The 72089-nt window shown below is 39.4% G+C and overlaps 1 protein-coding gene across 2 annotated transcripts; it reads left to right on the top strand.

Moving 5' to 3' along the window:
* Positions 1-16141: 16141 nt before the first annotated feature.
* STX7 (syntaxin 7) lies at positions 16142-60831 on the top strand. Of its 2 annotated transcripts, XM_008691094.2 has the most exons (11): positions 16162-16271; positions 17657-17771; positions 22757-22907; positions 47569-47638; positions 50339-50432; positions 51127-51264; positions 52038-52090; positions 52630-52726; positions 53957-54029; positions 56505-56587; positions 59515-60831. In XM_008691094.2, the coding sequence occupies exons 3-11, from the start codon at positions 22823-22825 to the stop codon at positions 59605-59607; spliced, it is 786 nt and encodes a 261-aa protein (XP_008689316.1). In that variant the 5' UTR covers positions 16162-16271; positions 17657-17771; positions 22757-22822; the 3' UTR covers positions 59608-60831. The 2 variants fall into 2 exon arrangements, with proteins under 2 accessions (XP_008689315.1, XP_008689316.1); XM_008691093.2 differs by lacking the exon at positions 17657-17771 and having other exon boundaries at positions 16142-16271.
* Positions 60832-72089: the final 11258 nt, after the last annotated feature.

Below are 72089 nucleotides of genomic sequence, written 5' to 3'. Positions count from 1 at the left end.
AACTGGGTGGGTGTTTCTGGTACTTTCCACTTTTTCTTGACAGCGTGCTTAGCAGTTTACAGTGTTTGCAGTGTGATAGGTAAAATAAAGGACCCCAAGATGCCGTTCACTGACTCCACACAGATCCCCCCACTGTTTCATGGTCCCATTCATACATGGACTCCAGATGCCTTAGAAAGAGCAACTGGCTATTCTTCCAACTAAAACAGGTAAGATCCTCACTGCTCACTGAATTTCCTTAATAACTTCACAATAATCTACCAAACAGAAAGCTGTAATGCATTTTTGCTTAGCCTTGTCATTGATCACAGAACCTCAGTTAAACCAAAGAAATGTTCAGATGGAAAATAGGATGAGACAGTGTGAGAGGAGAGGAAATGAGTGAAATAGAGTGAAGGGGAAAGGATAAAAGACAAAGGAAAGGATGGTCATTCTCCCCCCTTCACAGCCCCGCACGGCAACCACCTGCTCTTGAGGTCCCCCCTAAAGCAAGCTCACTATCCGTGCACGATAGTTTTTCTTGCCCACAGCTCCGGTAACAATGCGAACCCTTGCTGAGCACGAATCCTGTGCTAGGCATTTGTCTGGAGACAAGGACTTCTTGGTGCCTTTTTATCTCTATCTTCCTCAATTCAGTGGCTTGTGAAAACGGAGGCAGGAAAATTATATTGATGACTTCAAGAAGAAAAAAAGGAAGTTGGAGGGGAAGTGGTTTAGCAAGTTTTGAGGACAAGAGTCATTGGAGCTTGTAACTGGGCATATCCAGAGCCAAGTCTCAGCTGATAATGTCCTACACTGTACCTAAGCTGACTGACTACTGCAGGAAGTTCTTTGCTATTTTTTAACATTCACACTTTTAAAAATAATCTTCAATAATCTATCATTCTGATCCTTAAGACTGTATTTTTTTAAATTGGGATATAATTGGCATTAAGATGGTTTTAATTCTAGGTATGCAACATATTGGCAATGAGAACTTTTAACATGCGCTCTCTTAGCAACTTTCAAATATACAATACGGCACTATTAACTATAGTCACCATGCTTCCCTGGACTTATTTATTTTCTAACTAGAAGTTGGTAACTTTTGACCACCTTCACTCATTTTCCCCACCTCCAACCCCCTGCCTCTGGCAACCACCCACCTGTTCTCTGTATCTACGAGTTTATTTTTCATTCTACATACAATTGACATCGCACAGTTTTTGCCTTTCTCTCTACGATTTATTTCATTTAGCAGAATGCCCTCAAGTTCCATCCATGTTGCAAATGGCAGAATTTCCTTCTTCATATGGTTAAATAATATTCCATTGTATATACACCACAATTTTTTATGCATTCACCTATCAGTGAACACTTCGGTCATTTCCATGTCTTGGCTATTATAAATAATGCTGCAGTGAACATGGGGGTACGGATATCTTTTCAAGCTAGCGATTTTGTTTCTGTCAGATAAATACCTGCAAGTAGAATCACTGGATCACACAGTGATGTTGTTTAATTTTTTGAGGAACCTCCATACTATTTTCCATAGTAGCTGCACCAATTTACATTCCCACCAACAGCGCAGGAAGGTGACCTTTCTCCACATCCTCACCAACACTTGTTATTTCTTGATTTTTGGTAATAGCCATTGGACCATGAACAAGGTGATATGTCCTGGTGGTTTTGATTGCATTTGCCTGATGATTAGCGATATTCAGCACTTCATGCACCTGCATCTTTGTCTTCTTTGGGAAAATGTATATTCAGATCCTCTGCACATTTTTAATTGGATTGTCTTTTTGCTATTGGCATATGAGTTCTTTGTATATTTTGATAACAACCCCCCCCTTTTTTTTTTAAAGATTTTATTTACTTGACAGAGAGACAGCCAGCGAGAGAGAGAACACAAGCAGGGGGAGTGGGAGAGGAAGAAGCAGGCTCCCAGCAGAGGAGCCTGATGTGGGGCTCAATCTCAGAACCCCGGGATCATGCCCTGAGCCGAAGGCAGATGCTTAACGACTGCGCTACCCAGGCGCCCCTGATAATAACCCCTTGTCAAATATGTGACTTGCAAATATTTTCTCCCATTCCATAGGTTGCCTTTTCATTTTATTGATGGTATCTTTTGCTGTCCAGAAGCTTTTCAGTGTGATGCAGTTCCACTTGTTTATTTTTACTTTTGTCGTTTTTGGCATCAAATCCAAAAAAGTCATTGCCAAGACCGATGCCAAGGAGCTTACACCCGATGTTTTCTTCTAGAAGTTTTATGGTTTGAGGTCTTATGTTCAATCTTTCACATGTGGTTGCTCAGTTTACCCAACACAATTTATTGAAGAAACTACTTTTTCCTATTGTATATTCTTGGCTCCATTGTCATCAATTAATTGATCACATATGTATGGGTTTATTTCTGGGCTCTGTGTTCTCGTCCATTGATCTATGTGTCTGTTTTTATGACAATACCATACTGTTTTGATTACTATAGTTTTGTAATATATTTTGACATTTAAACATTTAAGGACTGTATTCTAGAGTAATCTCAGCACAAACCTGAATTTATGGAAGTCATTCTCTCTTCAACTTCAAAGACCAAAGAGTTATTACCCTACATTCAATTATAACCCCAAGCCATGGTATCCCCACGCTACCCTTTCCTATTCCTTGACTATCCACATACTTTTATTCATTTTTAAATAGGAGATGGCTTTATTTTTTCCCATAGATTTTGTTAAAATAAAAAATTGAATGGTTTAGAGGTATTAAGTAAAAAGTTAAAAACTTAAAATCTGCCTATGTGTATTTTCCCAGATATTATTGTTTCTCTCTCTCCCTTCCTCTATCTCTATATATTTCAAAACCGGTATCAAAACACATATCTCATTTTGTAACTAGATTTTCATACATGGCAAAGGTCTTGGATATCAGTAGTATAAATCTAGTAATACTAACCATACAGATACATTTCTATTAGAATATGGGCTCTGCATGCTAACACATATTAAGTCATTTAATTTTTCCAATAAGCCTACAAGGTGGATACACATCTGTGTTTCCCAGGGGAGAAAACTGGGGCACAGAGAGTGACTTGCCCAAGATTACACATCTGTAATTGCTGGCACTGAGGTTGGAACCCAGGCAGCCTGATTCCGGAGAGCAGACTCATAATGGCCGCACTACTTTCTGCCTCTTCATTCTCTTCGTTAATGCTGCATTGCTATGTGTGTGCAAATATCCTTCACAAATCCCACTGATTGGTATTTATGTCATTCCGAAATGTTTGATACCTTAATTAATATTGTAATATATGTCCTTTCATTATAGTTATTCAAGCATTTCCTCAGTATAGATCTCTAAAGGCGAGGTTCATGGGCTGGAGAGTGAGTACCTTGCATTTAAACATTTGCAGAAAGGCTGTGTCCATCTGTAGAACCGCCACTTTGTGAGAGTGTCCATTCCCCCATATCCTACACCTGTCAGCACTGTGTCTTATCATTCTTTCTCGTATTGCCAGGTCTGGCAATGCTGGACTTGACCTGGGCTCTGTGATCCTGAAAACCAGTGATGCCTAAGGTCCTCACACCTTTTGGATTCTGGGAAATGACTTCCTGCAATGACCACCCTTCTTCCTATGACACAGATAAGGCTCACGAATTTTCCCCGTTTACCTAAGACAAGGCCAGAAAGAAAAGGTCAAATTCCCATTCTTTGCCTCATAAATGATTAGCTGAACTACTGGTCTCTACAGATCAATTGGAACAAAATGCTTCTTAACCAAACTTCGCTGAAAACTCTCTCCTTCCCCAGGGGCCTGAATGTGGGCGCACGCTTCGCCTGAGACAGCACACTGCCAGCCGCTCCTTAACGGCCTCTCTGGAGAAGAGACTGGCTTGAGAGTACAACATTTTCTGAACTTGTCATTGCTGTCCAGACCAAATATCCACACCCCCTTCTTTCTAGTCTTGCTGATTCCTGTCTATAAAAGAAAGATCTTATGGCCTAACTCCTGAGACATTTGCAGATCTCATATCAGAGGGTTCTCCCCATCACAAGAGTCTCTTTCTCTTATCGCAACAACTTCTAAGTTAAGGGCCTCCTTCCTAAATCCAGATTTGTTTTTTATTCAGCAGGTTGAAACAATGACAACAAAACAGGTTGTTTTATGTCACTTTTCTTTATGTAATTTTGTTTGCTTTTCAAGTGTGATTATTGGCTATTTCTTTTGGTGGCTTTTCATAAGTTTGTAAACCCTCCCAGATTTGCTCAGTCCCAGGTGACTGTAGCCATTTGTCCCCGGGAGATCCAGCCACTGGAGACAGTTCCACACTGCTGGGTCTCTTGCATGCTTAGCACGAGATTGCGTTTCTGCAGCGCCCTCACCACGTGCACTGAGCGCGCTACAGCAGCTCCAGGCCGCAGCGCCAAGTCAGGCCAATCCACGGAGGCCATGCTCGCTTTCCACTGTCTCCTTGAAACAACATACGGTTCTAAGTTTTGGATCTGACTTTCTAGAACCTGAGTAATACAACCTGAGCATGTAGGGGGACTTAATGCCCCGTGGGGTGAACTTTGATCCATGAGAAGCAAGAGGAGGAAGGGAAGCAAAAGTCAATATCCCTCCCTTCTCCGTCTTCCCTGGCACTGCTCCTGATTTGGTGCCAAGGCACAGCGGTTATCTGGACGGCCAATCTGGAAGATGTCCCAAGTCACTGGTCCTAACGGACCAAGCCATGGGGTGTCTGGGTGGCACAGTTGCTTGAACATCCGACTCTTAGTTTCAGCTCAGGTTGTGATCTCAGGGTCGTGAGATCGAGCCCCGCATCAAGCCCCACATGGGGGTACTCACTCAGCAGGGATTCTGCTTAAGACTCTCTCCCTTTCCCTCTGCCCCTCCCGCTCATACTCTCTCTCTCTCTCTCTCCCCCTCAAATAAATAAACAAATCTTTCAATATGTGTAACTGACCAAGCCATGCTTTCTTGGTGACATTCCGCTTTGTATTTGCTCTCCCTCCTTTCCTGCCTTGCTTCCCCTTTCACCTTGTACTTGCTGCCCTGGGATTACTGTGAAACTTCACTATGGGGGATTCGGGGAGTAGAAGAGATGTTGTTTAAAGGGACAAACGTGCAACTAGTAGATAAATAAGCCCTGGAGATCTAATGCACAGTATATTGATTATAGACAACAATATTGTATTGTAAACGTCAAACTTGCTATTAAGAAATGATCAAAGAAGACAATTTAAGTGACACAAAGACCCTCTATGTAACACTTCATTTAGTGGACATTCTCCTTTCAGAGAACTGCAAAGGGGGTAGAAGGAGAAAACTTTTATAAGATGAAGAGCAAAGAACAACGAAAAGGAAAACACAAAATATCTGATTGGCTGGGGCCACAGAGTCATTCTCGTTTGGGGTGAGGAGGCCCAGAGTTGGATTGGCATTTGGGGATTGGCTGGCTAGAAATACTGCTTTCCTCGTCAAGCAAAGCATATACAAGGACATGAAATTTAATGTAAATTTTGGTTTGCTGACATGGCATCCTGGGTAGGAGTGGCTTAATGTTGGGCTTAGAAATTTATTTCAACATTGTTAAGACACAAGATCTTTTTTTTTTTTAAGGTTTTATTTATTTATTTGACAGAGACAGCCAGCGAGAGAGGGAACACAAGCAGGGGGAGTGGGAGAGGAAGAAGCAGGCTCCCAGCGGAAGAGCCTGATGTGGGGCTCAATCCCAGAACGCTGGGATCATGCCCTGAGCCAAAGGCAGATGCTTAACGACTGCGCCACCCAGGCACCCCATTAAGACACAGGATCTTAACTACTGGCACCACAAAAAAGAAATGGTAATTATGTGACATAATCCAGGTGTTAGCTAACAATACAATGGCAACCATATTGCAATATATAATGTATCAAATTAACATGTTGTACATCTTAAACTTACACCACATTACATTTCAAATACATTTCAATTAAAAAAAGCTTTAGTATGTAAGATTTTTGCCTTAGGCTCTATTTTTTAGGAAATGTGAGCTAAAATACTTCCGTGAATCGTCTATTCTGAATTTTTGGTCATTTTTCTAGTGTGATGTGTCAGGTTGTTTCCTAAGCACAGAAACTGAAGTGGGGAACAAGACAGGTTGGGAAGAACACTCAGAGGAGAGGGGAATTAAGAAAGTCGGATGAGCAAGGAGAAAGCTAGGGAGGCTGTCTCCACTGGGGACTGGCTTCAGTCCCGTCCCCAGAGGGAAGATCAGGAACAGAGTCGGTTCCACCGCAAGCCCAGGAGTTGGTGTCAGTCAGTCTTTGCCAGAGTCTGTGGGTCGGGGAACACCGCCTCCCGAGTGGGGCAGCTCTCCCTCCCACCACAGTCAGTTCTGCGGAGAAGGCAACTGTGATTTGTTCTCAGCGATACAGCAAACACCGTTCGGTCACCACAGCAGATAAAGGGATCTGGCTGGGGTATCTGTAGCCTCTAATACACAAGATTTCTCTTTCTTACAAATCATAGCAGGATGTAAACCATTTGTATTAGAGCCTGCAAATATTTTCTCTTCATTCATCATTCTCTTTTGCTTTGTTTATGATTTTAGTAAAGAAATTATACGTTTTTGTGTGGAGAGGATTGGAATATGCCATTCCAAAATAGACCACTTTGGCATAAAGTTTGTTTTAAGCTGAAGATATCTGAGAGTCAACAGATGAAAAAAACGCAGGGGGGTGCTTTTCAAAGCTTCTCTTATCTGACTAAAGGCAACAACTTTCGGGAAATTAGATTTCTGTAAAAAGGAGAACCAGAATATAACCTACCCAAATCCTTTCTTCAGGGGAGTTTTAAGACTGCTCAGACCTGTAGACAAACATTATCACAGACTTTCTTATCTCCAGTCGGTTCTCCTAAAAATCTATTTGTTTTTCCTAACTTATTTGTTTTTCTTGTAAGAAGAGTTTTCTCCTCTGTGCCTTTCCTCTACTAAGTTAGGTATATAAGCCCTCACCTCTATCCCTTTGACAAGCCAGCTAGTTCTTTCGTTGGCTCCTATATGCATGCAAAATCAACCTTTTTGCCCTGCTAATTTCTCTTTTATTGGTTTAATTCATAAGCCTCAGATACTGAACTTAAGAGAGTAGAGGAAAAGCTTTTTTCCCCCCTCCCCTACAAGTGTCATAAACATAAATCATTCTCTAAGTTTTATGCTTTCCTTGCCTTTTTCACTCCAAGATGAAAAAAATCATTCAGGTGAAAAGAATGTGATATAGGTCATAAACTTGGATCTACAAGAAATGAAGAGATTCAAAAATAGAATTTATAAAGATAAAATAATTTTTTCTCTTATATTAAACTGCTCTAAAAGATGGATGATTTTATATCAGAAATAGAAAAATACCTTATGTTTTTATAGCATACGTAAAAGTAAAATGCATGACAGCAATAACATAAGAAATGAGGAGGACCTGGAAATACACCGTTACAATGTCTTCAGAAACACATTACTTGAAGGTAAATTCAGATTACTTTTTAAAAGAGGTATAAATTATTTCTTTAAAAAGGTATGTATAATGAATCAATAGAGGAGATAAAATAGAATTATTTAAAAATGCAAAAGCAATTCAATGGAGAGAGGATAATTTTTTGCATAAATGGTGCTAGAATAATTAGATATCCATAGGAAAAAAATAAATAAATAAGAACTTTGGTACAACCCTCATCCATTATACAAAAATTAATTCAAAATGGATTTTAGACCTAAATGTGAGATGTAAAAGTATAAAAGTTCAAGAAGAAAATATAAGAGAAAAATCTGTATAACTCTGGGTTCGGTGATGAAAGATTGAACACTAAAAAAGCATAATCCACAAAAACTTGGCAAATTGGACTTTATCAAAATTAAAAATTTTTGTCTGTGAAAGACACTGTAAGGAAAACAAAAAGACAAGCTGTAAGATGAGGGAAATATTTGCAAATGACATATTTGATAGACACCAAAACATATGAAGAACTTTTAAAACTCAACAGTAGGAAGACAACTCAACAACAACAAAAAATGGGCAGAAGATTTCAACAAACACCTCACTAAAAAATAAATATGGACTTCAATTATGCATATAAAAAGTTGATTAATATCATTATGAAAATGAAATTAAAACCACAACAGGATGCCACTACAACCTATTAGAATGTAAATTAAAATTAAATTAGAAATTTAAACAGAAAATCTAACAGCATCAAATGGTGACAAGCATTTAGAGCTACAAAAATCCTCAGTCATTGCTGGTGGGAGTGCAAAAGGATATAGGCACTTCGGAAAACAATTTGGCAATTTCTTATAAAATTAAACATATATGACCCAACAATCCTACTTTCTAGATACTTACCCAAGTGAATTGTTTTTTATCAACACCTGTATGCAAATATTTATAGAAGCTTTGTTAATAATTGCCAAAAGTTGTAGACAACTAATAAGTGAATGAATAAATAGCATTACAGTCAAACAAGGGAATACCACTCAGCCTTGAAAAAGAACAAACTATTGATTTATACAACAATGTGGATGTATTTAAAAGAATGCTGGTAGGTTGTGTGACATCTGTCACTCCACTGACCACCAGGGCTGGTTCAGCTGATCTGGCTGCCTTGGCGTGTGTCCCCTTCCTCCCTTACTGCTCCATGGGCATCTCTCTGGAAGCAGCACTCTGGGTTGAAGAATCTGACCTTCCCGAACAGAAGAGAACTGGTCTTGGTCAAAGGTATACAAGTAGCTGCACTCCCCTGCTAGAACCTCCATACAAGCTCTCAAGGTCCGTTTGTAGGAGAAAGTAGGAGGGTCAAGCTTCTAAGCATCCAGACCCAGCCAAATGAAGCAATGCAGATGGCAGGCTGCCTTTCTAAAAAGAAAAATTAAAAAATAATTTTAAAAATAAGAGAATTGTGCTAAATGAAAAAAGTCAGACTCAAAAGACTACTTATTCTATGACTTAATTTATATTTTGGAAAACACAGAACTATAAGGACAGAAAACATAAGCAGTTGACAATGGTTGGGGAGGAGCTGACTAAAAGTTATAGCCAAAGGGAATTTTTAAGGAGACAAAATTGTTCTGATGGTACTGGAGCGACAGATACGTGACTCCACGCATTTGGCAGAAATCCGTAGAACTGTATATCACAGAGAGTAAACCTGACTCAAATTTAAAATAAGAAAATCAACCAGTTTGTTTGGTGAATCCCAGGTGTAATGCAGACATGTGACAAATGAATCTAACTGCAACACAAATATAGTGTAACTTCGGTGAAGGGGGTGAGGAAAAAGAACTGATCTCGGTAATTTTGGAAAACATTGTTTTGACTCAATACTGTAAGAATAAAGACAAAAAGAATTTTCCATAAACACTGTACTCAACTTTTTCTCTCACAGAAGTATGGATTAAGAATTCTGAAACTAGGGGCACCTGGGTGGCTCGGTAGATTACATGGCCGACCCTTGATTTCGGCTCCAGTCATGATCTCAGGGTTGTGAGATCAAGCCCCGTATTGGGCTCTGCACTGGGCATGGAGCCTGCTTAACATTCTCTCTCTCTTTCTCCCTCTGCCCCTGCACCCCCTCCTGACTCTCTTTAAAAAAAAATTTCTGAAACTACATCATACAAGTAAATATTGAATTATAGATAAGAGCCAAGTTCTTCACTGTTAAAGAAATGTGCTATCAATAAGAAAACAGAGAAGGGTAGAAATAACCGTCTGATGTCAGATTAGTGTTGGAAATACTGATGTGAACTCATGTTGATAGATAGATAGATCCATATAAAATTATAGATACGTATGTATACATGACTTAATATACACAGATTTGCTAGCTCTGTCCACTGAGAGGGCATAGAAGTAATGATGCCCTGTACGAGAAGGCTAGCGCCCCAGTCTTGGTTTCTAAATATAATTTTCCCCTAAAAGGAACAATGGCTCCAAGTAAAATGATTGAGGCTGGAGCACCGTGTTGTATCAAGTAAGGAAGTGCTAGGAAAATAAATGGACACAGGAGCTAACCTAAAAATATTCCTAATGGTGAAAAGGTAACTTAATTATAACCTAAAGAATAAAATAAATATCCATAAATCCATACTGATATAAAGAAATTATTGAAAAAACAAATCAACTTGGGAGAAGTGATATTCTTTACAGAAGAAATAGAAAATCACCTTCAGAACACCGCAGTAATAACTGTTGTAGGCAAAACACACTGATGAGTGCTAAAATCCGTGGGCAAGTCTTTAAGGAAAGATCAGATATGCCCATAGTCACAAAGCATCTCTCTCCAAATATTTATTAATTACTGTGGTCGTTTCAACATATGTCCATAAATTTTTAATATTCCTCCCCTCTGGAGGTGGAACTCAATTCTCTTGATTACGAACCGGACTTGGTGATTCTCTGTTAATGAATATAGTATGGAAATGCAAAAATAATAACTTCAATTTGGAGAAAACTCACAGGCATCAGGTAATCAGGTAATCAAGGTTAACATCACCAGAAATAGACCCTGCTGATACCATGTACCCCACAAAATGATATAAAGAGGACACTCCACTTCCGTGGTATTCCTTCCAAAAATCTATAGCCCAGTCTAATCATTAGTGAGATCTAAACTGAGGCACATTCTACAAAATGTCTGACCAGTATTTTTAATATATATATTTAAGGTTTATTTTTATTTTAGAGAGAGAAAGAGAGCGGGGGGCGGGGGAGGGTGGATGGGGAGAGAATCCTAAGTAGACTAAGCGCTGAGTGAAGAGCCTGATTTGCGGCTCGATCCCACGACCCTGAGATCACGACCTGAGCCAAAACCAAGAGTTGGACGCTTAATCGACGGTGCCACCAGGCTCCCCAACTGACCGGTATTTTTAGAAGGTATCAAGGTCATGACAAAAATGGAAAGACAGAAAGCTGTCAAAGATTGGAAAAGACCATGGAAATATGCTCTGTAAATAAACTGTGGTATACCGGATTGGATCCTGGAACAGAAAATGAGCATCAGTGAAAAACTAGTGAAGTAAATCAAATCAATACTTTGGTTGCCACGACTAAACCAACACCAATTTCTTAGTTTTGACAAACGCACTGTCGTTATGTAAGATGTTCACGTTAGGAGAAACTGGGTACGGTATATATGGGAACTCTGAACCATCACTGCAACACTTCTGTAAGTCTGCAGTTATTCTAAAATAAAGAGTTTACTTAAAAAATGAGGAGGAAGAGAGAACATATTCTAGTTAAAGGGAACTGCCTGAGCAAAGCACAAAAATAAGAAAACCTCTGGTGTGTGGTTAGAGTGCTAGCAGGAAGGAGGTGGGAGCAGAAAAAGATGGAGTTCTTTAAGCTGGTGTATTCCAAAGCATAAATTTCANNNNAGGGAAAGGCAGGGTCCAGATCATGTAGGTCCTTATGTATGAGGTGACCGTATAATGTATCATCTGAGCTGAGACCCTTTTGAGAATAAAAGGGGGGGCTCAGCAGACAAAAGACTGAGACAACAAGCATAAACTGGGACTGTCCTAGGCAAACTGGACATCTGATCAATCACCCTATTTGTATACCGTGAGCAAGGGTTTGGACTTGATTTTGAGAGCAATGGTTTCCCTAATGTGTATTTTGAAGGTTTTCACAGCCATGAAACATAAAATTCTATTGTCAAATACATTCAGAAAAAACCGAGTTAAAGAAAGTTATACTTGTTACTTTGCTGAACCACATCTTCGAGCCTTTATACAAAAGCGTGCTGTGAATCTTCAAGATTGTATCATAATATGGTTTCCCATAGACGCCCTTTTCTGATTCCTTGCTCCAGCCTACACAACCTCCCAGGCCTGCCCAGCCCAAGCACTTTTATTTTTAAGAAGTAAATTGGGGGCATGCTGCAATCATGGGGATGGCATAAAGTCTGGAGTGATGTTTCCAGATCCATGCTTCTAATACTCAGGAGTGGCTTTGAGGAAAATAAACTTGATAAGAACTGAATATAGAGACACCGATGAGGAGGCTGCTGCCACGGACTGAGACGCTGACAGAGGGACATATCAACAATATGTAGGAGGCGAAATTAGCATGGCACATACCAATCATCCTACCATAATTGTTCACATACGATTTCTACTGCATGCCTATTTATTACATGTGTTGAAAGTGAAAGCAGAATCTGTTCTGTGCTTGGCGTATCACTAGGCATTTGCGTGGTTTTAGAAAACACAGCAGAGGTGCTTCAAAATAAGGCACAATAAACCAAACTCTTATTAATTAGATATTCATTCAAGCTGACTTTTAAACTAGCACAGATTTCTTAAAACAGCTGTGGTTTTTCCTCTGTATTATAAATAAAAATACACTTTTATAAGTCATCTTGTACCTCTCACTTATCAATAAATTCCTTGTCTTGCTATATTTTTATTTTTGTGTCTCTTACTTCTCTGGCTCTCCCACAAGATCATCATCTTTTTAAAAATCATTTTTAGTTCATGGACTATTGAATGAACAGGCAACGATTCCTTTCCATTCATTTTAATTGCTCTTCCNACACTGGAGCTAGAACAACGGGAGAGTTCCTCATCCCACATGGCAGAGGTGGTATTTATATTAATAAGATCACAACAAATATGCTGATACAATCCCCACTTAAGGACTTCTAATTGCCCTTGAAAATCTTTCCAAGAAGACCCAAATCCCCAAAATTACTGGCTCTGGAAAAATCCAGATTTCGAGGCTTCACATATAAGTAACTCCCACAGTGTAAAGGATTTGTTTGAGAAGTGAAATGATTACTGATTAAATGGACAGAATTTTGAGCCCTACTGTGTTCAAGGCCGCCCACTGAATTTCCCTAAATAGGCAGATGCTCAGATGGGATGCTACAAATGTCAGGAACCTTCTGGAATTCGTTTGCCCTCTGTGCCTCTAAATTTTGCAGGGCTTACTACAGTCTATGTATTTTTTTCCCATTTTGAATACAAAGGGGTGGCATCTTATTAGGGTTCGAAGGGCCTGAAAGGAATCCATTCGTGACATATTTTAGAACATGAAAAGAAGGGAGAGTTAAGATGGCGGAGGAGTAGGAGACACCGTTTTCAGCCGGTCCTCCGAGTCGAGCTGGATAGGTACCAGACCAGCCTGAACACCCACGGAACCAGCCTGAGACGCAGGAAGACGCATCTGGATCTCTACAAATGAACATCTCCGTGACTAACATAATATAATAAAAAATCATTTAAAAAAAAATAATAAATTCAAAGTGAAAAAAAAAAAAAAAAAGAACATGAAAAAAAAATGGAAAGAGCCCAGGAGGAGTATTCGGGCAGCTGAGCCTTGGTCCTGGTAAAGTCAGTAACTAGCAAGGGACCGTGAAGAAGCCCCCAAGCCTCAGATTCTCTGTTGCATTGTACTTTCCCTTCCACAGCCCTGCGTTCTCTCAAAGGAAACAGGAAAGGATGTTTGAAAGATGCAATAGGCCTTATGCAGATATGAGTTCTTTTCATGATAGTTCCTTGAATGATTGAAATTCCCTTTCCTGTTCACCAACCACTTCCTAATTCTGAAGTCCAATGCACAACTTTTGGTTCTTAATTTACTTGAACTTTCTGTGACATGTGATATCATAGAGCATTTCCTCTTTTTGAAATGTTTTCCTTCATTCTCTCCTATAGCTTTTCTTGGTGTACTTCCCAGCTCTCTGATTACTCCTTTTCAGGATTTTTCTTTCTCAGCCCTCCCTGAAACACAGGAGTCCATAACATTCCATCCTTAGAGTTAATGACCTCATCTCTTCCCATAGCTCCAGCCAGAACTCTACCTTGAACTCCAGCTCACACTTTCAAAGTACCTGGAGGACATCTCAAACTGGATATCACTTCCCCAAAATCATAACTACAATACATCCAAAGCTTCACTTAATGTAGCTTTGCTCCCCCATTCTAGCACCTTCATCTTCAAACTGCAATCGCTCTATTATTATTAGTGATCTTAGATCTCCGATAGCTATGCCATGTTCAGCTTACATCCCAAAAATAGTAGTCATCTCTTCCATTCTTCATAACCAATTAATTTCCAAGTCTTCCTAAATATTTCTCAAAGCAGGCCTTCCCTTTTCTTTCCCAGTGCATTTGCCTTAAGACAGTCCTTCAACATCTCTGATACTGGGGAGACTCTAAATTGGGGTTGCACAACTGTTGTAACTACTGTTACACGGCCTTCTAAAATGGTTACAGTCTCTCTCTCTCTCTTCAGTCTCAGTGTAATTTCCTTTGAATATCCCCCATGTCTCCAGAGTTTTCTTCATAGCATAGAATTATGAGCACATCACACTTTTGTTTAAAATCCTTTAATAGTTTGACTCCTCTTAGATACTCATTTAACATGATATAGAAAAGGTTTTTCATTATATAAACTCCACTTGTGTTTCCAGTCTTATGCCCCTTCAATCCACCCACTGAGCTTCATCTAAATAAAATTATGTAGAGATCCCTAGGAGTTTGCACTTGCCTATGAATTTTTATGTGCTCTTCCTTTTGCCTGGAATGTCCTTTCCCATCTTGTCTTCCCAGGGAACTCTTACACATCTTTCAAGATTCTGTTAACACTTCCCCTTTGGAATGGTCCCTGACCACACAATAAGTCATCCTCATTCCTGGGCCTCCGCCATGTTGTGTATAAATCTTTATCACAGTATTTCTTACAGTATCCTGGGAAGGATCTCACTCCTTGAGTTCCTTGAGGGAAAATACTATACATCCCACAAATCTTGATACCTGCAGCTCCTGAAATAGTACCTGGCACATGGCAGCTTCTCAATGAATATTGGCTGAGTGGATGACACGACAGGAAGAACTAAAGATTCTGAATTAAGTCATCTGGACCTATGCTGTTCATAATTATTTGTGTACTTTTGATGAAGTTTCTTTTGTTTTCAGTTTCCTTAATTTACTTCCTAAGTGAGGAATTAGAGCTAGATTTCCTGTAAGGCCCCCTCCAGCTTTTTTTGTTTGTTTTTTTATACTCTATGTTTGAAACTATTGCCTACTATAGAAGCTGAAATACCTACCTTATTTGACAACAGAATGTTTTATAAAAATTTAAAAATATTGAAAAAAAAGGGATTTCACAAAGAAATCTGAATTTCCTAAAAGTACAATTGGTGTTAACTGAATCATGCTGCCTTTAGATGGGATGAATTCCTTCTGCTTGGCCAGCATGCCTACTCTATTTCTCCCTTTTTACAGGCAGAATATAAGTTGCTGTTTATTAAAACACTTGCACTGTAGTTTTCTTGAGGAAAGATGTGAAATAGGAAATATTTCTTGTTCCCATTTTTCTGTTAAAAGCAGAACAATTAAAAATAAACTGAGAGACCCTTGTGTTTCTTATTCCTGTCTGACCTCACTCACTTAGGTACATATGTATGTATACTACTAAGTAACCTAGAATTTGCTCAGGTGGTACCGATTCAAAATATTCTGGTTTTGGTTTTCTTTCACCTGAGTGCATCTGGACCTTTCATGTCCTGAGGATCCTTTCAGAATAATAGTGTTGCCTTAATACAGGCAAAGGCCAAGCCATTCTGTCTTCTAATTAATTTGCTGAGTATTTCTTTCACCCAAAGCAACCGATGCTTTTATCTAACAATTACATTGTTCAAATATTCACCATCAAAACATTCTCTGTTCTTTTCAAACCCTGTTAAAACTACTCCCTAACCTTCAAGGATGCTTAGAACGACCTTTTTGTGCTATGAAAACTCGTATACTAAATGGGCACACGAAGGTGACTCTTCACTTAGTCTATCATTGTTCCTGCTAGGATTGCATATTTGCGTTAGCATTTTTTAGTGGAGCTGTGAATACGTTCCACTGCAGAGTAAGGACAGGATGGGCAGGACCTGATGGGGCGGGCTGAAGACACGAGTCTAGAGAGGCCGCCATCACCCGATAAGGACAGATGCTCTCCATTCCCTCCTCTTTGTTTTTTGGACGCTGGCCGTAAGTCGAGGCCTCAAAAAAACACCTCCCTTACAATTTTCTTGGTACCTTATTCCTTAGCTTAGACTCAGAGGGGGCGGGGCAGTACGGCTGTCACTCGATCCCGCCGGCCAACGAGAGGGGAGCGAGCCCCGCCTCCTTCCCAGATCTGTATTGCAGGCATGCGCACTGGGCGTCCCAGTGCCACCGCCCATCAGCTGAGAATCGTAGCTGGGGGCTTTGGGGCCCGTGGGTGCCCGCGGCCAGAGGAGGAGGAGGAAGCCGAGGAGGTTGGGGTAAGAGCAGTTTCGGGGGAGGGGAAGGGGTCCCTGGCCCGGCGGCCCAGAGGCGCGAAGTCCCCGCGGCTGCCGCGCCTCCTTGTTTGTGCGCGTTGTCAGGTGGCCGCCGCCTTGCGCTTTGCGGCTGTGGTCGGGAGGCGGAGGGCGGGCGCTGCCCCAGCCCCGGAGCACCACCGCTGCCCACGCCCCCGGTCAGGCAGGCCCCGCCGGCCCTGCCGGCCCTACCGGCCCCGCCAGCCCCGCCGGCCCCGCGCCCGCCTCGCCGCGCAGCAGCCCGGCCGGGGCGCTGGCCCCGGTGCACCGGCGGGCTGCGCGCACCCGGGCGGGGCGGGCGCGGGGCCCCGCTGGGGCGGAGCTCGGGAATCCTGCTTCTGCCTGGAGCGGGACAAGTGACCTCTTCCTCTTTGCGACTCATGGAGTTAGAAAACACACTTTAAAGTTCTCTTCCCGAATACAGAGGAACTGAGAATAGATGGCTGTAGTAAAGGAACCCTATACATTTATTCGGAGGCTCACTGTAGTTGGTTTTCTGTCTGGCTGGAAGGCAAGCTTGCTTTCTTTGATCTCAGTACATGTCATTAATTGGCTTACATAAGGACCTTTACAAATACATAAAGTCTTTCAAGACTCCCCTACCCCCACCCACTCCTTGTGTTTTAGGTTGTTACTTTTTTAAAATTCAGACACAAAGAGAAGAATAACATTACCTTTCTGATCAAATGCTGTATTTTTTTCCTCTCAAGTTTCTTGTATTTGCTTGGCTCTTCTGTACATACATTAATTTTTGTTAAATTCAGATCAGTGTATTTTGACTATATCTATGTATAATTTAAAACTTGGGCAGAATCTGGAAGAAAATGATTATGAAGTGCTGTGCCTGTTGAGTAATGTTGCAGGTGGAGGTTTCTTCTGGAAGCAGCCTTAGCCTCACCCTGGCAGAGACTTCTTAGCAATGTTCAGCAGTGTCTTGTGATGTGGACGGCCTCTGCTTTGAAGGCCGCTTTGAGAAGTTTGTCTGAAGACTGTGACTAATTAAGAATTATGCTCGTTTCAAACTTTTTGTAGAAGTTAATGTGATATCATAGCACCTCATTGATGTCTGCATCATTTTTCTTCAGATATTTTACTTCTGCTGCTCCCCATAACATTTTCTTGTTTTGGTTAGGATATCAAATTTTAGCTGAGTGCTGGGGGTGGAAAAATAAATTCTATAAAACATCAGCAGTAAGTCTGAGTAAAGTTTGCCACGATTACATTTAACTTGAAAGTTTGGTGTATGGAAGGGTGAAAAATAATCCTTGGTATTGTGAGTAAAACCAAATAGTATAATAGTTTAACAGATGGAAGATGCTGAGCTCAAGAATTCGGTTAATTTGGTTTAGATAGAGAATGCTCCCGTGCCTAGAATGATTGCCTTCACATTCATGGAACATCTGTGCACCTGATACTGTGGATTCTGCAAGGTTGACAAGGTCGTCTTGTGTTTATATCACCGAGGTAAGGATAGATAATAAGCAATTTACTGCCTAGATCATTTTAAATGGTGATTAGCACTATGATAAAGGAAGATAGATCAAGGGAGAGTGGCAGGGGTGGTGACTTCTCATTTCAGATCCAAGTATTCAACAAAGACTCGTCAGCATGCAGTCAGACTTTGCTGGGGTAAAGGAGCTAGTCACGTGGAGATCATGGGGAAAGCCTTCTAGGGATAAGAAGTGACACTCAGCAAAGACCCTAAGGCAATAATTAGCCCAGTACATTCAGGTCTGAAAGAAGACACTGGAATGTAATGTCTTAGGATTGGCAAATATTTATCCTCAGACTAGGTATGTGTTATAGGAAATAGGTGGATTTATTCATTCAGTCTACCTATATTTATTAAGCACCCATCATATAACCAGGTACTGAGACTAGAGTAGCACACAAAACAGACAAAACCTTGCCCTCCTGGGAGCTTACATTTTGGGGCATAGGGTGGAGGAAAGTCCAGTGTTTTATGCTAGTTCTCACAAGTAAGAAAGTGAAACTGACTATTTCTGTTGCTCTGTCCATGCTTGATTTATAGAGCGTGAGATTTATGCTTATTAGGAGTCTTGGGATTCTGCGGGGTGTCCAGTAGTAGTACCTGGGGGTAGTGTTTGACACTTAAGATTTCACAGTTCCCTTTGTTATTTGTGCTCTACAGAAAGTCTTGAGAATATCTTCATTAAGAGTATTGCACTTTGATCCTCTCTTTCCTTCTTTCCCTTTAGACTGTTTATATATTTTCATAGAAAGGTAATTGTTGAGATGTCTACATAAGCACTATTCAATAGAACTTCACGCTGTGATGGGAATGTTCTATACAAGAGCTGTACAAGCCACTGGCCTCACATGTGGTATTTGAATACTTGATAGAGCAGGTATAGATAGAGTTATTGTTATTCTGAGCAATAAAACTAAGAATTCTGAATGAGCTTTCAAAAATACTCATCAAGAGTTCATTGGTGCTTGTTAGGTCTGGGATAGGTGCTGGAGACTGATGTGGACAGCAGCTGTCAGAGTAACTTGGTTGATTCTAGTCTACATGCAAAGATCATAAACTTTTAAGTCATTTTATAGTTAGCTGTAACTGTAGTCTTTATGTATATATATTTTTGCAGTAAATTAGTGATTTGGCTCCTTTATTTCTCATATTTCATCATCAGAAGGGCCAACCATTGTTGTCTCCTAGAGATCACTATTAGCAGAATAAGAGAGAAAAGGACTAAGCTGTTCAGCTGTGTTACCTTGATCTACTCATGTAGCTATTCCAGGTCTGTTCCTCATCCTAAAAGCAGAGTCTGCAGAAAGCTGGTAAATTTGTTGGTTTTTTTTTTTAATTGAGTGAGTTTACCTATCCCGAATTTTTGTTATATGTTGAAGTGTTTAGTGTTTTAAAAATACGGACTATAAAATGTAGTTTCAAATTTTAGCTCTTAGATTAAGCAAGTTACTTATTCTTGTTATCCCTCAGTATCTTCATGTGAAAAAACAGAATAACAAGCGTACCTACCTCAGAGGTTTGTTGTAAGAATCAACTGAGAAAATAAATGTAAAAGTCCTAAGCACAATGCTTTGGAAATGTAAGTTAGCCATTATTAATCTTGTTGACTTTTTTTTTTTTTTTTTTTAAGATTTTATTTATTCGACAGAGATAGAGACAGCCAGTGAGAGAGGAAACACAAGCAGGGGGAGTGGGAGAGGAAGAAGCAGGCTCACAGCGGAGGAGCCTGATGTGGGGCTCGATCCCAGAACTCCGGGATCACGCCCTGAGCCGAAGGCAGACGCTTAACCGCTGTGCCACCCAGGCGCCCCAATCTTGTTGACTTTTAATGTATCTTTGTCTTCCATCATTTGCAAATTTCTTCTCATTCTTCACTCAACACAGAGCTGAGGTGATAACTGCGGTGCCCTTTCTCTAAGGAGATTCCAGCCAATCCAGTGGCAGCAGCTCTTTGGATGAAGGAAGCCCAGTTATCTCAACAGCAGGAACTTTCAAGAATTTAGTTGCTTGAGTAGAGGGATGAGGAAAGCTGGTAGTGTTTAAAGCTAACTGATTGATTCTCTGAAGAGGAAAAGAGGGGGCCTTGAAAAAAAACAGGGAGAGGGCTTAGGTTAGGCTCTCATGAATTTCGAGGGTTAAGGGAAGTGCTATAATACTATGTATGTGGAGGGAGGAGCCTCCTGAAGACAGTAAATGAGAAACATTTCCTCATTTATTGTTTGTGTTGGCAGTGAGCCAGTTTTTCTAGAGATCTGGTTGATGAGGGAAAGGAAAAAGAAAGCTGTCAGTGAGCCGGAAAAAAATTGCCTCTATCCATCAGTGGAATATTATTTGGCAATGAAAAGGAATGATCTATTGATCATGCTACAGTATGGATGGACCTTGGCAACATGCTGAGAAAAAGAGTCCAGTCATGAAAGAACACATTGTGTGGTTTTATTCATAGGAAATGTACAGAATAGCAAACCATGAAGACATAAAGTAGATTACTTTATTTATTTATTTATTATTTATTTATTTATTAAAGTTTATTATATCAATATAATAAATTATATATAATATATTAATATAGATTATATTATATATTATAATATATAATATAGATTATATTATTATAGATTATTATAGATTATTATTATAGATTATGCCTACAGTGGGAGAGATTGCAGCGACATGGAAAGTGACCATAGGATTGTACACTTTTTAATGTTCTTTGAACTTCTAATTCCAATACAGTTACCATACGGTGTTGTATTAGTTTTGATATGCAGGATTGTCCACTTTAAATGGGCAAATCATACAGTCGTGAATTATATCTCAAGCTTTTATTGAAAACAAGATGCAGAATTTAGAGATTTCATTGGTACTTTGTAGGATGTGTGTGATAGTGTTGGTTTCATTGACTCCCCAGGTCCAGTCTTGTTCTGTCTGGGCCCCAGCTCTTCAGGTGGCTGCAGGCCCAAGTCCAAGGCTGTCTGCCCCCCTGCTGAAGCACTTCTGCTGTCTGAGTTGAGAGTTAGGTCTATGTAGGACTAGGTGAGATCTGAAGGGCCCAGAATAGGTAAAGTGGACCTGTGCATCAATGAAGGATGAATGGAGAGCATCTAAAAGTTCCCAGGAATTCCAGTGTGGTCAGGGACTTTTCACATTGCATCAGAGTTTCAGATATGGAGCCAGTACTGTTCTGCCCGTCTCCACAGTTCTACAGGTGTACGTCCTGCCAGCACTGACCTTAAGAACAAAGATGCACATTTCCTTGTGCCCTCTTCTCCCCTACCAAGAATCTCCAGTGATTTCTTATTGCAACATATTAAAACTAAACCTAGCATTCAGGGCCCTCCCTCTTCCATGACCTCCCTCTTCTGTGACATTAGTTTTGTATGGTAGCACTCATGGGTGGCTTTGGAACCCAAACCCTGGGATTAAACCCCGCCTCCACATGGGAGGTGGGTTGGATTACCTTTACAGTTACTTAATCTTTATAAGCCCCACTTTGCTCAAGGTTTATTTGCTATTATCTACTTTAGAGGGGAGGCCTTAAAAATTAAATTAGACAATCTATGTGAAATGTATTTCATTTCACACTTGGGCAATAAACGTTGGGTCATTTCTCTCTTTTCGTGTTGTCTCCCACTTGTCCCAGCCATGAATCATCTGTTCCCAGGTAGACTGGCTTCCACCCCTGCCTTCAGAAATGACACACTGCGCATGCCCTGTACACACGTTCTGGGTCTACCCATCCCAGGCTTCACATCTTTGCCTTTGTCATTTTCCGTACCAGTCATGCCGAGGTCGTCACTTCTTCTGTTTCTGTTTCATAAATTCTTTCTAGATAAGGGCAGTAGTGAAATTTCCTTTTCCTAACCTCTCACTTTTTCCTGGCACATGACCTTTTGCTGATTTATGTTGCTCTTGTTGTTTTAACTTACTAAGTCTCTCCGCTCTCCTAAATGACAAACGGAAATTGAGCAGACTCTTCACCTTTGTTGTGTTGTTTGCTTGCCCCCCCCCCCCCCCCCCCCCAGTGCTTCATTTGATGCTGGTCATGTAGCGGACTCTCAGTAGAGAGTTGGTTTACAGATTGCCTGCCTACAGCTTGGCTGCAGTCTGTGCACTTCGTGAAAAGATGGGGGTGGGGTCGTTGAGAGGTTGAGTCTTTGCTGTGCCCAGTCCTGTATGCGGGGACACCCTTTCCATCTTTCTTTGGAAACCCTGACGACATATGTGGTGTGGTGTGGACGGAGAAAGAGAACTCCCTCTTGCCTCCTTCCTGTGGCCGTGCCCGAGCTTTGCTTCCTGTCCTGATGCCAGCTTCTGGAAGAGGAGAGCTGTTCTCCTTGCTCGGGTGGCAAGGTGTGAAGAGCGTTTTATGGAGCATTCCTTTTTTTCCTCCCTTGTCGGCTGTGCCTCTCTCAAAGTTGACCTTTCCTGTTAAAATCAGAGACCCGTAAGTCCTATGTTCCTAAGCTGTTCCTGTGTGTGTTAAATTAGATACAGTGACATTTCTGGGGAACACCCTGAAGTCTATATACCATTTAATAAATATGTAAATATGAAGTCTATATACCATAATAAATATGCCAGGAATTGTTTAAATGTTGGAGAAAGAAAGGTACATAGCATGTGGGCCCTGCTTCATAGTTGCTTGCAGTTTAGTTAAGGAGAAAAATATACAAACAATTAAGATTATACACAGAAAAGGGAGTTGGTAACTCTTCCTTAGATCAAAGTTTTCAAAGGGAATGTACAATTTGAACCTTATTATAATTGTTTAACATGACTGTGTTCTTTAAAAGGCCAGTATTTTTGATAGCCATGAGAGTTTTACTGTTTGATGTGTCCCTTTGCTGTATTTCAACCCTGTTGGGTTAATCAACCTCCCAGATTGATATTTGGTAATTTGGAAAATGTAGGCCAATAACTTTAAAAGTACAATTATGTAACTTCTGTTTTTTAGGTGACTGCTTAGAAAACTGCCCAGCCCGCCAGCGTCTGATGAAATTAGTGAATAAGCAAATCAGCTATGTCTTACACTCCGGGAGTTGGTGGTGACCCTGCTCTGCTGGCCCAGCGCATCTCTTCTAACATCCAGAAGATCACACAATGTTGTAAGTTGAAATTTAAGTTGACTTCACTGTTTTCAGTTCTTAACTGAACGTGGAGGTTCGTAACAGGACAACTCCAGTGACTGAGAGAGGGAGGAGCAGTCCTCTAAAAACAGATTTTAAAAGGCTAGAACTCTTAAAATTAAAAACAAAACAAAACAAAACAAAACCTGAGAAAAAAGGAAGGCTAGAACTCTTTAGGGTGAATATGAGAGATAATTACATTAGAAGAGATAATACTTGCTGCATTTTTCTGTAGAGTGCCGTGCACATAATACATTATTTTATTAATGAAATAAAGATTTAAAAGGATATATATTTATATTTGCTTTAAAATCATCTGGTTCTGGATGAAAGAGACTTGTTGATTAAATCCCATAGGATTGGAACTGGGGAGCACCAAGAAGGGTTTACATTTATTAAAAATAAAGTTTTGTGAAGGGAAAAATACATGGTCCTTTATTAAAGAGCAGGGAGTAACTAATGAGGCAACATTTTAATCCATTGAGACAGATCTAGAAGATAATTCTCAGAGTTCCCACAGACTACCCATGCTACATCTACCAAAAACAGTCCTAGTAGACCAATCCCGTGCAGCATTTTATTGGAAATTATTACTCCTTAGGATATATATAGGTAGATAGATAAATTGTTTAAAAGATCATTGTAGCAGATTTGAGCCTAAAGTTTTTTTGTTTTACATTTCATTTCTGAATCATAGGTAATCATATATGTGGATTATTCTAGTCACCTTGTGGTGATGGGTATTTTGGCCCTTTGGGCATTACCTGAACTCTTTTTTTAGAGTATGTTAATACAGCATTATTCTTTTTTTTTTTTTTAAGATTTTATTTTTTTGACAGAGACACAGCGAGAGAGGGAACACAAGCAGGGGGAGTGGGAGAGGGAGAAGCAGGCTTCCCGGTAATCAGAGAGCCTGATGGGGGGCTCGATCCCAGGATCATGATCCCATGGGATCATGACCTGAGCCGAAGGCAGACGCTTAAAGACTGAGCCACCCAGGCGCCCCAATACAGCATTATTCTGTAGCTTACTTTGTTAAGTCTCCTGTTCTCCGTACCAGAATGTGTTAACGCAGTGTGAAAATAAAGAACATTTTCAGATGACCAAACCATGTTTTCTTATCTAATCATTAACTTCCCAGAAGTTACTACTCTACCCAAATGATCTCAGTGAGATGTCAGCATGTTTCGGAGGCAAAAGGAATAAAAGTAGATTATAGATGGTTCTAAGAAAGTGCCCCTATGCACAGTGGTATAATGTAAAAGGCAAAGAAAACAAGATATTTTTCTTTCTTAGAAGTAGTGCTGGTCTGCCTCACGCTTATGTGTGAAAATTAAGAGAGGTTATAATTTTAATTTACATGTGTGGGAAAATCAGGACCTTTATGTAAGAAAGGAGGCCAGGAGGCCTTCCTCCAGAGGACAGGGCAGGTCTTTTGTGCTGGGAAAGGTGAACATGTTAGGAAGGCTGGGAGGAGCAGGAGGAATGAGTGTAGGCTGAGATTATAGAGGCAGTAAGCATCCGGTGGTATGATAGATACACAGGTTGGAGATGATGTGCAAGCTTGAACTGGAAGGAGGTAAGAGTTAAGTCATGTCCCCTGAGAAAGAGATCAGTTGATACAACTGGATGAGAAGTGATATGTTGGGCCAGAGTTGCATACTCATGGTATAACTGATAACTAAGTATGTGACGGCGTTCTGTGATTCAGGACAGTTTTGGAGTGTGGGGGAGTGTGGTGGTAGGACCCACACCTCTGCCTTGTGGAAAGGGGTTAAGAAGACTAGGACTGGGGTCCCTGGGTGTCTCAGTTGGTTAAGCATCTGACTTGATTTCGGCTCAGGTCATGATCTCAGGGTCATGAGATCGAGCCCTGCATCAGGCTCCATGCTGGGTGTGGAGTCTGCTTGAGAGTCTCTCCCTCCCTCTGCCCTTTCCCCTGCTCACAGGCCCCCTCTCTTTCTCTCAACAAATAAAATCTTTAAAAAAAAAAAAAAGACTAGGATTGTTTAGCCATGAGAAGCTACAGTCACCACCTTCAAATACTGGAAACACTGTCTTGTGTAAAGTACTAAGAAAGGTATTCTACACGATCATGAAGGTCTCCACCAACGAATAGAAGCAACGGTAGCCAGACTTCAGCTCCAGAAGACTAGGGCTTTTGAATAATACTAGTTATTCAGGGATGGAATTGCCACGCTCAGGAGTGCAGTCCCTGTTACTAAGTGATGAGCATATGGTGGTCAGATACTATTTCTCAGGTCTGTTAGTAAGAGGTTTAAATACTGGAGTAATGGTTCAGACTGAGTGACTTGTAATTAGGATATTCTCTCTCTATTGGTTCAGCGAATAATTTATTGAGCACCTACTGCTTGCTAGTCATGGTACCAGACCCTGGGAGTCCAAAAGTAAGCAAGATCCCCAAGGGCCTGTTCTGGCCTGTTCTCATGTAGTTTATAGCGTAAGAAGAAACCAATGATAAAAAAAAATTAATGGGGATGGGAGGGTGGGGTAACCAGGTGATGGGCATTAAGGAGGGCACGTGATATAATGAGCACTGGATGCTGTGTACAACTGATGAATCACTGAACTGTACCTCTGAAACTAATAATACACTATATGCTAATTAATTGAACTTAAATAAAATTTTTTAAAAAGTAAAAAAAAAAAAAAAAAAAACCATTAATGAACCACATAGTGTCCTGTGATGAAAATGAGAGTGCTATGAGAGCAGGTGCCTGGGACGGGGGGCGGGGGGGAAGCTGCCTTAGCCGAGATGGTCCCCTAAGTGCGCATGAGAAGGGCCCGAGAATGAGAAGATAAAGGACAAGAGCATTTAGAAGCAGCCAGTAGCTGGTATTAAAATCCTGAAGCAGTCCAGAGCTTGGGGTGTTCAGAAAATAGGCAAGAAAGAGAAGCCCAGTGTGGCTGAAACACAGCAGTTGGGGCAAGAGTGGCTGGAGATAAAATCAGAGAGGAGGCCAAGCAGGCCATCCTGGGCCTTGGAGGCTGTCGGGGGAGTTTAGATTTCATTCTAAGAAGAAGGACACACAATCAGATCTGTGCTTTGAAAAGATTGCTTTGGCTGCCGCTGCTTAGAAAGAAGACTTTGGGGAATTTGAGGAGGGGACACGTTGGCCATCGCAGAGGTCTGGTGAGGGAAATGTTGGCTTGTACCAGCGTGGTGGCAATGGGGACAGAGAGAACTGATGGATGTTCTTTGGAGGCAGTGTCAGCAAGACTTGCTGACGAATGTGGGTGGATTGAGAGAGAGAGAGGGGAGTCCAGGGTGGCTCCTTGGTTTTCGCGTTGAGCAACCGAGTGCATGGTGGTAAGTATATACTGAGGTGGGGAAGGACTGTAGTTCAGAAACAGAGAGAATTTTGTTTTGGTCAAGTAAAGTTTGAGATGTCTTTTAAACATCTAAGCGGAGATGTGAAATATCTAGTTTAGATATATGAATTTGGAGATCAGAGTGTCATCAGAGAATAAATGGTATTTGAAACCATAGGTCTAAAATAACCACAAAGGAGTAAGAGCAGAGAGCTGGAGCATTAAAACATGTAGAAGTCAGGAAGGCAGGGAGAAAGCATAAAGAATCAGGGTGACCAGTGAAGTAAGAAGAAAATCAGGATCTGGTGGATTTCCAGAAATCAAAATTGTTTCAAGACCAAGTGAGGCATCAGCTGTGTCTAATGCTGCCAAGAGACTAAAAAGCAGAGAATTGGATCTGGCAAACTGGTCACTTCAAAAAGAATGGTCTCAGGGCTGCCTGGGTGCCGCAGTAGGTTAAGTGTCTGCCTTTGGCTCAGGTCATGATCTCAGGGTCCTGGGCTCGAGCCACGCATCCTTGCTCAGCGAGGAGCCTGCTTCTCCCTCTGCCCTCTGCTCCCCCATCTGTCTCTCTCTCTGTCAAATAAATAAATAAAATCTTATAAAAAAAAAAAAAAAGGAAAGAAAAGAATGGTCTCATATTCATGTTCTGAGTGTAGATGGAGAAAAGAAGAGAGAAGGACTGACCTTTTTTCAGCTAAAGAGACTTCCTAGAATCCTGCTTACCTCTGCTTGTATCATTGACCAGAGTTTACATATGGTCACATGGCTACACCTAGCTGCCAGGAAGGCTGGATAGCACTATGCTCACTAAAATTGGAGCTTGCTCCACTTAAGAAGGGGAAAATCAGTATTTAGTAGGTAACTGGAAGATTCTACCATTAAGTAGAAAGAGGGTCAAAGAAAAGGTTGCATTTTTCCACTACACAAGAGAGTGTCTAGTGAGAGTATAATTGCAAAAGAAAGGTCTCTGAAGGTGAGAGGGGGAGGGGAATGGGTCACCAGTGCCCAGTTTGCTTCTCAACCACTGTACAGAGCCCAGGCAGAGTGTGGCGCGGACAGTAAACATGGTGGGCAAAAATGGAGGAGTTCCTGTCTGAGTGGGCTGGTTTTAAGTGAAATAGGAGGCAAAGGCATTAGACAGAGAACGGGATGGAAGGCTGTGGGAAGTTTATGGAAAGAAGAGAAAGTGATTAGTTGTAGTTTTGACAATGGAGAGGATTGACATACCTCAGAATGAAGGGTTGTTTGGCAGGTTGAGTACTCATTTGAGACTTGGGGTCATGAATTTAGTGAAACCAATCATCACTATGTATTTTTTCTAATTCTGAGATTCAGTGTCTGAATGAAGGGAAGTTTAGATGAGGTAGAGTTAGTTATTGTTAAAGACCTAACCTGCCCCGTGTGCATCACCGAGACGGATATGAAGAAATCACGTGGAAGTGAAAGGCAGAAGTGTGAAATTTCAGTTCATTTTTCCCCATCTGCTAGTGCTAATAATACTGGATGTGATTAAATAGGATGGTACTTTGCACCACATTTAGGTGTTTCTCTTCACACTGCATTTGCATCTTTTAGATTTGTGTCAGTACAAATTATCTAGCTGTACAAAAGAAATCTAAAGCAAAGATGCTATAAGTAAGGTAATACCCTTGTTAGAATATGTGCATCTGTTCAACTAAAGCTGAGGTCTTCCTAAATATTGCAGTGGGAAAAGTTTATTTTCATATTAGTTTCGATTAAGATCAGTGAAAACTTATAAAATATTAATTTGTATGGTTTATACCAAAAAAGAAAATAGCAGTCAAAGAGATTTTTGATTCTTGGAGAGACCCAAGAATAACATTTATTAAGATAAGAATTTTTTCTTTAGCTAGTGTTATATTCTGGCAGTTCTGTTTTGCAAAGAGTAGAATAGATGAAACAAGATATTTTTAAGCTTTTTTTTGTTTTAAGATACTTTTTGTTAAAAATAATTTGTAGTCTTACTCAATTTGCTTTATTAGTGAATTACTTAAACTGTATTACAATAATATAATTTATGTTAAATGAAATATTTAAATATTGTGAATACGTAAATATAAAATAGAAATAGATTATATTAACATGACTTTTTAAGAATGACTGGTAAGCTTAACAGACTAGAACTTTGTTAGGGATTACTCTGTGGAGCATTTAAAATAGTAAAGAAAATATATATTTTTTTGTCTTAATGGAACTATTTATTTGAAAATTTTCCTGAATATGGAATGTTATTGACAGATCGAATGTAAGACAGTGGGGCAGGGGTGGGGGTGGAGGTGGAAGAACGAGGAAAGTTATTTAGATCCCAATGTGATCTTGATTAGGAAAATATTTTTATCCTATGAGATGACTGTCACGAGTCAGCAAGGTGTTTGTGCCCCAACTGCTCCATCTTTTGCCCATGGCATAGACAATATTCTGTTGATGGCCCTACCCTGGCATCCAGTCTTTCTCAACCCAGTGCTCCAGGCAACCATTCCCAATAGACTGGAGTTGGCATGTAAATAAAAGCATTTGTTATCCCAGGTCTAGAAGATCATTATGCATCAAAGAAGTGCTTACACTTAATGCTCAAGCTTTGGCTTGAGATGTTTACAAGTAATGTTTCTATGAGTAGCATCTGGAAATGAGATATACACCCATTTACCCTTTATCATCTGTCTGTATTGTCTTTAAAACAAACTCCTACCAGTGATGTGTAATACAAGGATGAACAACCCTTGTGAGTTGAAATGGCTGAGCCTATTACATAAGGTAAACCAGAGTAGGATATTTTCACTGGACCACTCGTCCTTGTGCAAGCACACAGAAAAATGTATTCAGGACACCCAGAACACACAGAAGTAGGTCATGTTTTTGAAAGAAACAGAATAAATATATAGAAATCCATCACATGGTTGAAGACTTTTTGTAATCTTTAAAAAATAGAACTATAATATATAGAGAGTAGTACACCCGTTATTAATGTATAGCTCAATAAATCATCTGTTACAACACCGCACATATGAAGAAGTAGAACATTACCAGCCCCCCGAAGCCCTTCTCATGTTTTTCCCACTCCGTACTTTCTAAAGGTAAACCTCTAACATGACTGATGAATATTCCCAGTTTCTTAACTTTAATAGAGTCAGGTATTACGTTTTATGTTGGACTTCTTTCTCCCATTATGTTTGCGCAGTTCATCCGTGTTGTTGCGTGTAGCTGTAGGTCATTGTGTTCATTATTGTATAGTATTCCATATTCAACCAGACCACGATCTATTTGTTCTTTCTATTGTTTATGTACATTTGGAATGTCTCTGGGTTTTTGTTTTTGTTTTTTGCTATTATGAACAATGCTGAACATTTTCACATGGTCTTTTGTCTCATGTATGTACCTAAGAGTTAAGTTGCTGAGTTACAGGGTGTGTGTATGTTTAGCTGTGTACCAAAAGTAGTTGTACCAAGTTGTACTCCCACCAACCAGTGTTATCAGAGTTCATTTTGTTCCAAATCCTTGCCAACATTTGACATTTACAGTCTTAAATTTTACCCTGTTAGCCGTAGTTCTATCTCATTGTGACTTATATTGCAATTCCCTGATTAGAATCAGACTTTTTAGAATCCCTAGTTAGGAAAATCAACGAGACGATAGGAAAGGTTTCTAATTAAGCAAGCTCTCTGTGAGTGTGTGCACACTTCCTGAAATCAGATCTGGGTAGCAGTGTGACCTTGAGTAAGCTCTTTCCTTCCTAGGACGTGATTTTCTTACATATATTTTCTGTGGACTGGATTATGGTCTCTTTCGACTTTAACAAGCTATAATTGTAACCAAAGTTTTAAAGAATCTTGAAAGCTCTTCCAACATATGTAGGATTATTCTCTTTGTTACTAAGAGACCAATTTCCATGTCTGGATTCATAACACATACTTTTAAAATTCCATAATTGAAATAGTCTTTACAAGACCAGCTAGAGTTCCACTAAGACTTGTGTATTATTTCTAAGTATTAGAAGATGGGAGAGTTGCAGTCACAAGGGACTCTGGTGTGAATCATGTCTGAATTAATTAAGGTATGAATTGAAGGAAACTGATAAGTAGAAATATAAGCAGCTGACCATGAAATATAGTCATTGAGGGGACACCTGGGTGGCTCAGTTGGTTAAGTTCTGCCATGAGCTCAGGTCATGACCCTGGGGTCCTGGGATTGAGTCGCTGATTCCTTGCTCAGTGGGGAGCCTGCTTCTCCCTCTGCCTGCTGCTCCCTCTACTTGTGCTCGCTCTCTTTCTCTGACAAATAAATAAATAAAATCTTAAAAAAAAAAAAGAAAGAAACAGTCATTGAAATAAAATTTTCCCATGTGTACAAATAGTAAGTCTTACCACTGATGCTAATGAGAATTCTGGCATTTGAGTATTTTTTAAAAAGAATAATCTGAAAGAGAAAGAGAATGGCTAAAAGTTAACCTATGGAAAATGAACGAATTAGATCCATTGGTAACATAAAATATTACTCAGCCACATTTATGAATGCCGAAGTTTTCTGCTAAAATATGCATAACATGTCATATGTTTTTAAAACTTTGTCTTTAAACATATGTCTTTAAAACTTTAAAACTTTGGTTACATGTGTGTTCATTACAGAGGATTTGGGAAAGCAGAACCTTCTAGAGAGGCATAAAATGTGTGAACTTAAACCCGTGTTGTAAAGTTGAAGAGAAGGTGACTGGAAAATGTTTATGTTGAATCTTCATTGTTTCATTTTTTATCATTTATCTCCTGTAGATAGTTCAACACGGACTTGTTTAGAGTTGCAAAAATACTATTGTGTTGTAATTAGCTCTCATTCTGTATGGGTCCTTTCCTTATTTATTATAAAGGATCAGTGCTGGCCTCTTGTCCTCATAAGGTTCCTAGGACTTTGAGATGAAATATAAAGTCTATATAAACGTGTGAGTCCTTTTGTTACTTTTGAGAATGAATACAGTTCTTTTCATTAGAGTCTGGTGAAGGGGACCCTTGTTTTTGCATCTCAACACATGACTAAACCAAAGGGAAGCAGTATCATTGACTTCTCTTTTTTTGATGCCAGGGCCAACTTTTCTTTAAAAAAGAGCTCCAGTCCTGAGAAATTAGTAAATTTACTGGAACTATGTATTTACCCAGGAATTAGGGATGTTTCTTTTTTTTCTGGGGTGCATTCTGTTGGTGGCTATTGGTGGATCGGAAGGTGGTTTATGGAGGAAAAAGAGATGAAAACTTGTTTTCTCCCCCCCAAGATGCTATTTGATACATCTACTTTTAACATCACACATCTGAAAATATCTGATTGGATTCTTTTCCCCTTGAGCAGAAAAACTTTAGTAGCTTTGATCTCATTGCTGTAATTCTCCTCATGCCTAGGGTGCTGACACAGCATAGATACAGGTGTGGGAACTAATGCCTTATCCAAGAGAACTTTAACAGAGCGACAACTTTTTTATTCCTCTCCGGTGGCTTTTCCTACATGACAGAACATGAGTGCTGTTTATAACGGAACGTGAATCTAATGGCTACAGAGATATGTACACATAATTATATTCTGTCTCTTTTTTCTGAAAACAAGGTCATACTATACTTTTTTTTTTCTGCTTGCTTTTTTAGTCTTCTATGTTGGCCAAATACTTTTCCATTATATGAGTGTGTCACACATCATTTAACCAAACCTCTGTTAACAGACATTTTATCCTAAGATTATATGTTTAAAAGTGGGGAACTTACCATTTATACTGCCTCCACACGTGAGTCCTCCTGCGTTCTGTGTTCATTAGGTATGGTGCTGATTATATGATAAAAATTCTTATGTACGTTTCCACACCGAGTTATATAAAAACATTATAATTATTATTAGATTTTTCACTATAAATATGTTCAATGTGCTTAGCATTTGTGTATCACAGAGTAGCTTCTCTTTCGTTAAAATAAACCTTGTAGTTAGTTGTGTAACAACCTCCCAACTGCCCTGTGGTGCTGCCTGTCTGTACGTCTTAGTTGCTCCGTGTTGATGTGGGAGCCAGACAGCAGATGTCAGGCTAGGTTGTTTAGTTTGGGTTTCCTGTAATAGTTTGGACAATTCTTGTCCTCCTGTCTTTGACTCTTTTATGTTGTTTTTCACCAGTTACTGAGTAATATTTTCCATTGAAGAGTAATTACCTTTTATACTCATTCCGGACTGGATTTTTTTTTTTTAGCAGTTATTAATTGATTTGCCTGTTAATTTATTTGGAAGAACCTAAAAGTCTTACAAAATAGTGTTCTATGAGTTTTGGTACATTTATTTTTCCCGGGCTTTTTTCTTGTTGCGGTGTCATTATCTTGGTCAGTGTTTGAAGAAACCATTGTTGGGGTAGATCGTGAGTATGGCCAGCTGCTTCCCTGGGGATAGCTTGGTCGTTGTCCTATCTAAAGTCCAAGAGAATGCCTACAGACATCAGCAAGAGTCCTTCCTAGCCTGTGGACTATTATCTTCTTAGTGAGCACTATGAAAACTGTTAGCTAAAAATCCACCTGAGGCCTGCTTATTTGTGAATATCCAGAGCACTGTCTTGCTGTTGGGGCTTAGGAGGAAAGCTGGGCAGGATGGCGCAAATACATCCAGTGATTTTAGTTGTATAGTATTGGCAGTACACCCTGCTTTATTCAAAAGTCTTCAGAAGGCGTGTAAGTTAGTATCTTTTAACTATGGGCATACCTTGGAGATTTTGTGGGTTTGGTTGCAGACCAATAAAGTAAGTTAAATTTTCAGTTTCCCAGTGCATATGAAGTTATATTTATATTATACTGTAGCCTACTAAATGTACAGTAGCTTTATGTTTAAAGGAACAATGTATATGCTTTAACTAAAAAATACTTTATTGCTAAACTGTGCTGACCATCATCTGAGCTTTCAGGGAGTCATAATCTTTTTGCTCCTGGAGGGTCTTGCATCCGTGTCGATGCCTGCTGACCAAGCAGGGTGGTGGTTGCTGAAGGTTGGGGGGCAGCTGTGGCAATTTCTTAAAATAAGACAAAGGTGATGTTTATGGCATCAGTTGCCTCTTCCCTTCGTGAACAATTTCTCTGTAGCGTGTGGTGCTGTTTTGTAGCATTTTACCTACAGAACTTCTTTAAAAATTGGAGTGAATCCTCTTAAACCCTGCCCAGCTAAGTTTATGTGATATTCTAAGTCCTCTGTTGTCATTTCAGCAGTCTTTACAGCAGCTTTATCGGAAGTAGATTCCATCTCAAGAAACCACTTTCTTCGGGAAGCAACTCCCCAGCCACTAAAGTTTTATCGTGAAATTGCAGCAATTCAGTCCCATCTTCAGGCTCCACTTTTAATCCTAGTCCTCTTGGTATGACCGCCACATCTGTAGTTTCTTCCTCCGCCAGAGGCTTGAGCCTCTCAGAGTCATCCATAACGGATGGAATTGACTTCTTACCCTGTGAATGTTGATGTTTTGACCTCTTCTCAGGAATCATGAATGTTCTTAATGGCATCTAGACTGGTGACTCCTTTCCAGAGATTTTAAATTTATTTTTCCCAGACCCATCAGAGGAATCACTATTTGTGACAGCTATAGCCGTATGAAATGCTGCAACTTCATGATAAAACTTTAGTGGCTGAGGAATTGCTTCCTGAAGACTTGAAAGTTGAAATGACTCCTTGATCCATTGACTGCAGAATGGGTGTTGTGTTAGCAGGCATGAAGACAATAGTAATCTTGTTGAACTTCTCCATCGGAGTCCTTGGGTGACTAGGTGCATTGTCAATGAGCAATAATATTTTTTTTAAAGATTTCATTTATTTGAGAGAGAGTGGAGGGAGGAACAGAGGGAGATGGACAAGCAGACTCTGTGCTGAGCTCAGAGCCTGATGCGGGGCTCGATCTCATGACCCTGAGATCATGACCTGACGAAATCAAGAGTTGATTGCCTAACTGACTGAGCCACCCAGGCACCCCTGAGCAGTAATATTTTGAAAGGAATCTTTTTTCTGAACAGTAGGTCTCAACAGTGGGCTTAAGATATTCACTAAACCATGTTGTAAACAGATGTGCTGTCATGCAGACTTCATTGTTCATCTCTGGAGCACAGGAAGAGTAGATTTAGCATAATTCTTAAACGCCCTGGGATTTTTGGAATGGTAAATGAGCACTGGCTTCTACTAAAAGTCATTAGCTTCATCACCCTGTAACAAGAGAGCCAGCTTGTCCTTTGGAGTTTTGAAGCCAGGAATTGACTTCTCTCTAGCTATGAAAGTCCTGGATGGCATCTTCTTCCAACAATATAAGGCCGTTTCATCTACATGGAAGATCTGTTGTTTAGTTTAGCCACTTTCATTAATTATCCTAGCTAGATCTTCTGGATCTTGGGAAAGAATGTTCTAGATGGGAAGTAACAATACAAGGGCCTTGTGGTGGCAGCAGGACTGGGGAAATGGTGAGGAGGCCAGTGTGCACAGAGCACAGAGAGGGGAGAATAGGAGCTGGGATGGGGTTGGTGAGGCCTTGTGGGCCACTGTAAGGACTTGGGTTTTTATTCCAGGTAGAACAAGGGTTTTGAGCATTTAAATAAATGGAGTGCAGAAACAGATCTGAGAATTTTATCATGCAGTCAGCATCACACTTTATTTGATATATGTAGAACTCAGAAGGATACATTTGTGAATTCAGCATAAGTGATAAGTTCCCCAGCTTTTTTAAACACATAGTCTTAGGATAAAATGTCGATTAACAGAGGTTAGATTAAATGCTGTACAGCACATTGGTCTAATAGGGGAGGCACTGTGTTGGGCTCAAGCAGAGTCCCAGATTTGTCAAGTGGTTAAGATAAATGAAGAGAGGGCTGGAAGAGGATCTATTCTAGAGAGTGAATATGATAACTGACCATAGAGTTTAGGTTGGGTGAGGAGGCGATTGAAGACATGGGAGGACAGGGAGGCTGTGTGAGGATGGAAGGTCCTGGTAGGTCAGAGGCTTGTTGGAGCCAGGGTACCAGTGGGAGTGAGTAGGACATACAGGAGGTGGTGGGTTGTAAATCGTGCGCATGAGAGTAAGATGGCAGAAGAGTTAACAGTTACTGGCACTGAGCAAGCATTTGATAGGATATTGGAGCATGTGACTAAGGTGGATGGGGAACGAGGTCTTTGGGTAGGAGCGTGCAAAGAACTGAGTCCAGATTGGTGGAAGGGTCCTCATCAACATGTGTATTGTAATCAGGGAGAATGGAGGCAGGAGCTCAACCTGTCAGTAGGTGAGGGGGCGTGGCCAAAGAACACAAAGTGATCTCAGCTGTATTGGGTAGTGGTGGCAGGGTCGAGGCTTTCTCTGTGTCCATTCTTTCTTGTGTTCCTTGTCACCTAGTGTTCCCTTCTGAATTTGCCTTTTTCTTTCCTAAGTTCCTCAAGTTTCTCCTTCCCCAGTGCCTACTATCTAGCCATCTTGTCTATGAGTTTTTTTGTGCCCTGACTTTAAAATTGCAATTGCCTCATTGAGTTTAAAAAAAAAAATTGTGGTGCTATTTTGGACTATAATTTTCACCCTATCCACTGTGTGGCCACATTTTTTCCTGCTGTGTTTTCTTCGAAGGGAGTTTTGCCGTTCTTTTCCATAACTGTTATGGCCTTTTTTGTGGTTGCTCTATCTGTGCATTTTCTGTTATTCAGCGGAATGAGTTTGGTTTTCCTGGCAGGGGAGTCCTGTGAAGGGAGGAGTGCTGTCTTTCTGTTCAGGGGCTCATTTCTCTCTGTCTTGCCCTGAGGCACTGTTTCTTTCCCCTCTGCCTCTCAAAACCTAGTCTTGTGTGGAAGATCCTCCTCCTCCAGTCCTCAGAGCCCCCCATCACTCTGCAGGCCCCAAGACGCACAGCTGTCTTTTTGTGAGGCATCTGTCTGCTCTTAAGGAAAGATGTACTTTTCGAAGTCAGCAGCCCATGGGTCCCCAGCATGGCCTGATCTCCTCCTTCCTCCTCCCCCAGGAGGGTGGCCAGTTCCTTGTCAGCCTTGCTCTTAGTCCCACTCAGGGTGTGATCATCTTCTTCTGGAAGCGAGTACTCGCTGCTGACAGCTTGGAGCTCTGCCTCCCTTACACCTCTCTGCAGCCCCCCTTACTCCCTACCCTACCCATATGGCTTCCCACTCAGGATCTGCTCTTTGCTGTTGCTTTTGGCCACATGTATGTATTTTTAAGAAGTTCTGATTCTAGACTCCCTAGAGTAGTAGGTAAACTGAGTAGATCCATGTGATAAAATGTTAGCACTGAATATCTTTGCTAAGAGAGTTTGTAATGTTCCAGCCATTTTAGAAATCCAAAATATTGTTTATGTACAGTTTTCACATGGCTTGATATTTTTACATACCATGCCCTCAGATTTAACTCTTTTAATCTACAGTAGCTTTAAAATACCCCACATTTCTACTTTGTTAATCTATATCCTTCCTACCTTTGAAATATCTGGGAAGAAAAACCAGTGAGAAATTTAAAATGAAATCTGTTCAGTGTTCGAGATCGCTTTGTGGAAGAGGCTGTGGGTGCCGGCGTGCTGGTTAATTCTGGAAGGAGAGCACAGCCAACCAGTGCGCTTGGCCTCTGGAGGCACAGACTCCATCACGGAGTCTCAGCTCGAGACTCATCCTTTGGAAGATCCTTCATCTCGCTCTTACCCCTTTTCCTCTCCACAGTTTGCTTCAATTCTTTCACCCACAAAAAAGATAAGCTGCCTACCCAGGTCGCAAGACAGAGCACGAGATAGAGAGCATATTGGAAAAAAGCCCATAATTATTTTAGTAGCTGTCTTTCAGATTCTCTGGGGGTTTTCCCAGCTAGTGCTTTTTAGAATTACAATACACTTCTCATGGTTTTTCTTGATATATGAAATAGCGTAATTTCACTCGATTTTTTTCCTTAGAACCTTTTTGTGTTGATACTTTTTTTCAACTCACTGATAAGATTTTTTTAATGATATACTGTGCACCTTGTACTCTGTAATGAACCTAACCTAATGGTTCTAACTCGAATTATAGTAAACTTACCAGTAATAGCATCTTTCATTCTTAAAGAGGTCTGTGCCGTTCCAGAATGTTTTCATATGTATCATCCCCTGTAATACTCCAAACCATTCTTTAAAACATGTAGAGGGATTAATCGACAGATGAGAAAAGAGTGGAGGCTAAAACAGAATTAGTTTCTTTCAACATTTCATTGTTTTCTAGTTCAGTTTCCATTATATGATTTGTACACAACTGCTAGGTACTTGTCAGTGTTAGCAACAGCTAACTCTTCCCTTCTGATGATGGAACATAACTATTGTGTCAGTTGGTATTTATTATCATCTCTGCAGTTCTTGTAACTATATCAGAGATGATGTAGTTTCAGTGCATGGTTCACATTAGTTAGCTAAGATACATTAATAAGAATATTCTTTGGGGCCCCTGGGTGGCACAGTTAAGCACCTGACCCTTGATTTCGGCTCAGGTCGTGATCTCAGGGTCCTGAGATTGAGCGCCATGTTGGGCTCTGCGATCAGCGAGGAGCCTTCTTAAGGTTCTCTCTCTCCGTCTGCCACCCCCCTCTGCTCACTCGTTTGCTCGCATGCTCACTCTCTCTTTCTTAAAAAAGAAAAGAATATTCTTATTGTTCATTTCTGACTTTCAGAAGAAAGACATAAACCACTTCACACCATTAGCTCCCATTTATTGAGCTCTTTCTTACAATATCCAGTGCAAGGTGTTTATATACACGGTTCGCAGTTCAATTGCATAACAGAGAAAGAGGTGATTTTCTCTCCATTTGACTACTGAGGCAGTTATAGCTTGGAGAGATTAGGTAAATTGCCGGAGGTCAGCAGCTAGGAAGAAGTGAGGTCAGGTTTCCATGTCCGGCCGTCTGGCTCCAAGGCTGCTTGCTGGTCAGCATTATACTTCTTCTGCGGTGTGATATGACTGACGCTGAGTCAGAGAGGCTCAGAATCACCTACCCGAGGGGTTTCCTAACTATTACTTGTTTTCCGTGATTGGTTATTACAATTCAGAGTTACTCAGGGGGATTGAGCAACAGAGATGTTTAGTGTTTAGAAGATAGCTGTATTCTGTTTTCTGGAGGTAATTCTTTGAAGGCTCTGTGTGCCTGGTAGGGCCGGCCCAGGTGCCCCGCATGCTGGCCGCTCTCACTGGTCACACAGCATCTCCCCAAACCCCCAGTGAACTATGACAGGTTGGAACATTACATAGCCCCTGTACCAGCTGCTGCCTACCTATGATTTTATGGCCAAAAAACCCCCAAAACATTCTTTGCGATGAAGCCTTTTTTCCAAGGAATCCACTAGATGGCAGCAGACCCATGTGGAATAGAATGGGTCTTCGTCCCTGAAGGTAAGAGCCAGAAAGGGGACTGCTTTGTTTCTGAGAAAATAGTAATGCACCATTTTGGGTGTGTAGGAAATAGACTTCTCTTTATGTTATGAAAAATGTTATGTGTTCTTTAAAGTCACCTCTCAAAAAGGATAATGGTGCAAATAGTTCAAAATTACAGGTCATCCAAAAATAATTTGTTCATTGTATTCTTGTAGAAGTGCATCTGGATTTAACCCTACTTCCATGTATTAGGTGAATTTTTCTTCAGGACACTGTTTATGGTAATGTAAAGAATTTGTTCCTCAATTTTCATGTTTCATGGGTTTTTTTTTTCCTTGAAGTTAGGCATATGCCAATTAGAAGTGAATATAACTATCCTATGAATTTACAATACCCCAGACTAGATAATGAAGTGAAGCCATAAAGAACCTGACTTGGGAGAAACTAGGAATGCTTATCAATTTTTTTGTATCACCAATCTGCTTGTCATCTACGCAGAGACCTTATTTTGTCTCCCTTTCTGTAAGCTCATCTTTACTCAGCATTTTTGAACATGGTCAACTTGGGTATGGCAAAAGAGCCTATGGACCACTATCCTACTGTTCTAATCTGCCAGAAGAAAAAGAACTAGGAGATCGTGAAAAACTGGAGAGTAATAAAATAAGAGAGTGGTAGCAATACAACAGTTACCCTACAAAAATGTTCAGCCATTAGACAACGAGGTAACTGTAATTCTGTTTCTAAATTAAGGTGAAAGAGCAACCCATCAAGCCAGCACCTGTGATGTACTGATTATGTATTCTTTCTGAAAGTATACATGCCTGGTTGGTGAAAAATTTGCAACATTGTTAAATATTGTACACGTTGGTGTAGTAACGTAGTGAGTACTGAAGTAACACTGAGTCAGGGTTTGTGAACACAAAGTTTTAGTAATTTTTACTAATTTAGGACAGGGGTTAGCCAACTTTTTCTGTAAAGGGACAAATAGTAAATATTTTAGGCTTTGTGGACACATCTGGTCTCTTGCATATTCTTCTTTTTTGTTGTTTGTTTCTTAATTCTTCAAAAATGTAACAACTGTTTTTAGCTCGAAGGCTGTACAAGGCAGGCCATAATTTCTGACCCTGTTGTAAAAGTTTAACAACCAGTCATGTAAAATGATGTCCCTGGAATCTTGCCAGTTCATAAGATCTGAAGAAAGGACAGGCATTTATTTCCTGAACAATTTCAGCCAGGCTGAAGGGTCCTTGTGATCCACTGGTGAGCCATGAAATTTACAGCTCAATTCTTTATCCCAAGTTAGCATACACTTATTTGTCCCTTATTTGCTTTGGCAAACATACACCTAAATTATGAAATAATCCTTTAAAAAATCTGTTACTGGGGCGCCTGGGTGGCTCAGAAGGTTAAGCATCTGCCTTCAGGTCCTCAGCAGGGAGTCTGCTTCTCCCTCTGCCTCTCCCCTTGCTTGTGCTCTGTCTCACTCTCTCAAATGAATAAATAAGATCTTTAAATAAATAAATAAATAAATAAAATAAAATAAAATAAAAATAAAAAGTCTGTTACTTTTAGCCCTTGTAGTACACTGAAAAATATTGGTTTGAAAACTCAGAAATCTACATTTTTAATCCTAGCTCTCCTACTAAGTAACTGATTTCTTGGATAAGTCAGTTATTCTGTCTGGTTCTCAACTTCTTTGTTTATAAAATAGGATCGAACGAATGCCATATAATTTTTCTTCTAAACTTGATTCAGTAATTTCAGAAATATGTTTCATAAACCCTTTGTCAGATACCTTTAGATGAGCCCCAAATTTAGAGCTACAGAAATTAGAAGAACACAGTTGAGTCAGTGTTGATGTACAAAACCTCTCCCACAGTGCCGGAAACATAGTGGATGCTCAGTAAATGTTTGCTGAGTGAATGAATAGTTGAGCACACTTGCCTCTCAACTCTATTCTTATATATGCCTTTTATTTTAGAAATACATATCCTTCCTTACATAAGGTTTGATCTTTCTAATGCCGTTTTGTCGTTCACCTTTTAAAATACCCATCGAGCGTCAACCACATGATGGGTTCTAAGATACAAAAGTAAGACTAGTTTTTGCCTTTATAAAGAGTTTACTTTCAAGTCAGAGAGACAAGTAATTTAATTATTTCAATTTATATGCTAATACGGTATTAGAGATTTGAATCGCCAAGCTGAAGTGTCCTGTTTCTTATACTTTGAAACCATTACAAATACCACCTCCATTTAGGCTTTTTGGATTGCCCTCCAATACAGGACCAATATTATAGCTCCTTATGTGAAGCATTTTTGTGGCACTTAATGCTCCTGCTTCCTCTTTGGGTTTATATGATGTGCTTTCTTTCCCCCTTTTTTTTTAGGAAACTATAAGAGGCCTTATTTTACTTATATTTTCATGAAAAAGCATTCATGAAAAGCATCTAGCACTCAGTTAAATTCATTCTATTAGGCAATGTAACTTAATGGGAGCATTCCTAATAAACATCATTCTGTAAGATACTGTGATACCAAAAAATTGTTTCCAAGTGAGAAGGTCATTAGCCAAAGCATTTCACTTGTGAGGAACTTCAGCATCTATACAATCTAAATAGTATTAAGTAAATCTAGCTTTTGTTTACACCTAGCTTGTTTAAGAGTCTCCCTTTCTCTTTGGGATTGCTGCTAGGTCTCTTTACTATTCACCACCTTTATCACTCCGAGTGGAGGTAAGCAAAATGCAGAGCCTCTTAGAACAGTTGTAGTGCTTTAACAACCAAAATTATTTTTCTCCTAAGACTGGATGTGTGATGATCCTTCTCAGTGGTCATGGTGTTACAACCAAGAAGATCTGGATATAATTAAGAAGTCTAGGTATTAGGTGGCCAAAAATAAATACCCGTTATAGTTCATCCCTTTTGTTTCCTACAGTGAACATATTTTTTTTTTTGGTACGTTAGCTTTAAAAAAAAAAAAAAAAAAATCCCCTGCCAGATACTGCGCTACTGTCTCAAACCACCAGAATTCCTCTCCCATTTCCACAAAAGGGGAAAACCAAGGTCTGTTCAGTTCTTGCATCCAGCGCCAAGTCTTGAGGGTGATTTCCAGTCCGTTCCTCTGTTTCAGCAAGATTGAATCACAGTACTCCTTAGCCAGTGGACCAGAGAGCACGTGCAACCACCACCACACACCCTGTATAAAACAGTGGAGGATGTGGGCAGGGCGGAGACAGACAGTTTAAACACCTAAGTAGGTACATTGCAGAACAAGGAAGAAAACACTGAAGGTGCTACAGTTGCCTCTCTACAGCTGGAAACACGGCTGTGGTTCACATTAATAATTTTCTCTCCTTTAGTAGCCATCCCACGTTCCTTTTGCCTTCGTTCTATGCCTCGTCTGTTCGGAGTAACCTGGACTGTCAAACCTGCGTCCTTGTTGCTCCTGCTCCGGTGCTTTGTGATTAGAGATGGCGGTATTAACAGGTTCTCCCCAGCTAATCTCCAGGGACATGTTTCCACTCCTCTTTCTCACTTGAGTGTGGACACACTCTTACATCCCTTTAACAGTTACCTGCACTGATACTGTGCTATCCTGGCTTCCAGTGGCTGCGTGGAATCTCAGCTTCTGCTCAGGTAGAAACATGGTTGTATCCCTCACTTGAATATTGTCTCTAAATTAACCTTCAGACATGGAAGAAAATTGGCAAATGGATAATTAGGTGTAAACGTGAATTATTCCTTTTCATTTCACCACTTAGTTCCCAATCTAAGTTTTCTTCCTGGCTCTGGGTAAAACAGCACCCTGGAGCGGTGGTTCTTTTTTTAAAAAAAAAGATTTATTTATTTATTTATTTATTCGACAGAGATAGAGACAGCCAGCGAGAGAGGGAACACAAGCAGGGGGAGTGGGAAAGGAAGAAGCAGGCTCATAGCGGAGGAGCCTGATGTGGGGCTCGATCCCATAACACCGGGATCACGCCCTGAGCCGAAGGCAGACGCTTAACAACTGCACCGCCCAGGCGCCCCTGTAGTGGTTGTTCTTTGAGAGCATGAAGATCCTCCTGTAGGACAGAGTTTCACCCTCCCAGGATACTGTCTCCCAAGTGACACCATGATTGAGTCTAAAATGGGCCAGTAAACATTCTAGAAAGTCCAGCAGGTTCTAGATAATGGAGTACTAGCAAACCAGTGAACTCCATTGTCTTTGGAAGATCTGTCCTTTTTTTTTTTTTTTTCTCTGTAAAGTGGGTATCTTAATCAGAAACTCTGATGTGTGGAGCACCATGATTGTGACTAATGCATGGATTAGGAAGCTGGTAGAAGCTTGGAGGAAGGGAGTAGAGGAAGCACACCAAAATCCATAATCACTACTTCAGTGAACATAAAATTCTGTCTCATTCAAAATCCAAGAAGCATAATTATTTTGTCAGTGGGTGGCCTGCTAATACTCCCAAGAATGGCACCATATCACAGGTTTACTTTTGGTTGCTTTTGCTACGGATTGGTACATGGCATTGCCAGTAACCCTGATAGTCTCAGTAAGGGGAAATCCATGTTGGTGAGCCTGTATGTGGCTTTTATTCCTACACCATAGCTAGTTTACTGTTACTGAGTAAGTGCTGTAGGAGTTGGGGCAAGGGATAGGCTGACTGACATAGAACAAAATACAGAAAGAGATACACCAACAAGATAAAATAACACCTAATCCGGCTGGTAGGCAACTTAAGTCACTTGGTCACCTGGTACACCATTGTTTCCTTTTTATAGGAGGTTCAGTAGCAAGACTAGAACTATTCCTCAGAAGGATAACATTGTTTGCAAAGAGAGGATGATCTTGCTTCAGGATTCTAAAGGACACCTCTGTTTGTTCTATTGGGACTTGCAACTCGTTTTATAGAGTAGCCTGATATTGCACGGGCATTTAAGTTGCCATTTGATCAACTGAGTCATTAAAACCAAGTATAGAGCTGCTTGTACCAGCACTTGAGCTAGCTAGCTGCATAGCCTTTTCTTTTGAGGAGTTAAAACCGCAGCTGGTAACCCTTCGGGACATTCAGTAAAATGGGAGCCGCTCGCATAAAAGTCTCACCAGGCTCAACAGATGTTCCCCGCTTGTCTTTGAGACCGCAGAGAAAGCAGTCTGTCCTTTACTTTGCTGAGCTATGTCTACAGTCCATACAGATTAATGGACCAGGAGGAGGCAGGGCCCTATAGTTTCATGGAATTTATCTTCTACCTGCTGGCATGCTTAACATCCTTCCAGGCACCTAAGAGTGTATGGTCACTTCTTGCTTTTTCAGGTCCTAAAAGCAAATGTAAGCAGTGTATTGGCCTGTTGTAATGTTCTGTAGGAGGAGTTGATCAGTATCTGTGAAAACTAAACAGGAGTACAGAGGCAAAGAGTATATGTAAACCTGAGATAAGACTGTGAAGTCTCACTCCTGTCCCATCCAATTGAACGGGACCCCTTCCCCTGTTCTCATTTATGAGATAGAACAGAAAGTGTTTACCAAATCAGCAGATATATACAAGGAGCCAGAGATTGTGGTGGTCTGTTCTAGAAACAGATCACATTTTGGAGATCTTTGGAATTGGAGCTACCATCTGAATAAGCTTCTGCTAAGCTATCTTGACTATTTGTATCTCCAGGTGGGCCAGTTAAATGAGAATAGGAGAGGCATTGCCCATCTCAGCATGTGGTAGCATTTCTGAGCATTTCCAGGGGATGCTGTTCTCTCTTGGTTTTACTCCTGTTAGACTGCGGAGCCCCTAGGGGCTTCTGATTACTTTTTCCCCATAAGAGCCTTCACTCAGGGAGTAAGGGTAAAAGCTGGACTTGCTGAGTGTTTCTGTGAAAAACGCCAGGGAGACAACCACTTGGTGGATTTAGTTCCCACTGGGCCTCTCAGCAGTTCTACATAATTCTTTTTAATGCCTGGACAATTTTACATAGCATTCACACATTAGAGTTGCTGATGCTTTTTAAGACCGATAGGCTTGTTGGTCTTTTTTTGCTCTTCATTTATTCAGTGAATAATATTAAAGTCCGTCTTCTTGGCCCATTTTTGTACTGGCTTGTCTGACTTTTCTCAGTTATTTCTAGTTCTTCATATGTTTCGGGTATTGCTGCTTCTTAGATATATCTCTACCTTTTGTTTTTAAAGCTTTTGATGGTGATTGTATCTCTACTTGCTTATTTCTCTTAAGTTGTACCATTCCGAAACATGAAAAGTTATCAGTGAAGTTGAATTTCTCATATGTTTATTTGCTTGTTATAAATTTCATGGTGACATCTTTTATCCTTTTTGCACTGGACTATTTTTCTGTTACCGATTTATAGGAGTTTTCTTTTTCCTGTATTAAGGATCTTAACCCCTTTGCTTATCATATGTTGCAGATGTTTTCTCACACACACACACACACACACACACATTATTTATATATATATATCTGTAATACAGATACACATTTTCATGTAGCATTAAAAAATTATTTGTGTTGTCAGGTTTGACATTTTCCTCCATGGTTTTTAGTTTTATATCATGCTTAGATAATATTTTATCCCTCACTTGAAGATCATAAAAGGATCATAATGATAAATTTGTTTATCATTTCATGTAGCAGTTTAATGGTTTCAGCTTTTAATATTTAACTTAATAATTGCAGATTTATTTTGTTGTATGAGGTAAGGTAGTTTTCTATTTTAATCCCAAATGATTAGTCAGTTTTCTGATGTCACTTATTGAATTTTCTGTTTTTTCTCAACTTAATATGACATTTTTTAATGACAGGAACCCTCTAGAGATGAGATAAATGCTCACACTACAGTTTGTCTTGCCAACATACTTAGTTTTGAAAATAAAAGCTTTAAACCCCTATAAGGCAGTCCAAGAAAACCTGTTGAGATTCAGAAGGAAATATATAACTAAGCAAACAGCCATAAGTTAAACACAGCAAACAAGATTTCTGTGCCCTACAAAAGAAAAATCTACTACCCCCCCCAAAAAAAGGCAAAAAGAAATTCTTTTGAAACTAGCTTATGCTATATGATTCCCTTCCAGCATTTATATTTTTCAGCTTCGACTTGAAAACTGTCATTACATCATCCTCAGTGAACCTTAAAAACATTTAAGCTATATAAATAAACCACTCATTTAAAATAAAAAGAATGGGTGAGTTGGATCATTTTTCTCTAGTTCTTGGAAATGTGCAAATTCTTTACTTTGGAGATAGATTTTCAGCTTCTACTTGACATTTTATTTGTCTACACATATGCATAGAGCTACAGGACCTCCCCTTTTGTGAAGAATAACCTTTTTATAAAAATTGCTGTGTTTATAGACTTTGGATTGTGAGCTTAGCCTGAATTTTAACTCTTCACTTTTAATTTTAAATATTTTAAACCTATAGAAAAGTATAGCACAGTGCACTTTTTGTATGCCTTTCACCTGGGTTCACCAGTTGTTGCCATTTTTCCATTTTTGTTTTGTATCTCTCTCCAAATTTGAATTTCAAAATCAAATTTAAGTGTCTTCAGTAGCCCCACATTTGTTTCATAGCATTTTTTTCCTTCTGATTTAGAATCCCAATCCAAACTCCTACATTGCTTTTGGGTATTTTAGTAATTTGGGCACTTTAGTTCTTTAATTTGGAAAGCTCCCCTGCTTTGTCTTTTTTTTTTTTTTCCTCTTTCATGACATTGACATTTTAAAAAGCCCAGACCAGTTGTTTTGTAGATTGGTCCTGCAGTCTAGATTGGTCTGTTTTTTGTCCTTTCATGATTAGATTCAGGTTAAACATTTTGGCAAAAAAAAAAAAAATGTAGATCATATTGTGACTTTCTCATTGCATCATGTCAGGAAGCTCATCATGCCATTTTGTCTCGTTGGTGCTGCTAAATTTGATTATTTGTTCTGGAGGCACCTGGGTGGCTCAGTCCGTTAAGCGTTGGACTCTTGACTTCAGCTCAGGTCATGATCTCAGGGTTGTGACATCGAGCCCTGAGTCAGACTCTATGCTGGGCATGGAACCTGCTTAAGGTTCTCTCTCTCCCTTTCCCCCCACCACGTGCACACATTCTCTCGCTCTTTCTCTCTCTCTCTAAAATTAAAAACAAAAAAATTTGATCATTTGTGGTTTTTTTTTTTTTTTAAAGATTGATTGATTGATTTTAGAGAGAGTGAGCACATGTGCACATGTGGGGGGGGGGGCAGAGGGAGAGAAGCAGACTGTGCACTGAGCAGGAAGCCCAACCCTGGTCTCCATCTCATGACCCTGAGATCATGACCGGAGCTGAAATCAAGAGTCCAACGCTTAACGGACTGAGCCTTCCCAGTGTCCCGATCATTTGTTTTAATCAACAAATTTATCCAAGGTGAAGTTAGTTCTTTTATTAAGGTCATCCATGGCGATAATTTCGGATTCTGTGAATGTCCTATGGTTTCAGCATCCTCTGATGACACTTGCCTGGATCCATAATTACATGGAAAATTACAAATAACTGTTTCATCTTTATTATTCCTCCCTTGTTTATTGACAATCATTCGTTCACTTTGTATTCCACTGATTTATGTAACTGTTACAATTATTTTCCTTACAGTTTTTATGCCAGTAGTTAAGTGAAGGTCCATGTGCCATTGTGGTAAATGTTCTAGGATCTAGGGAGGAAAATAATATTTTTGGATCATAAGTGCAGTTTCACATGTTTACATCCCCCCACAATTCCTCTTGAAAATTAATGCATTATTGTACCTAATTAGATTTAAATAAACCACTTACTCATCATTTTTTCTCAGTTAACATTTTCTATATTCATCTCTTTGGGGTTTTTTTTCGTTTTCTAATTGTCCAATTGCCTGTATTACTTTCTAACTTAATTTCGGTTGCCTTAACATTTATAACAATTGTACGTTTATCTTTTCATCATAATAGCTGTGGAAATACAGAGGAGTCTGAATCAGCTTGGAACGCCTCAAGATTCACCTGAACTGAGGCAACAGCTGTAAGTATTTAATAATTTTAAAAAAATAAAAGGAAAAAAAATCATTTACTGCTTTGTCGCTTTGATGGCATGTAGTGTTAACGTTTACTGGAGAAACAATGGAAAATTAATAAGATTTTTCAGCTCCTTTATTTGTACCAAGCTTTTGTGTAGGTTTTTCCCTGTTCAGGGTAGGCAGCTATTTCTCTTTATTTTAAAGAGCCGGCTCACTCTATCTTTATTTTAAAGAGCCTTTCTTATGCTTATTGAATAGGTTGTTTTGATGGCTTTTGAAAAATGATATTTTAAGCTTCTCTGTTTTCGTGATTTACTGTTCATAGCTAACAATTACTTCAGTGACTGGATTTTTATTGGTTTAGATCCAGTACATATTCAATATGAATTGCTATCCCTAAAAAACTTATACCTAAATCCTTGAATTTCAGAAAGCATTAGCCTTTGGTTAAGGAAAAAAAAAAGTTCTAGTGAATTTATATAGTACATGTTTCAGGAAATTAATGTGCTGTTAGAAGAACGGCATAATGCTTTGTGGTGTTACAGATTTTATAGTGTTTTTACACATTTTCTCATCTGAACCTTTGTCTAGATCAAAACAGTTATTTTCGGGGCACCTGGGTAGCTCAGTCTGTTAAGCATCTGCCTTCGGCTCAGGTCATGGTCCTAGGGTCCTGGGATCCAGCCCCACATCAGGCTCCCTGCTCAGGGGCAAGTCTGCTTCTCCCTCTCCCCTTCCCTGTGTGATCTCTCTCGCTCTCACTCGCTCTCAAATAAATAAATAAAAATCTTTAAAAAAAAGAAAACAATTATTTTCATTTTGTTCATAAGGAAAATATGTCTCATGAGGGTATGATGATTTGCCTAACATCATTGTGAACCTGAATCTTAAATCATAATTCAGTGTCATTACAGCCATATTTCTGGTAATATGTATGTGATAAGTGATATTCCAAACACCATTAGCTATACAAGGAAAAATTACAAAAAGGAAGAAATTAAAAGATAGGTAATGGGAATTTATGTTTTTTATGAAGTACGTTTTGAAGAATAAATAGTTATGTCTAATTTATACTGACTTTTTCTGCAGTGGAGAGATATTGGGGTGGTAAAAATGCCCCAAGTCTAAATAATAAACCATCATTTGTTAAACTAAAATGGAATAGAGGGGCACCTGGGTGGCTCATTCGGTTAAGTGTCCGACACTTGATCTCAGGGTCATGAGAACGAGCCCCACATCAGGCTCCCCACTCAGTGTGGAGTCTGCTTCCCTCCCCCTCCCACTGCTTCTCCCCTCCATTTTGAGCACACACACACTCTCTCTCTCTCTTTCAAATAAATAAATAAATCTTTAAAAAAAACTAAAATGGAATAGAAACACATAATTCTTAATAGATATAATATTTTGTTAAGGTTAGTAGTGGAGATTGTAAGTTGGTAGATATCAATAAAGTCTTCTTTTCAGAAATTTAGCTATCTTACATTTTCTAAAGATTTTAAAAGACATATTAAAGGTAGGGTACTCGGAAAATAGATAGTGGGTTATAATTCTTCCTTACCAATCAGATACAGATATCTGTACTTAAAAATACTCTTATACAATATCTCATTATTTTAAAAGCTCCTAAGTATGACTAATAGGTGTTTAAAATGAGATGGGGCGCCTGGGTGGCACAGTGGTTAAGCGTCTGCCTTCGGCTCAGGGCGTGATCCCGGCGTTATGGGATCGAGCCCCACGTCAGGCTCTTCTGCTATGAGCCTGCTTCTTCCTCTCCCACTCCCCCTGCTTGTGTTCCCTCTCTCACTGGCTGTCTCTATCTCTGTCAAATAAATAAATAAAATCTTTAAAAATAAATAAATAAATAAAATGAGAGATAATATATTTGGGAAGTACTGATACTGTAATTTGTAAAGCAGCACATTAATGTAGGCTTTTTTTTAGAGTAAAGTTCTTTAGTTAAAAGTCTGACTTTCTACTTTATAAGCTACCTAACAAGATAGATACAGATACTGTTATAATGTACTTCTTATATTGTGTTCTTTCTCTTTACAGAGAAATGGTATTATTTTTTCCATAGCAAACTTAAAAAATAGTAAATGTGTATTATTATTTATTACCCCTTCCCTCTTTTTTTTTTTTTTAAGTGTCTATAAAGATATAAATGTCCAGATAGAGAAAGAAGAAAGGCTACATGTACCCCAAGCCCTGGGAACTGGACAAAGTCTCAGGGGACAAATCCTCTTCATTTATTCAACTGACCTCCCAATTGTGGGATGCAGACAAAAGGCTCCCACCACCCCACCCCCATATCTAAAACATCAGACATCCCACAGTTTGGCTTTGGCTTGAGTCATCCTCCTTTCTAAACGGCCGCTGAGATTTATTTCTCAAAGCTTGGTTGCCCCTTGTGAGTGAAGAACTTTCCATGTAATATTTGTTCAATATTTATCAAAAAATAGAATCTGAAACTTTTTTTTTTTAAGTGGACTCCACGCCCAATGTGGAGCTTGAACTCACAACCCTGAGTTTAAGAGTCCCATGTTCTACCAATTGAGCCAGCAGGTGCCCTGAAATTTTCGTTTTCATAGAGAAAATTTAGAGCCAGTCTATAATATAGTGATTTTTATCAAACTATTCATCAACTGGCAGAGTCGTAACTTAAATCTTTTCGTTCTTTCACTATAATGTGTGTTTTCACATTTTAGGCAACAGAAGCAGCAATATACTAATCAACTTGCCAAAGAAACGGATAAGTACATTAAAGAGTTTGGATCTCTGCCCACCACCCCCAGTGAACAGGTATCGAGCCTTAAGGCATGTTGTTGATGAATTGAATGTGAAAGAAATCACATGCATTGTTGGGTCTTTGAACTGTTATGCTAGCAAGGAAATTAAGGGGGAAAAATTGTATTTGAGATTAGTTCACAGAACACAAAACTATATTTAATTGCCCAGGTAGTATCCTGTGGTTCAATAAAGCAAAAATTATTTCCATGCAGTTGCCCTGACCCATAATTAAGCAAGTGTTCAGAAAATGCTTCCTGAGTAATTGTTTCCTGGCCTTCCAGGGCTGACTCAGTGAGACATGCACACTCATTCAAGATGTGAGGTTTCCTAGGGGCGCGTATTTATTTCCTTGCTGATTATTTAGCGGAAGTTATTTCTTAGGTGAGAGTACAAGGTTTTATTTTCCTAAAACGAAAACACAAAGAACTACTTCAGAATAATCTCAAAATCATGGCCCAGTTTTTAGGATGAAAATTTGAGGTGAGAAATGCAACATTATGGACCTTTTGCCTCGAGATAGTAAATACACATAGCATTTGAACATGTTGTCAAAATGTTATTGAGATGTAATCAGTAGGGCCTGTAATTGGAGCGTGAGCGAGAATTTCAGAATAAAACGAAGAGCCAGCTAGTGGTGAAACAACTTCTGTGAGTTCTGTAGAACTTCACAGCTTGATTCTAATAGGTTTCTCCCCCTTTCCTCTAGCGTCAAAGGAAAATACAGAAGGATCGCTTAGTGGCTGAATTCACAACATCACTGACAAACTTTCAAAAGGTCCAGAGGCAAGCTGCAGAGAAAGAGAAAGAGTTTGTTGCTCGAGTAAGAGCCAGTTCCAGAGTCTCTGTAAGTATTTAACAAGGCGTTACACAGTGAATGTGATGTTCCCGTGAGAGACTACAGTAGCTTTTTTCTAAGTCATAAGGATCTGTGATGTCTTGGAAATCAAAATCTAAATATTTGTTTTCAGGTTTTTCTGCTCAATTTTACGACAGATGGTAGTTATGTATTGCTGTGGTTATTTTCTCCATGTCATAGAACCAAAGATTACAGATTATTACATAAAAATATGGAAGCATGTTGTCAGAAAAGACTAGGGGTCAGACCCTGAGTGATACTCCCACATTGATTTGCACTAGGGCTCATGTAGGGAACACTACTCCTGGGTTATATGAAGATGACAGAAATGAACAGAGTCAATGTATTGTGTGAATACTGAAAACGAGTACAAGCCTGGAGAAAATAAACAAAAGGATAACTTAAAGTGAAATTTTGAGTTAATCTAATTTTAAACTAGCTTCAAAACTATTGCAAGTTGTTTCCTTGTTCCTTAATGTAGAGATTCCAGGACTATCGTACATTTTAATCAAGTAACAGTAATTATATGGCCCTTGAGAATATGTAATGAATTCCTTCCTTCTCAGCTTAGGATACAATTCTGTTATTACTCGAAGCACTTGACCTAGAAAATGAGAACAAAAACATTTCTCTCTCTACATACACACACACACACGTGCACATGTGTACATAAATCAGTTTAGATTATTATAAGAGAAAAAGTGAGTGTTGGTATTTTTTCTTTGCCCCTTCTCAATCCATTCTATTACTAAATTATTCAGGGTGGTTTTCCTGAGGACAGCTCAAAGGAAAGGAATCTTGTGTCCTGGGAAAGGTAAGAAATACAGAACATACAGATCAAAAGATAATTTTTCAAATGTATTTTATACGTTATGGTCCCTAGAACAGAATGAAAGCTTTCAGTTTATTATATTCATGACTATCCTAAGTTATTTATAAATAGAAAGCAATAAATTTGAAATTTTTTTCAAAATAATTATTCATGAAGTCTATAAATATATAAAATATTCCAATATAGCAGTAATACTTTGTAAATAATTATTTACCCAAGTAAATATGATTGACTAATAAATTATTTGATGGAGATTATTTCCTCCTGTGACGTTGAAGTCAACCACAAAGAAATACCCAGTTGCCAAATTAAATAATACCTAAAAAAAAACCACAATGAAATGAAACATGAATAAAGGTTGATTAATATTTCTGTTATATTCTTAAACTTTAAGAATATAAATAAGAAGTTAAAGCAATTCTCTAACTTCGAAGAAAAGATACTCTATTTCATGTTTCGTAAATAAGGAAAGAAGTCCCGTTAGTTTAATACCATTCCTTTTTTTCCCCGTGTTCTGTTAGCCAAGCCCAACCGCAGGTGCAAGTGCAGGATGAAGAAATCACAGAGGACGACCTCCGCCTCATTCAGGAGAGAGAGTCTTCTATTAGGCAACTTGAAGTAAGCCTGACGTGGCAGTTGGAGGGCCACTCTGTTCTCCGCGTGTTTGTCCTCAAGATGCTTAGACGTGCTGGGGGAGGGGCTTGAGAAAGAAAACTAAATATATCAATGTGGCATTTTGTATAAATGAGAATAATTCCCTTTTTTAAAATAAATCATGTTAGAATTCGTGCTAAAATGAGAGAACATACATCCCTCATCTTTGACTTTTGGTTTTTATCCTGTCACATCATCTCAGGTCCTTAGCACGGAGAAAATCTCAGTCCAGACGTGTCTGCTCAGGGAGTCTAGACGGCTTCCAGAGCACATGGGGTACCTCAGAGCCGCATGGATAAGACATGACAGGGGTTTTACAAGTATTCGATTCTCTGTAGTATGTTCGGGACATCAGAGATCTGAAGGGTTAATAAGCCTTCGTTCTGTGGAACCTGCCTACTCCCTACCTACCTAGAAGGTGGGCTGTAGCAGCTCACCGTAGCTACGATTTGTTGAGCGTTTTCAAGCACCGTGTGATAAATTCTTTGCATTATCTCATTTAGTCCTCCTAAAAACCATGAAGTAGTTAACTGTGTCTTCATCATCACCATTTTATAGATGGGGAAACTAAGGCACAGGATGAATATGTAAATTGCCCCCCAAATAGAATATTTTAACTTTACTCTTTAATCGGGCAAAATAATAGTTACCATATATTATAGAAAAGTAAAGTTATAATTTATTCATTGCTTTTCCATTGCATAATCAAATTTATTAATGTGAGACTTTAAATTTATACCTGACGTTTTATACTTTTATAATGTCAAATTGATGTGTAAGTTTTTACTAGAAATAAATCATAACAGTGATATTTTATACTCTTAAGAGGAAATACTGCTAGTGATAACAAAACTATCAGATTACATAAACATAAACTCAGTGACCCAGGGCCCTTCTCTGTTATAGATTCCTGGTTTCCATGCTGCCTCACTTGGTATTTTTAATGTCACAAGCTTACTTTTAAAGAACTGGTTACAGTTATGAGTAACTGTAACCAGGGCATAAGGTCGTCTTACTTAGGATTGTTTCTAGTCAGTTTCCTGATATTTCTGAAATTTATAGATGCATTCTCACTTGTGTCTAAGTGGTGGTTTGGGTTGTTTGGTTTTGTTTTTGTTTTTTTTTTAAATTTTCCCCTTTTGTGGATCGGGGGCTGAATTTCTGGTTATAGTAACACGTGCCTTTTTCTCTCAGGCTGATATTATGGATATCAATGAAATATTTAAAGATTTGGGAATGATGATCCATGAACAAGGAGATGTGATAGGTAAGCCCCACTGGGGTGGGAGCAGGCTACATGCAGTTTACCTGCGGTAACCTCTCAAGCAAGAGTAACCCCTGACTTTCTTGGACCCCCTCGAGTTAAAAGCACAGGCTCTACCAACAGACAAAGCCCCACTGTTGGCCTTATCTGAAACAGATCTCATCTTTGGCTCCCACTGATTGAATCAACCGGCTTCATTTATTTCTGAAGCCCCAGATCTCACCAGAGCCTGCTGTTGCTGAGACCGTGGAGGCAGCCCGTAGTCTCTCTGCCGCCTGTTTGCCGGACCCCTAGTTTCCATCTCAACCCCTACTAATTCTCACCACACCAAGCACTTTCTGGGAAGCCTTGCTCTTCATAATTGTGCATGCTACCTTGTCTTTTAGATCAGAGGGAATAGGTAGCCGTTTGCCTGAACATGTATCCCAGGGTCTTTTCGGTACATTAATTTAGTATTACTTGGATGCGAAGCATTCTTTTACAAATTCTTTAAAAAAAAAAAAAATGAGTGACTAAGACTCCCTGTAAGTTTTAAATGTAATAGCTCTTCAGTTAAGGTGTAACTGTCAGCACTGATCAGTGTCCTGATCATTTTCATCATTTAGAAATATGAAGATATCAGTGGTTGTTTCTAAAGATAGATTTCATACATTTTCTGAATTTGGTTCATTGAAATACTTGGACCTGTATTTTACTATAACTATCATTTATCCATTCTTACCCTTCTCTGTAGCCACAATAGATCATGGGGTGAAATTTCAAAAACCGATTCATTCGTTCATCCGGTAAACATTTATTGAGTGCCTGCTATGCCCGGGCACAAATCTAGGCATTTAGCCGAAATTAAACAAGAGGTGAAAGACCCGGCCGTCATGAATCTTATAATCTAATTGGAGGAGAGAGAATTTTTGAAAGAAAAGCAAGTAAATGCTGATAAGTGCTATCGGGAAAATAAAGTGGGTAGTAGGATGGGGCTGCTGGTGGTAGAGAATGTTACTGCTTTACTAGGGTGGTCAAGTAAGACCTTATGTCAGGTAACATTTAGTGAAGACTTCATGGAATTAAGGGAACAAGTGAAAGAAAGTTTTCCAGGTAGAGCAAAGGGCAGGTGCAAAGGCCTTCAGGCAGAAGCACGTCTGATGTTTTTGGGGAGTGAAATGAGCAAGAGGGAGATGGAGATGACGGTTTTTTTTTTGTACCCGTGTTCAGCTGCGAGGGTGCAGGTTGGGGTGTTGTCACGTACGTCTTACCGAGGTAGGTGGCAAGGGAGCCGAGGGTGAGCGCAAGAAGGCATGGCTCAGTGGTGGCCCAGGGGATCTCAGCCGGGTGAGGAGGAAGGTGAGGGCGTGAGGTGTGTTGAGGGACAGTGAAACAGTGGTAGGGTCAGTGAGGTCGGGGTGTTGGAGGGCGAGTGCTAGACAGGTGGCAGGTGATGCTCAGAGTGAGGTTTGAAACTGTATAGAGAAGTTGAGGTGATCGGTAGTGACGAGGCTGGGATATGGTCATGGAGGTGGGTGGCCTGGGAAGGGAGAACAGGCAAAGTCATTGAAAAAGTGTGGTCAAGGCCTGGACGAAGGCAGGGTCTTAGCAGGTCAGCAGTTGGCTTGCAAAATTGCCGATTTATATAATGGAAGCTTCGAAGGGTCCATGAGTGAATCAGGGCTAAAATATACAAAGAGTGAAGGAAGGACCGTGGGGTCTATAGATGTCTGTTGCAGGGGCGTCTGCTACAGGGGGCTGGATGCCTTTGTGAGCGTGAGCTTTAAGCTGAGCGTTGGTGCGGAGAAGGGAAAGGCTGTGGTCTCAGGCTGCGGGGGCCACGGGTCCCACCTCTAGGCCAGAGCAGCGAGGGAGGGAGAACTGTTGCCACTGAAGACGGCTGCCTGAGTCCTCGGGAGGGCTCGGTTTTAGCACCAAAGTAGGTTGATGATGACCGCAGAGCAAAGGGTGGTTTCCGTACGCTGCATTGACTCTCAGGAAGAGTCGCTAGATGTTTGGGGCCGCACTGACCATCAGAGCACACAAACTCCATAGTACTTTCTGGAGGTTACTTTTTTTTAAAGCTTTTAAGGTTACAGTGTTTAATGTTTATCAAGTTAAATTTCTACAACTAGCAAGATAACATAGGAGCTACTAGGACTCAGATCGCATCCTAGGGAATATTTACTTGGCGATCCCAATGACACCACAAGCCAAACGACTCCCAGGGTTTCCTGTCTGTGGACTTTCTTCATTGCCACCTTTGCCCAGGTCATCTATATCTGTGTGTTTGGATCATTCGAAAAATAGTGTAAGGAAGACTCAGAGCCAGTTTAAAAAGAAATTCAACTTTGCCCAGATACTGCCAATGTTAACACTTGAATAGGGAACATGTTTGGTCTTATGTTGCATGAAATCTTGTGATTTAGGCAGCTCTCTTGCTGGAGCATCGGCACACGTCTAACAGCTTTGTGTGCGTGTGTGTGTTTTATTTTAAAGACAGCATAGAAGCCAATGTGGAGAATGCAGACGTGCACGTCCAGCAAGCAAACCAGCAGCTGTCAAGGGCAGCAGAGTATCAGGTAATACTAACCTCAGTGAGTTGTCTTGTAACTTAGGCTTTCCAGTCTGTGTGTGTGTGTGTGTGTGTGTGTGTGTGTGAGAGAGAGAGAGAGAGAGAGAGAGAGAGAGAGAGGGATTGATCAGGTATAAAGTGGCTGGAGACATTAAAATTTAAAGTCCCATGGAAGAGAGGTCAGAGATCCGCTGGTCTGTTTAAGCTGGGGTTAGTCTGTTTCCTGTTTATTCTCAGGGTTGAACCAGAATTGTGGCCCCAGGGATGGGAAGTTCAGTGTCTCGAGTCCCGAGGGGAGCAGGAGACAAGACACCTGCAGGCATGTCTGCCAGCTGATGGTCTCTGATGCTATTGTGACCTTCCAACCCAGAAACCTCTTTGAGACTTTCTTTCTCTGTTTCTTTCACTGTTTCCTTCCACCTTTTCTTTCTTTTTTGTCTGGGGCACTTTGCAGTAAGAAGGCAAAGATCTTTGCTCTAGAGAGTTCTCATCAAGTCCTATGGAAATTACGTTCCCTTGGAGTGCCCTTGATAACTAGGTATTGTCAGCTTTCAGCAGACCCTTCACCAGGAATGAATGGATTTCTTCAGTGGATCAGGTTAATACAGGGAGTCTGTAGATGGGACAGGTATAAAGCACATCAGAGTACTACACAAATATTAGGACCATGAACTATGAATATATCATACGATGTGTAGAAAATAAGAATGAGGCCAGGCTCTTTGGGAACCCCTAAATGCCACCATAGCATTTGATTTCCCTCTTAAAACTCTTTTTTGTTGTTCATAGTTATTTTCTCAGACTGTGTTGCCTTTTTCTAAAATATCTAAGATATTCTCATGGTCTTAGATGTTTTCAGTTGCTTTTCACTTTTCTCATTCACCTCAGAAGTCCCCTTTCATTTCAGTGCCATTTTTCACCACACAAATCACTGCAGACTTAAGGATCCATAGAGGACGGTGGAGCCGCATAGAGATTGCTGGGTACGGCCAGCTGTACTCAGTGCCGTAGTAGCTAAGGCGCCTCTACCTTCTGTATGCCTGTGGTTCAGGTATGCAGCTGGTAGAATAATGTCACAGACAGTAGGTGTCATTCATGAGTAGTTGAACACACACACACACACACACACACACACGATAATCTATAAAGGCCAACAGCCATATCTGCTCAAACGTGGGGTTTCGCAGGATTTATCAGTAACTAGGTTTACGTGTTATTTTGTTTTGCTTTTGGAGTTTGGAGGGATGTAGCTATATCTGCAAGTTTTACTTTTCCCCTTTCCTTGGGGCAGGGCAAACCCTGCAGCCACCCTGGGGGAAAGAAGCACATCTTCCCAGGCCACACCTCCGTTTCTGGAGCTGCCCCGCACTAAATCCCACGGGGGAAAGTAGCTTCCCTGTAGTTCTCCTGGGAAGCCTTGATATTAAACTCATGCGTCTGCAAAATAGGCTGCTTCTAAATAGTTTGGGCGAACCATGAGTGGAAGGGAAGCTGATAGGTACTCTTATCATTGCAATCCCCTGGGACCTCACCACCCCACACTGGGGAGGGTGCCCTGCGCCTCAGATAACCTGTAGCGGGGGGATGCCTGAGATTGCTCTGACAGGTGTATTACACCTGTGTCTATGGTACTCAGGGGGAGTCTGGGGAAACTATGTAGGCAGGATGATCCTGAAACTCTGGCGGAGCGGTGCTTCACGTGAAGTAAGCAGTGTTCAGTTGAAAAAATTGCTGAGTATGTGGTATACTGAAAGTCGTCATAGTTTTCAGGAGAATTTCCGAGTCAGAAATCTTTCCGTAAATTTTATGGTACTACTGGTTGACAAAAAAAATGTACACACTTCTCAACTTTGTAAGAAAAAGGATTCTGGGGCACCTGGGTGGCTCAGTCAGTTAAGCGTCTGCCTCCGGCTCAGGTCATGATCCCAGGGTCCTGGGATCCAGCCTGTCGTCAGGCTGCCTCTCCCTCTCGCCCCTCCTCCTGCCATGCTCTTTTTGCTCTTTCTCTCTGTCAAATAAATAAATAAATAAAATCTTAAAAAAGAAAAGAAAAAGAGAAAGGATTCCTGCATGTCGATGTGAGATATGCAAGCCTTGAAAAAAATACGGAAATCTACAGCTGGGCCAGGAATGAAGAGTGGAACAAAACTGTTAACCTCTGTATTTTAAATGAGTGCATTGTGATTTTTTAGCTCTTTGTTTTTTATTTGTATGTTGAGATTTTATTTATTTATTTATTTTTAAGATTTTATTTATTTATTCGACAGAGATAGAGACAGCCAGCGAGAGAGGGAACACAAGCAGGGGGAGTGGGAGAGGAAGAAGCAGGCTCATAGCGGAGGAGCCTGATGTGGGGCTCGATCCCATAACGCCGGGATCACGCCCTGAGCCGAAGGCAGACGCTTAACCGCTGTGCCACCCAGGCGCCCCTGTATGTTGAGATTTTAAATGCAGTTTCCACTAATATTAAAGAATGGGAACTTTGGAAACTAATAAATTCACTTCAGGAAACATTGCCAAGCATTTACACTTGCTGATATTTTCAGAGAACTTATTTTGAAGAGCAGCTCTTTGATAAAAGTTAGCTTTTAAGCTGTTCATAGTTTCTATACACAGGCCTGCCTCAGTCTATCGCTTAAGTCAGTAACTTTCATTTCTCTGTGTCTCCTTTTTTAAGCCCCACCACACCCAGAAATATGACCAACAAAAGTTGAATAATTGGCCCCTGAATTACCTCATTAATTTCAAGAAGACTGTTTTTGAAAGACTAGTGCCACTTGTATTTGAAGAGAGAAGCAAAAAAAAATACAGCCGAAAATTTGAGGGCGGTTAATTACTATTGATTTTGCTCTAGAAATGAAGCAAGTGGTTTTCAGTTGCTATAGAGACGCTCCAGTACATCTGTAAATGTGTTTTTTGTTTTTGCATCTGCAGCGCAAATCCAGAAAAACCCTGTGCATCATCATTTTCATCATTGTCATCGGAGTTGTAATTCTCGGGCTCATCATATGGAAAGTGAAAGGCTAAATTATGAAGGAGCGCACTACTGCACTACATTCTCTAAATTATGTAGGAGGGTTCCTGTAATCATGGATCAGGGTTTTTTTTATTATTATTTTAAAGGTACTCCATAAAGGATGGCTCCCATACTTTGTTATTTTCATTTGGTGGGGAAGTTTCCTTTGGATCCAATCTGATACGTTCTAACACTGAAAGTTTTTCTCAGTATGACTGCTGGCATTACGTTTGTCCACGTTGTATATGCCTTTCATGTGTAATTTATTTACCTGTTAACTTGGCTCTTGGAATTAGTAAACATAAAGGTGTGCGTGTGTTCCGTGTGCATCTGCCTCTCACAGAGAGATAGGCACCCAGATTGTTCCTTCAGTTAAAGCTCTCAAATTTAATCTCGATTTGGGTCAGCAGAGGAAATAGTCTCAATAACTTAAAAAAAAAATTATCGTACCTGTTTGTGATGTTTTTGGGTTTGTTTTTTTTTTCCTGGTTCAGAGCAGCACAAATTATCTATTTAACCTTTCTTGTTGGTTTTCTCTTAAGACCCTTGTTTACTCTAAATAAAATCAGAGAATAATTTCCTAGAGTATCTCATACTCCCGATGTGTATATATTAAGCATTTGCTGTAGATTGCCTAGTAAAATACTAAGGATAGATTGTTTTTACATAGGCCCTGTTTAAGTCTGATGTTTGCTGGGGTATTTATAGTCACTATAAATGTTTAATGTAATTTGAAGGAAGAGTATGAAAAATCAGTACCTATCGCGTTATAAATCTGAAGATCCCAACTTATTCTGCCATGTACTTCCACAGCTGTTACTGTGGAATTAATTACCTTCCCTTAAGTCCTTTAGAATAATGGCTACGTGTGTATCCTGGGGTCAGAATTACTTTGGGGGAGCAACTTTCCCAGAATTACGGTTCTGAGCACTAACACTGAAAATTTAATGTTTACCTTGCATACCATTTTGACCACCCTTCATTAGAAAACAGTTTGGATGTTTGCCAATTAACTCACTTGCTTTTTTAAATCAATGTTGTTTTAATGCACTAATCTCAATACTGTAAAGAGGATTATCTTCGTTTATAGTTTGTATTTTATAATGTTCTTACATAGCAGTTTGATCGTGAAGTCAGTGTTTTACATGGCAAAGCTATGAGACTTCAAATGGGAACAAATAAAATATTAAGTAAATTGTATCTTTGCAACCAAAATAAAGATGATTTTAAAAGCGTCTGGATAGTTCTGTTTCATGAGGACTCTGCTTCTGCGGGACCAACACTTGACATAATCACACAGCAGCCCTTCTGTCTTTCTGGAGTACTGGTTTATTCGGTGTTTTATTTTGGCAATCTTAGAAAGTTCTGCTGCTGGCAGAAGCTGTCTTGCACGTCAGCAAAACGCCATATTGTTTTTTTCTCCACCAGAGACTGTAGAGCCTGTTCTTGTGAGTGAGTGAGTGAGTGGAAACTTTGGGACTCGGTGTTCACCAAAGCAGTTTGCTGTAGTGAACAGGATGGGCCAGGCGGGGAGAGGAATTTATACGAATGCTACCTGTGCTGAGGTCAGTGCGAGCCTATCGGGGCCTGTTTGAGCGTGTTCTTTCTCTAAGACCACAGAGAAGCGTGTGATAAACCTGTGTCTAGGGCTGCATAAAACTCCCAACAAAAAACTCCCACACATCAGTTCAATTTTTTGCCACGGTCGTACTTGATAAAATGTCTATTCTCATATAGCCAAATGCCCTTACTCTATTCACTTCAGGGATGAGTTCCCAGGAATAGAAGAGCACTTAATTCTTTTGTGCACGATTTTAGCACCTTCATTTAAAGTGTAATAGTTTATAAATTATTTTACCTGGGACACAGATCAGTCATTAAAAACAGGAACTTCAGTGGCTTGCATTCTTTTAAGAAACATTGATTTTTGAGGGAAAATTTTACCCCAAAATATTTGAAACACAGTAGTCTTGATTTGAAAAAAATAAAAGGAAAAACATAGCACAATAGCCAAGGTTTTCAAGTTCTCGAAGTTTTCCTTTAGGGTAGTCGTAGAATCACTTTGAAAGGTGAAGCTCACACTACGGAAAATACCATTGAAGGTGTTTTAATGACGGTCAGCATATTCGAGTCAGTGCAACGGAGTCGCAAACTGAAGAAGTTTCGTCATCAGGTGACTCATGTTGTTCATTTCAGTGTGCTCCAAAGACATTCTCGAACAGCTCGGATTGAGCCTCTGTGCAGAAATCGAATGACGGTGTGGCATGAAGTGTGTGACTCTTGTACTGCTCATTAGATACGGAAGTGTTTTGGTTTTGCACAACGATTGATAGTAAAAAAAAATACAGGTGCCATTTCAACAGAAGGCAGCTTGTTTGTTAGTAGGCATGGGATCAGTTCTAGAAAAATGTATGTGTGGGCACAGGTGAGCTGATCTAGGCCAGCAAACCATGAAGGCAGCAGCTGGAGTCAGGCGTCCAAGCGCTGCACGGCCAGCAGCGTCCGCGTCGTCGTCTGACTACACCGCGTCTTCAAAGAAGTTGCCACCAACTCCTTCACTGTCGTCACTGCTTTAAAAAAAAAAAAAAAGTAACATTTTGTACACACAGAAAAACAGTGTTTTGAATATCAATGTTTTTCAACAAATTTCTAATGAAAAATGATTTTTGAAGATTTTTGTTCCACAAAATTAGTCTGTGCTTTAAGAAAAGTGCTGGAATAGTGTTTCTAGTTCGTGTAATTTTTCTTCGTGTAGAAAACAAGAACATAATAAAAGTTAAAACCTGTCTAAAGAAAAAAGTCCTTGTCCACCTTAATGGCCCAGAACAATTTACGAGGGTAATGGATTCAGCATTTATGTTTTTTTTTTTTTTAAGATTTTATTTATTTGACACAGAGACAGCCAGCGAGAGAGGGAACACCAGCAGGGGGAGTGGGAGAGGAAGAAGCAGGCTCCCAGCAGAGGAGCCCGATGTGGGGCTCGATCCCAGTACTCCAGGATCATGCCCTGAGCTGAAGGCAGACGTTTAATGACTGTGCCACCCAGGTGCCCCTCAGCATTTGTGTTTTTAAAGTCAGAGTTGACTACTGTTTACACATGATGACCAGGTTGCTGGAATAAAAATAAATGAGTTAAAATGGCATTTTTGGTTCATTTAGATATGATGAAAATTGCTCATTAGTGGTAAAGAACATCATCAGGCATCCTGCTTTCCTGGGCGGGGGGCGACATGGAAAGTTGTTTGTGTATTTTCATGATTCACTTACGAAAATGAAACATTGCCCTGTGGGTCCCAGACCTGTTCCGTCCACCCTAAGATTTGAACAGCTTGATGTCTTAAGCAAGGAAATACATTTAGCAAAACTTTCACCAGCAGGAGCCTGAAAGGGCTACACTGCACCACTTCTCTGACACAAGGCACGACACCACCTCATGTTAACCCGTTTGCTCATCGATGAAACACTGAATCACGACGTCCATTTTAATCGTTTGGTTCGGCAGTTATTTGGTCAACATGAAAATGAGGGGATCACTTATTCTTCTCCAAATAATCCTAATTTTAAATGCAGAAATAGAACTAAAGAACTGACACACTAAATAGATTTTTATAGACACTGTTGCTTCTGGCAGGTTTTTAAGAGGTTGGTCAGTTAATTACTCAAGAGTGGGATTCCTGTAGGTTTTGTGTAGTGATGGCATTTCTGCTTAAAACGTAAGCGGTGGAAGGCGAAACCAGATTTCCTGTGCCGTCGTTATATGCATAACACCCCTCCTTGTTTTCGAGGGAGTCTGCTAGAACTGAACTGAGTCTTTAAATAAACTTGAAAGGGCACTAATGCCCACTTTGGCAAACCCAAAGTACAGATTTTTAAGTGTTTACTGTAAGTACTGTAGACAGTAGTTGCTAACTCCAAAACCTGTTAGCCTCGGTGGAAAACTTAGAAACACAGCTATTTAGCCTCAGTGAAGATTTCCCGAAACTAATTTCAGTTTCTAATGCCTTCCGAAAGTTTCATACCAACTGTTTCGTGGTGGATTGAAATACTGAAGTCAGACCCGATAAAGGGAACCAAGTTTACATCTCTAGAAAGTAGAGGATCTAACCCAAGACAAGGATACAAGCTTTTAGTCGCTTGCATAGTGGGAGACGTATCGTAAAAAGCTTTCACGTCAAAGCAGATAGTAATGTCAGTGATCATGCTAGGAAAAAAATAACTTAGTGGAGAATATTGTTATTTCATCCTTCCAAACCCAGGTGCTATGGTTATTTTAGGTTCATGTAAAGGCGTTTCCAGTGTACCTGGCCACATCTGAACTACTTCCAGTGTCAGATTTAATGCTTTAATCTCCATAAAGGTTACCATAATTTTAACATTTAATTATTACTCTGTGGTGGGATATGTACCACAGTTCAGTAAGGTAACCATCATATATCATTCAAATTAGTTCTATCTTGCATGCAAAAGGATATTACTTGTTCTAAATTAGGACTTCCCTTGTGTCTTTTCCTGATCTACACTCACACATTTTTCTTAGTAATTTAGAAGTTGTCTATGTTACATTAAACTTCTCAAGCCTGAAATGGAGCAACAGAACAATACTTACCTTTGGAATGGTGCGGACATTTAAAATAAAGAGCCTATTTTATAAAATGTAAAACATGTTTAATACTAAAATTTTATTTATTTCTTTTTTTCAGATTTTATTTATTTGAGAGAGCGAGAGAAGCAGGCTCCCAGCTGAGCAGAGAGCCCCACGTGGGGCTTTCATCCCAGGACCCTGGAATCATGACCTGAGCCAAAGGCAGATGCTTAACCAACTGAGCCCCAAATCCTAAAATTTTAAATTAAACTTTGATTTTGAGGTAACAGTAAATTCACATGCAATTGTAAAAACCAATACAGAGATCCCTCCCGTACTTTTCACCCAGCTTATCCCAATGGTAACATCTTGCAAAATTACAGTATCACCACCATAATAATGACATTGACTAAGTCAATATGCAGAACATTTCCACATACAACATTCAAACACCAAGCCCCTCCTTTTTTTTTTTTTTAAGATTTAATTTATTTATTTGACAGAGAGGCAGCGAGAGAGGGAACACAAGGAGGGAGAGTGGGACAGGGAGAAGCAGGCCTCCCACTGAGCAGGGAGCCCAATGCTTGGCTCGATCCCAGAACACTAGGATCATGACCTGAGCCGAAGGGAGACGCTTAACGACTGAGTCACCCAGGTGCCCCACCAAGACCCCTCCTGATGCCCTTTTATAACCATACTGACTTTGCTCCAGACCCCACCTCCTCCTTCCAACCATAATCTGTTCTCCATTTTTAAAACTGTTATTTCAATAACGTTATATAATCGGAATCATACAGTATGTAACCTTTTGGGATTAGCTCTTTGCATTCAGCATAATTCTCTGGAGATTCATACCACTTGTTGCATGTATCAAGTGCATCTGGTAGTTCCTCCTTTTTTCAGTGCTGAGTAGTGTTCCATGGTTTGGATATATCACAGTTTAACCCTTTACCTGCTGAAGGATATCCGGTCAGTTTGGGCTATTATGAATAAAGCTGTGTTCATTTGTGTACAAGTTTTTTGTTTGAACATAGACTTCATTTCTCTGGGATAAATGCCCAGCAGTGAAATTGCTGAGTCATATGACAGTTGAATGTTTAGTTTTTAAGAAATTGCCAAACTTTTCCAGAGTGGCTGTACCAGTTTACAGTCCCACCAGCAATGTTTGAATGATCCAGCTTCTTCACTCTCTTATCGGCATTTGGTGATGTCACAAATTTTTATTTTAGTTATTGTGATAGGTTTTATTTTATACTTCATCAGTGACTAGCGATGTTAAACATCTTTCCGTGTGCTTATTTGGCACCTATATTTCTTCTTCAGTGATGTGTTTCTTCATGTCTTTTCCTCTTTTTCTAATTTGGTTGTTTATTTTTTCATTGTTGAGTTTTGAGTGTTTTTTTTAAATATGTATTCTAGATACTAGTCGTTTGTTCAATATCTAAATTGATTTGTAAGTATTTCTTCCCACTCTGTAGCTTGTCTTCTCTTAATGGGGTCTTTCACAGAGCAAAAGTTTTTCATTTTGATGGATGAAGTCCATTTTATCAATTTTTCCTTTCTGTGGATCATGCTTTTGGTATCACAGACTCTTTGCCTAGTCTTAGATCACAAAGATTTTCACTTTTATCTTGTGTTCTTTTCTAAAATTTCTGTGGTCTTAAATTTTAAGTCCATGATCCATTTAGAGTTAATTTTGTATGAAATGTGGGACTTACATCTAGGTTTTTGTTTTTCGTTTTTTGGTTTTTGGTTTTTTTTGCCTATGATGTTCAGTTGTTCCAATATCATATTTGTTGGAAAGGCTATCTTTCCTCTACCGAGTGGTTTTTTGCTCCTCTGTCGAAAACAAGCTGGACAAAAATCAGTTGGACATATTTGTATGGGTCTATATCTGGGTTGTTATATTCCATTGATCTATGTGTCTATACCTCCACCAATACCAGACAGTATTGATTTTTCTATTTAATAAGCCTGGAAATCAAATCGACTGCTTGTTTTACTTTATTCTTCTTTTTCAAAATTAGGTGCTTTAATCCATTGTCTTTCCATATACATGTTAGAATAATCTTATCCATATTTACACAAATATCTTGCTGAGATTTTGATAAGAATTATGTTAAACCTGTGTACCAGTTTGGGGAAATTTGACATTTTACCATGTTGAGTCTTTCAATCCATGATCACAAGATGTCTCTTCATTTATTTAGATCTCCTTTGATTTCTTTAGTCAGTATTGTGTCATTTTTAGCATATTAAGTTCTATATATGTTTTTATTAGGTTTACACCTAAGCATTTCATTTTTTTTTGAGAGATTGTAAATGATACTGTGTTCTTAATTCCCATAAGTATATATACACTTGTTTTTTGTATGTTTATCTCGTATGCTGCAGTCATGTTTAACTCACTTATTAGTTCTGGGAGGTTTGTGTAGATTCCTTGGATTGTCTTACATAGAAAATCATGTGATCTGCAAATAGCAATAGTTTTATTTCTTTCCTTTTGATCTGTATGCCTTTTATTTCCTTTCTTAATGCAGTGCTTAGAACTTTCAGCATTATATTTGAATACGAGTGGGGAAGAGATGTCCTTGCCCTATTCCCAGTCTCAGGAAAGGATTTAGTGTTTCACCATTAAATATAATGTTAGCTGTAGGTTTCTTGGAGATGCTCTTCATCAAGTTAAGGAAATTCCCTTTATTCCTATTTTTCTAAGAGTTTTTCTTTTCATGAATTGGTGTTAAATTTTGTCAAATGTTTTTTCTACATCAATTGATATGATCATATGATTTTTCTCCTTTAGCCTGTTAATATGGTAGATACACTGATTGGGTTTTGAATATTGAACCAGCCTTGCACCCCTGAAATAAACCCCACTTGGTCATGGTGTATAAGTTTCTTTATATGTTACTGAGTTATATTGACTAATGTTTTGTTAAGGATTTTTGCATTGTATTCATGACCGATAGTGATCATCGCTTTCTTTTTTTGTGGTGTTTTTTCTGGTTTTACTATCAGGGTAATAGCTTCAAAATGAATTGGGAAGTGTTCTTTCCTCTTCTATTTTCTAAGAGATTGTTAAAAATTGATGTTAATTCTTTTTACGCTTGATAGAATTCTCTAAAGAAAGCATCTAGATGTTGGAATTTTGGAGGGGGAGCTTTTAGTTATAAATTAGATTTAGTTATAAATTAAATTTCCATAATAGTTATGGGGCTATTTAATTCTTATATAATTCTCAATAATTCTTATTGAGTTGTGGTAGTATGTGTTTTTCAAATAATTTGTCTATTTCATCTCCGTTTATCAAGTTTATGAATGTAGAGTTTTGTGTAGTATTCCTTTGTTATACTTTTGATGTCTGTAGTAATATTCCCCTATTTCATTCCAGATATTGTTAATTTGTATCATATCTCTCTTATTCTTTGTAAATTTTTCTAGAAGTTTGTCAATTTTATTGATCTTTTCAAAAAACAGCTTTGTGCTTCATTAGTATTCTATATTGTTTTAATGGTTTCAATTTTTATTGATTTCTGCTGTCTTCATTATTTTTTTCCCTTGCTTTCCTGGGGATAAGTTGAATATATTTTAGAATTTCATTTTAATTTTTCGATGATGTTTTTAACGTATCTTTTTATAAGCCATTTTAGTGTTTGCTGTATTACATTATAAATATATAGCTCTCAACATGTATTGTGTCATCTCTTTACCAATTGTAGTAAAATGTAGAAATCTTACCCCGCTTTGTGTCTCTTTACTCTTCCCGATTTATAATTGTCCTAAATGGTACCTCTACATATATTTAGAACCACATCCATATTGTAATTTTTGCTTCAACCACCTAACATAATTTTGAAAACTCAAGAGGAGAAGGAAAGTCTATTGTACTTACCCAGATTTTTACTATGTTCATTCCTCCTTGATTTTCTTTTTTTTTTTTAAGATTTTATTTATTTATTTGACAGAGAGAGAGAGGGAACACAAGCAGCAGGAGTGGGAGAGGAAGAAGCAGGCTTCTAGTGGAGGAGCCTGATGTGGGGCTCGATCCCAGAACGCTGGGATCACGCCCTGAGCCGAAGGCAGATGCTTAACAACTGAGCCACCCAGACGCCCCATTCCTCCTTGATTTTCTAAAATTCCTTTGTGTATCATTTCCTTTCTGTTTAGGGACACTTTGTTAGGCTTTTATTGTTCTTACTGTATGTCAGTTGTCAGTGAAGTCTCTTAGTTTTCCTTCACCTGAAATTCTCTTGATTTTCCCTTCATTTTTGAAGGATGTTTTCACTAGACAAAGGATTCTATTTTCCTTTCAACGCTAGCAAACTGGTGATATTTTGAGATTTTTTTTTTTTCAAAAGTTCCTTCTGAACTCTGTGTTTTCTAATGAGAAACTCAGTTTTTTAAATTATTTTTCCATTATAAGTAAGGTGTCATTTCTCTATTTCTCTTCCTTCCTCCCTTCATCCCTCCCTCCCTCTCTCCCTTCCTTCCTTTAGTTTTCAGTTTGACATGTGTCTTCATGTAGATTTTTGGAGTTTAACTTATTTAAGTTTTGTTTAGCTTCTTAAATCCATGTACTTATATCTTTTGCCAAATACAGGAAGTTTTCAGCCATTATTTCTCCAAGTTCTTTTCTGCCTTGCCTTGTTCTTTCCTCTGGGACTCTGAAGATACAAATGTTAGATAATTCGTTTTAAGTCTTTTAAGTCCCTAAGGTTCTGTTTATCTTTTTAAAAATTTTCTTTCAGGGGCGCTTGGGTGGCTTAGTCCTTAAGCGTCTGCCTTCGGTTCAGGGTGTGATCCCAGAGTCCTGGGATCGAGCCCTGCATCAGGCTCCCTGCTCTGCTGGGAGCCTGCTTCTTCCTCTCCCACTCCCCCTGCTTGTGTTCCCTCTCTTGCTGGCTGTCTCTCTCTCTCTGTCAAATAAATAAATAAAATCTTTAAAAAAAAAATAATTTTCTTTCAGTTATTCAGACTGGTTAATTTCTATTGTTTTATCTTCAAGTTTATTGATTCTTTCCTCTGTTTATTCCATCCCGTTATTGGGCCCATCAATTAAGTGTTTTATTCTGATTACTGTATTTTTCAGTTTTAAAATTTCCGGCCCTTTACAGAAAAAAGTTTGCTGACCTCTGGAGTATAAAATTGATATAGTAGAGAGGGTCAACTTAAACTTAGTCAAAAGTTGGTTTCTTAAAAAAAAGTGTGTGTGCGCATGTGTATATGCACACACACACACACACATATATGCACACACACACACATATATATATAGCTTTGGTGAAATTGATTAAGAATAAATCGAGACACAATTACTAGGAATAAAGATGGAGATCAAGAAATAAACACAAGAGAGATTTAAAAAATAAGAGGGCACTATAAACAACTTTATACCAATACATTACAAAACAGATAAAGTAAATAATTTATATGAAAAACGCAAATTGCTAAAATTGACTAAGAAAGAAGTAGGTGATTTCTGCTGGTGGTGTTATGGTTGGCTAGATATGCTCAATGATCCTTCCACTAATATAAGTTATTGGATAAAGTAAAACACATAATATTTGGTTCATTTTTTGGCTCATTAGAAAACAAGATAATCATTACAAATGAAAGTGAGTTAAACCCACAGTAGTTGGAAAATAGGAAAAGGCTATGATTCTGAGACAAGTTACGGATTCCAGGTAAATAAAGTCAAGAAGCTGAACCTAAGAGTCTTGCATAAAACCAGGAGTCTTTAATGTATGAAAGTAGCCCTAGGTCAGTAAATTCTGATGGTTACTCTAAGAAGTGAGTGAAAATCCTCTCTGGAGGAAATCCTTCCTAATTAATGCTTCTGGATTAATTAATCAAACACATGGGGAAATAAGCCATTTTGATTGAGAAACTGATTTTATATTCAAGGACTTCAGATATTAGAATTAGCGGGAATGGAACGAATGCTATGAAATGCTTAAAGAAATAACTATGAATTAAAGTGATACATAATAAGAAATATGTAAAAAGATAAGGCAGGGGGCGCCTGCGTGGCTCAGTCATTTAGGAGTCTGCCTAGGGCTCAGGTCATGATCCCAGGGTCCTGGGATCGAGCCCGGCATTGGGCTTCCTGCACTGTGGGGAGCCTGCTTCTCTCTCTCCCTCTGCAGCTCCCCCTGCTTGTGCTCACTCTCTCTCTCTGTCAGATAAATAAATAAAATCTTCAAAAAAAAAAAAAAGATAAGGCAGATAATAACCTTAAGGAGCTATGAAATATCATTATTGAAATATATAAGTCAATGAATAGTTCAAGAGCATGTTAGTTATGGCTAAAGGAATCATTAGTTAACTGAGGAAATGACACATATTTTGTCAAAGACAGACAAGGACAGAGAAAATATAAATGACAGATTATGAAACCTGAAAGACTGAATGAGAATATCTGATATATGTCTAACTGGAGTCTCAAAGATGGAGCAAACAAAAAACAAAAAACCAAACAAAATCCTACAGTTGGGAAGCACAGTAACTGAACTGAGGAATTCAGTTGAGAGTTTCCAAAGAGGACTCAACCATGCGGAAGAAAGAATCAGCAACCTGGGGCTGGGGAAATTACCCAGAGGAGCAAAAAGAAAAACAACCGAAAAGAGAGAAGAAAGCCCTTGGGAATTAGGGAATATAATGAATAGAAATAATATTCTCATTATGGGAATGCCAGAAGGAGAAGAAAAGAAAAGGGACAGAAAATATATTTGAAGCAATATGGCCAAAAACTTCCCAAGCTTAGGGAGAGAAATGGACATCCAGATCCATAAGGGCCAAAGGACCCCAAATAGCTTGAATCTGAATAGGGCTACACTGACACACATTATGATTAAATTGTCAAAGTTCAAAGACAAAGAACTTAAGGGCAGCAAGAGAAAAGAGAGAAGTTACATGCAAGGGAACTCCCATAAGACTATTGGTGGATTTCTCTGCAGAAACTTTTCAGGCCAGAAGAGACTAGGATAACATATTCAAAACAGCAAAGAAATGGAAAGCACAGTAGATCAATAGTTGCAATAAATATAAATGGCCTACTCCATCAGAGAAAGGAAGGCTACATTTCCCAGTATATGCAGTTTACAAAAGCAAAAAGCACAAGGATAAACACAAAAACAGTAGGATTAAGAAAAATTATTTAACAAGTAAGTATACCACATTAGGGTAGTTATATCAACATCAGCCCTTATAAATACTAAGGTGAAAAGCCCTAATAGGGATAAAAAGTGTCTAAAAATAATAAAAGCTTTAATTAATGGGGCAGGGCTAACGAATCTAAATAGTTCTAAACAAAATAGGAAAATCCAAAATTAACAGAACTACAGAGAAACAATGGAGAACCCTATTATACCTCCTTCAGTTTTTAGTTCAAGCAGCACAAAAGTAAATATTTAGAACACAATAAACAAAATTTATTTAATAAATACAAAAAGGATCATGCACTCCAAAACTAGAGAATGCACATTTTCCTCGAGTGTGCATACAAGATTTAGAGGGAAAATGTTAGAAGAATGTTTTTATGACCTCTAATGAAATATTGCTTAGAAAATATGAAAAAAAAAAAAAACCCACCATAGTCTACATAAAGTCAACCAGTTTTAATTTAAAACCTTTCTGGAAATAACATTGTTAACTGTTTAAGAAACACTCAAACCAATCAGCTAATCAAGGTCTAGTTAAACTCTATAAACTCCACTACACAATAGGTGGCATCCTATCTCAGCCTTTCTTCCCTAAAAACGAGAGCACGGTGTTCAGTGCTAAATATCTTGTAGGTTTTTTTTCTTTTCTTTTTTTTTAAAACCAATTTAAAGGAGATTTTCTTTAAATCTTAAAAGATAAGGAATTATTTCTAACACATAAGCTACATTCATCAATTTTTTATTGAGTCAC

This window comes from Ursus maritimus, unplaced genomic scaffold, assembly GCF_017311325.1.
Source record: "Ursus maritimus isolate PB19 unplaced genomic scaffold, ASM1731132v1 scaffold_13, whole genome shotgun sequence".
NCBI lineage: Eukaryota > Metazoa > Chordata > Mammalia > Carnivora > Ursidae > Ursus > Ursus maritimus.
This window is presented reverse-complemented; position numbering and strand designations above follow the sequence as displayed.

What these genes read in the sequence shown, in the direction of transcription:
- STX7 (XM_008691093.2), top strand. Translation starts at nt 22,823, where the DNA reads ATGTCTTACACTCCGGGAGTTGGTGGTGACCCTGCTCTGCTGGCCCAG. An exon ending in CCACCACCCCCAGTGAACAG is followed by an intron (nt 50,433 to 51,126) that starts GTATCGAGCCTT and finishes CCTTTCCTCTAG; the next exon opens with CGTCAAAGGAAAATACAGAA. An exon ending in TGAACAAGGAGATGTGATAG is followed by an intron (nt 54,030 to 56,504) that starts GTAAGCCCCACT and finishes TTTATTTTAAAG; the next exon opens with ACAGCATAGAAGCCAATGTG.